The sequence below is a fragment of the Sander vitreus genome, chromosome 20, assembly GCF_031162955.1.
Source record: "Sander vitreus isolate 19-12246 chromosome 20, sanVit1, whole genome shotgun sequence".
Classification (NCBI taxonomy): domain Eukaryota; kingdom Metazoa; phylum Chordata; class Actinopteri; order Perciformes; family Percidae; genus Sander; species Sander vitreus.
Genome location: NC_135874.1, coordinates 13,517,146 through 13,589,234, shown reverse-complemented (window position 1 = coordinate 13,589,234; position 72,089 = coordinate 13,517,146). Strand labels below are relative to the sequence as shown.

Genomic DNA, 72,089 nt, shown 5'->3' with positions numbered 1-72,089 from the left:
AGCTGGGGGACCTTTACTGTAAGGTTGGCTGCTACAGCAAAGCTCTGGATGCATATCTAGCTCAGGTAAATATATTTTTCTTATGTTTACTGTAGCACCCAATATTTACTGACTTTTTTCTCCTCTCCAATCTGAGTGTATCACATAAAAGAATGAATTGTTTTAAGCTCTGTTGTCTATGTGGTGCAGCTAAAGGGTGCTGAGGCGTTGGGAAAGCCTGCCAGGGAGCTGGCTGTCATCCACGTGTCCCTGGCTGCAACCTACACAGACCTGAGACAGCACAGCAAGGCAGTGGAGCACTACAGACAGGAGCTGGCTTTACGACAGGGCAGCACAACTGAGGTATACATGCACTACATGGATCTTCACCCAGCATTATCAGTCTTCTTTTAGAGATTATCATAGTGCTATTATTTGGGTTTTATTATAGGTAAATCATGTATATAATATACATTATAATGGTTTAAGTATATTAAAAAAAAAAAAAAAAATCACCAGCTGATCACCTGTAAGATTTTGGAAGATGAGCTGCCTAATATTTGATTGCTAGTCTTAGTTTGGATTGTCAAACTGTCCAACATAATTTATAATATTATAACTATACGTCTTGCATGTAATTTAATCACTTGTATGTGTCTATATCAGGAGTGTAGCACTTGGCTGAACATTGCAACAGCTCAGGAGGAGAGCGGCTGTGCCTTCGAGGATATAGACAGCAGCTACAGTACAGCCTCACACTGCGCCCGCAAGTCTGGGCAGAACAGACTACAGGTGAGCTGGAATGAGCAGCTAAAAGTTGGGAAAATGAATCGGATAAGAAAAAGTTGGACTTCAACTGATTTTAAAAAAGGATGGTCATTTTCATGCATATTAAGCCCCTGACACACCAACACAACGGCTGACCGTCGGCAGAAAAGGCAGTCAGACTCATCAGTCGGCTCCCCGAGGTCCAAAAAGTGCCTCGGAACACACCGAAGCGACGCTGTCTTGAGCGTACGTTCTGCGCGTGCGCGAGACGTAATACAAAAAATGAAAACCCGGAAATGACGCGTCACGTGGGTCTGGCTTCTCCAGCCGATAGTAATGGCGGCTTGTTCGAAGTACGATCTCATATTAAAATAGTTCACTGAAACGTGTTTCTGAAAACATTTTAAGCGAGAAATAGGCCATACAGTTGCTGAATCCGTCTTAATTTCAGATGGACAAAGGTCAGTTTAAAAGATTTTCGTCAGATTATGAGAGGCGTTCGTCACGCTCATCCCGCTCGTCATTTCCGGGTTAGCACTCCACCAATTGGTGGAGTGAGTCCGACTGCCCGCCCTCCAACCCGGCAAGTCAGGTCGGCCAAAATGAAGGCCAACGGATCCTCCGACGGCATGGAACGGAACACACCGAACAGACTCGAGTCACTGACCTCGCCAGACTGTCTGACAGCCGATTATCGTGTTGGTGTGTCAGGGCCATTAGCCTTTTTATAGAACTGCAAATCCATATACTATGTTGAAGAACAATACTTACAATACTTTGGGAAGGGTCTAAAACAGATGCAGCGTATGAACGCTCACTTTCTCTCTTACAGAAGCGCGTGTTAAGGCTTTGGCTGGCGTCCCAGAGACGATTCGGCTCGTCGAAGGCTGATGACACTGAAGCGAGGCTGCACGAGCTGTGTGCTGCGGAGGGCTGGAGTCCAGATGGGAGCGACGGGGAGGAGGATGAAGAGGAGATGGACAATAGTGAACCTCTGGATGACAGTGATGTCGTTCTCTCAGACTCAGGTAGAACTGACATTCTACCCCCCTGACATCTCTAAACAAATGGATTTTAACATTTCCCAAAGCCATTCTGTGTTTGTCTCATGACTCTTCATGTGGTTTCTAGATGAGGATTTGGAGGGTTATGAAAAGATGGTATCAGGAAGGAGGAAGGCAGGAAGGGTGAGTCATATATTAGTTGTCACTAAGCACTCGGAATCCTCTCATCTTTGTGTTTCATGTCTTCAGTGTTTTACTGGCCACTCTTTTTGTATCTATTTTCCTGCTTTAGTGGAACAAGAGGAATGAGAAGGGCGAGACGTCTCTGCACAGAGCGTGTATAGACGGAAACCTAAAGCAGGTCCAGTATCTGGTGGAAAAGGTGAGGAAAAACAAGATTTATCATTTTTGTTTTAAGACATTATGCAGTTTTTTAAAATCAGAAATGTGGCCAAAAAAGCAAAATCAAGACAAAACATGATGAAAGTCAGACAGATGAGAATAAAATCCTCAGTAAACGGTAAACTTACTGTACTATACTGAGCAGAAGTCCAATAACAAAGCTTCTTGCCTAAGCTTGTTAAGTATTTACTTCACAAAAACACATAATTTCACTTAATTTCAAGAAGAGACTTTCTCTGCTTAAATCAGAACTGATGTTAATGAAGATGAAAGTGTAAAAACCAACCTGGATTGTATGGCCGTTAACGATGTTCTGCTTGTCTGTATGTCAGGGTCACCCGGTGAACCCCAGAGACTACTGTGGCTGGACTCCTCTTCATGAGGCCTGCAACCACGGTCACTATGGTAACTAATTTTATATTAACTGTATTTACCCAAAGTTGTATTTGTAAAAAATAAAAAACGTTTCCATCGTCTTTTATCATGCAGACGTTGTAGCGGTGCTGCTGGAGCGCGGCGCTAACGTTAATGATCCTGGTGGTCCCTTATGTGAGGGAGTGACGCCGCTCCACGATGCCCTCACCTGTGGCAATTTAAAAGTTGCAAGACTCTTGGTGGAACGAGGGGCTTCTGTCACCCAACGCAACTCCAAGGTGTGTGTGGCATTTTAGCCCCTGGTAAATTACAGGACATTCTGTAATAGAAAATGATATGCTGCAGGAAGACCATTTGGTCCTTAGTTAGTATTATTTACCAGTAAGCATTTTACAGTAATTCGGTCTATCACAGAAAGTTGCAAACTGCTTAAATCTATGTTTCTGAATGTGAATTGGGCTACTTTTACAGTAACAGAGGTTTCAGTGACCATGTTAAATACATGGAGCAAAACAAATAAGTTACACCGTGTGCTGAGCTGATGAAACTCAGAAACACAGCTCGATGCATAAAAAGAGACACCTTTGTGTCTCATTTAGTGTAAAAAACAAAACAAATTCCACATAAAATAATAAGAAGCTTTCTGATAATTCAGTTTCTGTAAATTATTTTTTTCCTAACTTGGACCAGTTTTCCGAAAAATAGCAGGTGATTGTATCTCTTCTTATTACTTGGATAGGGGTGAAAACTAACAGACATATTCACTCCAAAAGGGGTTAAAATCACTGCCTGGTAATAATTATTTCACCCCACATCCCCTAGAAAAATGTGTGCATCTGTCTCATGCTTTACCATCCTCTGTCAGGGTGACACCGCCATGGACACCCTGCGTCAGTGGCAGAGGACGTACAGCAGAGAGTTAGACCAGGACACCAAGCAGGAGTGTATCGCTACAGAGAGACTGCTGAGGAAGGCGCTTGCAGGGGGAGGTGAGCTCCTTACATCATCACAACCGTTTAGCCTTGGTTTGCCTTTTAAATATCCTTTCACTCTCTTTTTTCCCCCACTTATCTCTGTCTAACACAGTTCCTGCTGCTCCGGCCCCAGCCAAGCCTTTCGATGCCCTGCAGGACAGCCAGCTGTTTGATGCTGAAAACTCAGAGCCGCTGTCGTCCTCTGGAGGGGGCTGTTCCTCCAGCCAAGGCTGGCCTCGGACCAACAGGAACTCAGAGGTGAAGGCAGTACCTGCCAGCCCCAAACGGTGGAAGAACAACAGCTCAACACAGCGACACAGAGCCCGAGGAACAGAGGCTGCTGTTCTCTATGGGGTAATGTCTGCCAATTGCTTATTGATATGTAGATACATCTACTAAATACTATAATGTTTTTGTATCTGATTATGACCTTTTAAACACCTATAAACTAAAAGTTGCGACAGTGGATTGTGCTGCAAGAGGCTGTTTAATCCTGTAGCAAACACTGTCACTACTGCTAGCTACAGTAGCTGTTTTAATTAATTAATTCATCATTTTTAATTGGTTAATCCAGCCATCAATTCTTAATGCTGCTTATATGAGTCCAGGTCTTATTAATAATTATGAAATATAATAATTTACTTCTGGGATGTACTGAAAATAATGTGATATAATACAAATCCTTGTAGGCCATATCATACTACTGGTTTTCCATCATACTTTCATACTTTGGCTGGTGAAACAAGTATTCAGTTGCATTCTATGTGATATTAAAAGGGCCTTCAAAAGTCTTGATTTTAACTTGGTTGCCCCTAGGGAAACCCCGCCTCTGAAACTTAATTCTTTACATCTACAATTGCAGTATGTCATTTGTATGTATAATGTATTCCATAGAATAACGGCAGCTCCTCAGACGACAGCGACTCTGACAGTCCTCTCCGTTCCGTCCGCCCTCGACACAGCTTTCCAGCAGCCCAGAGTCAAAAGGAAGTCCCTGCAATTAAGGAAGCCAACCCGATTCCCAACTCGGGTAGAGAAAGTGTCAGGGAGTCTCCTGCGCCATCTGTCTTTGTACGAGAGGAGTACCACAGTGCCATTCGAGGCTTAGGCAGCGCCAAAACTCTTCTCCAGGGTCTGTCACAGCCTCAGTTCTCCAGCACACCAGCTGTTTCTACCAACAACAAATCAGCCCTGGTTCCTGAGGATGAGTATCTGGCTGATGAGTGGCTGGAGGATGATTTGGGGGAAAATCAGCCGAAAAAGAAGAGGAGGCTTCGAGTGGAACAGAATGGGATGAGAGGGGAGGACACTGCCTTGTCTTCAGCAGCAAGGAGTCAAAACAGGCACTCATACTCTGAAACCTGCAGAGGTAATGATTTGACTTTTTTCTTTAATTCTATTTTACTCCACATGTCTTTGCTTATTTGACCTTCTTGATGCTTCTCTTCTCTTTCAGGTTCTGCAGTTCCTTCCTGCTCCAGCAGGAGTCTCTCTCTGAAGAACGACACTCTGAAGCCTCACCAGGTCAAAATGACTCAGATGCCAGGGATGGTCCGGTTGGGCAGACGAGAGGTCAACAGGTCACACAGCCCCACAGTTACAGATGATGACGACATGAGACCTGAGACGCCACCACCCCCACAAATACACATACAGGTGTGAAAAAAATGTCTGTATCCTGCTTTTTATTCTGATGAGTTACAGATGAAGTCAAATCTAGAAAAATGCACCGTATTATTTGCCAAAGGTAATGTACCTATAAAAGGACTCATTTCAAGTTCAGAAAGAGATTTCACATTACTTATTTAGGACAACGTTGACTGCAGCTAGACAATTATTAATGTCTCAGCATCACTAGGGGCCATAAGTGGAACATCATTTGTCAGGAATCTGTCTTTTTTTTCTTGATTAACTTTAGGCAGTGATGAATATGCTGGTAAATGAGAGAATGAGAGAGAGAATCAATAAGATGGTTCCCCTTTAAAGAAACTAATCAGTTTTGCTCATATGTATTTTTTATTTCTCAATTTATTCCAGGCTCCAGCTCAAACCTTTGCTGCTTCCATGCCTACATTACAGCCTCCACCAATCAGAATGAGGGTCAGAGTTCAGGAAGATATTTTCCTCATCCCAGTTCCGCAAAGGTTGGTGTATATATGGAACAATTTATTATATGAATGAATAACACCAGTGATTTTGTAGTTTTTAAAAAATAAAATTTAACAAGGGCCATACTGGTGTTTTGCCTGTTTTTATACATATCCTCATTCCACTGTGTTCCAGTGAGGCAGACTCCTGCACTGTGTCGTGGCTGTGTGAGCAGGCGGCTCAGCGTTACTACCAGAAATGTGGCCTCCTGCCTCGCCTCTCACTGCAGAAGGAAGGTGCTCTGCTTTCGCCCCAGGACCTGCTGCTTGCTGTCCTGCACACCAATGAAGAGGTGAGGCCAGTTTGAGGACAGGCATTGAGAAAAATGCCTTTTTAAGGTTACTTTGACTTATTTTCACCAGGACAGAATTAAGATGATGTGTTGTTGTAGGTTCTGGCTGAAGTTTGCTCCTGGGATCTTCCTCCTCTCCCCGAGCGCTACAAGAAGGCCTGCAACAGCCTGGCAGTGGGTGAGCCACACGCACAAATGCACACAAAAACAGAAATACACATTTTTATAACCCATCATTGAGTATGTCTTTGTCTCCCTGCAGATGAGAACAAGCGTGTCACCCGGCTGTGTGAGGCGCAGGATGGGAGCTCCTCTGTGTCTGTGTGCGGCCTCAGCTTGGCTCCCTCCTCCCTCAACCCGCTCCTGCGTGCCTTAAAACTGCAGGCCAGCCTCACCGAGCTACGTATTTCCGGCAACCGTCTCCACGACAACCTTCTCCCTGAGCTGGTTGCCACAACAATCACCATGCCTCGGCTTCGGCTGCTGGACATTTCTGCCAATGGCATTACAGGGGAAGGGCTGGAGAAGGCAGTAAATGCCTTAAAGGGACAGAGTCATCCTGCGTTTCCGGTAAACAGCCTAGCTGGACGAGTCAGCTGTCATTTCAACTGCTGTCGTCAGTGTTGCCTTTTTAAATATAATTTAGTCCCATAACTTCACTGTTTGGATCCACATAGTGTTGAAAATTTAAATTGTAGTTAGTCTAAATTAGATACATTAATACTATAGTAACTTTGAAGTGTACACTCACCCTTAATCACAATAAATCATATTTTCAATTTTTTTTACTTTTAGCTGGTCAGACCGCTGCAGTGATTTTGCCACCACCAAAGCACTGTATTCACTGAGATCTGTGGATTATAGAAAATAATGGAAAGACATGCAGTACTGCTGTTGAGTCCAGTACCACAAACAAACTGCTATGCTGCTTTATTTTACGTGCGTTGGGGGCAGGATTCTTAGAAATAGATATCTCACTCAAGCAGACAGTTCTATGTTTAAGTGTGGGTGATAAAATGTTTTTGGTTCTTGCTATTTGGTTGAACTGACTTAGGTGTCTACTAGTGCAGTGGTTCCCAACCTGGGGTCCGGGGACCCCTCAGGGGGGCGGCAAAGATCACAGGGGGTGCGCAAGTCTTTATCTGGGTTGAGGTAAAAAACCCATGTTAAACTAATTATGATAATACACTAGAATATATAATGTATACAAAAGTCTGTATAAAACTACATATTTTTGTTATTAGTAGGCCAAACCTCCGGGACCTCTTAACCTGGGACCCTTGCTGTCATCAGGTCAGCTGCTAGCTGCTATCATCCTCGTTTTTCCTGCCGCCACGGCATCACTATTTTATGAATAAAACATGGTGGAGAAACGTAAAAGTGCTGATAACTCCTCTGTATCAAAAAAGAAAGTAAGGCTCTATCTCGAGAGTTACCTCAACTTCGGTTTCGGAGGGAGGGGTGCTCAGCTTTTCTTAGACATAAGTAGGGGGGGCGCCAAGGAAAAAAGGTTGGGAACCACTGTACTAGTGGTACCAATGATCTTGCTGTGGTGGCACATTGAACAACGGTTTTGATGACTAATTGCTAAAGAAAAGGCTGTTTTGAAGAACGAATGCAGTTTAAGTTTAATGCAGTGAGTTAAAGTCTATTCACACTTGCTTAGAGACTGAAGTCACACCCCTCCTTGTTTTGAAGTATCACAAACAGTGTTGAAACAACACAATGCACAACATCACTCTCTTATTTCCATGTGAGAGTGACAGGCCATCAGTTTAATATAAATTCAATTTAGTCGAGAATTCTTTCTAATGCACATTGCTGTTTGTGCTCGTTTTCCTCTCGCAGTGCCTGGAGGAGCTTGACCTCAGTATGAACCAGCTGGGTGATGGTGTGTCCGAGGCCCTGTCCTGTCTGCTGTCCTGCTGCCCTCTGTTAGCCAAGCTGTCTCTGCAGGCCTGTGGCTTCACTGCTCGCTTCCTACAGCAGCATCGACTGCTGCTAGCCAACGCTCTGACAGGTAGCTCTCTAACAGGCAGAGTCAGTGTGCTGCATGGATGTTTAGATATTAGGTTAGTTAATGGGATAGATACAGTTGTGTTTACCTTGATAGGTTTTAGATTAGAGCTTGTAGTGAGTCATGAGCAGAATCAATAAAGCTCTGAACTCGTGTCCTCTGTTAATCAAATCCTTGCAAGCCAATATTATGTATCATGATCCAACATAGAATCTATTTCAGCTTGAAAAAAAGATTATTGGGGGTTTTAAAAATGAGTATATAGATAACTAAAATATTACCCTTATCTTTCAGGAACTGGCCACCTGAAATCAGTGTGTCTATCCCACAATGCACTGGGTTCCACTGGCTTTGAGCTGGTGTTGAAGACTCTGCCTCTCCACAGTCTTACACACCTGGACCTGTCTGCCATCCGCAGGGGTCCGGCTGATTACCCGGCGCTGGAACACCTCACCAAAATCCTGTCACAAGTACACGCACATAAATCATGTTCTGTATTCTGCACACAAACAATTTAATATACAAATATCATGCATGTGTGGATTGATTGAGAGCATAAAGTGTAAAGTGCAAAGCAAAGAATTTGTCTTTCCTCGTAGGATGAGTGTTCACTGACCCACCTGAGTCTGGCAGCAAACGGGTTGATAGACAGCAGTGTAACCACCTTGGCTAGGTGAGCGTGTGCATGTGCTTGTGCTTGTGTGTGTGCCACTGCATTCTTTTGTGAGAACATGCATAATTTCAATCATAATTATCACCAAATCATAAATATGATGAAATGATGTCTTGGAAGCATGCTGCCAAAGGTCTGTGAACATCTGTTCTGAATTATCATTATATTTCTCTATTGAACTTTTTGGTTTCTCCTTCCAGGTGCCTGCCTTCATGTCCGACTCTGGTGAGTCTGAACCTATCAGGTAATCCGTCTGTTACCTCAGCAGGACTTCACAACATCCTGAGCTCTCTCAGAGAGGCTTGTCGGCCTTTGACCCTTCTAAACCTTCAGGGTACGTACGTGTGCATGTGTATGGGTCATAAAGTTACAGGTAGCCTGTGTGTGTGTGTGTGTGTGTGTAAGGTGCACATTCACCGTTTCTTATCCTCCTTGAGGCCTAATAAACGGGCTGAACGCAGTTTCTTACTCATAAAACATATTGTATTTAGTTATGCCAATTTATTAACGTAATAAGTATTTAAAACCTACATTGTTTACATTTGTGTTTGCTTGATTTGCCTTTAGTGGCACATTACCATTATAAATGTGAATACTATGTTAAGTATAACTTGCTTGTAAGATTTGCTACATTGGCACATTATGGTACCTAGCATTGCCACTACATATTTAAACTAGACGTTACTATTGTGGATTGAATGAGGTGGAAAACTAAATTTTATTTTATTTTCTACTGTCCTTTTTAGATCCTGATTTGTGACATTGTCTAAAAACGTTTGTGTTCCAGATTTTGCCCTTTCTAAATACATTTAGAAAGCATGGAATAGGAGGAGGAAAATAACTAATGACCTGGATCAATATACAGTGTTTTAACTGATATGAACTACATTTTAGATTTTGTTCTGTTTTGGTTAAAGTTAGTTTGAATTTGTATATTATAGTTTATACCGGCTATGCTTAAATGTGCAATATGTAATACTGACAGCTAGTGTTTAAAATAGTTACTGCAGTACAAATTCAAAATACTGGATTTTTGGATTTATTACAGTAAAAATATTACAAATTGGACCTTTTTAATATGAATAATATTATTATTAATAAAATAATCCCTAATACAAGGGTGAGCCAAAATAAGCTTCTTGTTGTTTTCCCCCACAGGTTGTGAGGTGACTGGTCCGTGGGACAGTGCAGGTCTGGATGGTTTGTCAGAGCTGGTCAAGGATCTCCGTCTTTGTTCTCAGGGACTCAACAAGCTGGACAGGCAGACCTTAAAGCAGAGCTGGGACAGCAGTCCATCACATGGACACTTCATTGACCGCCACAGCAAGTGCCTGCTCTCTGCTGCAGCCTCCTCATAAAGAGGGGGGAAATAAAATGTACTTCAGTGACGATGGCAGATCTTTTATCACTGAGACAGAAATTTGAGTCATGTGAAATCATAAACACAGAACCTTTTTTTTAATAAGGGTGCTATTCTTTTAAGGTTTAGTTTAGTAAGCAGTGATCACTTGAGGCTGCACACTTAAATCTTCAAAAGGAGCAAACTGCACTAACAGAACCACCAGTGGCATGGCATCCTCGGACATACTGTGTAAATGGCTCATTTTTTTAATGTATTTTGTACGCCGTATTTATGTGTATCTGTGAAAGTCTTAAGTTTGTTATGTGTAGCAGTGTGTGTCATGATGCATCCACTGAATTACTGTATGATTTGATATGTAAAAAAAATTAAAGTGATATGTTTGTCTTTCAGTGGCCTATTTTTTATTTTTTTTTTTATCTCTATGAAGAGATTCTTCCTGGTTCATATATTCCTCCTGAACAACTAACTTTTTGCTCTTTTGTTTGACAATATCGAACACAACTAATAATGGCAGTTGATGAAAAGTCAGGGGATCACCGAGATTCGTCCTCTTGGGAACGTGAATGTCTACAGAATCTCATAAGTCATGTTTTTTTTGGTGCCGGTTTGCATGTGCTTGTCACCTGCTTTATGGCCGTCTCATGTAATATGTTAAAAGGATTTTTTTTATATTTTTGTTTTTAAGGTTTGTAAGAAAGTCTCAAAGCCAAGTGTGTCAATTTTATCGAACCATATAAGTACTCAAGTTAGTCACCAAAGTTGGAGTTATGAGACTTTAACTGGTTAAAGGGAAACTATGCCCATTTTCAAAATTAATTTGTCATCACATATGTCAGTTTTAGGCCAACTTTATTTTTATAAATTAAGCTAAAGCATGTTGGCAGTATGCAACTTGTGTTATAGTGGAATGTTGTTAAATCCGAAAGCTATGCAGTATTCTGTTTACAAGTGCCTCAGCTTGGTAACATAAAGCTAACATTAGCTAATAGCTTGTCCTCTCTGGTAGAGATAGGTTGATAAAATAATCATTTGACATTCTAAAAAATCTAATGTTTTTAGCTACAGGCATTTTGTCATTTGTGGTGTCGACTGGTTTCCCCTTCGGTGGGCGTGGCTTTCAGAGTAAAAGCAGAATAAAGCTCATTTGGGAATAAAACGAGAAAAATATTCTCGGGGTCCACAAAATCAGTCTATGGAGCAGCTCCAGACTTTATACTTGGTTGAGACTTCTCTGGTTTCTGGCTTTGACAGAGAGTAGCTCATGTTCACAGATATTGATTGATTCCCCTTTAAGGGTGCAGATGCAATACTAAACTGACACTGTGTCTCATCTGACTAAATAATATTCATACAATTTGAAATGCAAACATTTATTGATATAATCTGTGCACAGATACAGAAATAGAAAATAGCATTACAGACACAAGATACAAGGAAAACTGCAACACAAAGTAAAGACAAAAAGAAAGCTGAAAGAGCTTCTTGATTGATTTTTGAAACAATTGTGGTTTATGTTTTTCTTACGAATTAAGTGCACCTTAATTATTGTCCATGCATACGATATCAGGGATATTCATTAACTGCAATTGATGACTCCTCGTCCTTTTGATAGAAGTACAGGTCAAACAACTCCTTTGACCTGAAGAGAGTACATAAGAAAATCAGACAAAGATCAAAATAATTCTCAAATGTAATGGAGAATCAGTGGTGGAAGTTGTATTCAATCATTTACTTACTAAAAGTTGCATACCACACTGTGAAAATACTCCATTGCAAGTCAAAGTCCTGCATTCAAAATGTTACTTACCAATATAATGTATGTAAAGTATTAAACATTCTCATTTAAAGAATGGCCCCTGTCATTGTTATTAGGGGTGCACCGATCCGATATTAAGATCTGATATCGGTCCCGATATTGACAAAATCAGCTGGATCGTGGATCGGAAAAATGAACAGATCCACAGGCTGTGGTTTTGTTAGTTTTTTTCCCCTCTGTCGCACATTGTGTCGCATGCTGGAAGAGTTGAGTGTACAAATAAATAAGAATTCAATACATTACATCTATGTTAATTTGTCTTAGTTAGGAAAGTCTGGTGCCTTTAGTCTCTTCCACATGGTGGAAGGAAGGTATAAGGTGGAAGGTATACAGTGTATTATTAATTCAACAACAGTATCGGATCGGTATCGGGTATCGACAGATACACAAAGCCCAGGCATCAGTATCGGTATCGGGACTAAAAAAGGCAGATCGGTGCATCCCTAATTGTTATAAATGTTAATATGTAAGTGGTTTATTGTTGTAGTTGGTCAAGGTGAAACCTAACTACCTCATACTGTGTTGTGTAGTTTAACCTATAACAGTGTTGTGTAATAAACTGCTCATATGTCTAGCTGTCAGATAAATGTAGAGGAGTAAAAAGTACAATATTTTCCTCTGAAATGTGGTGGAGTAGAAGTATAAAGTAGCATAAATTGGAAAATACTCAAGTGAAACTTGTAGCTACTTTGTGTTGAAAGAAAGTAGAAGGAGTTGTAATAATATCTGAATAATGAAATGCGTGGAAGGACTTTCTGAAGACACTATTTGGTTATATTGTTAGTTGGATGATATTAATGGTGGGCTGGTAACTCACTTGCAGGCTCCAGTATTGACACAGATTGTTTTCACATCATCAGTGGTCGTGAGCTCCTCAATTAGTTCTGGTAGGTGTGTCTTCACAAACTTGCGGCACAGAGATTTTAAGAGGCCAATTTGGTTGCAGATGGAACTTAACTTTGAAGTCAATTTCTGTAAGAGTAGAAATTATCATTGTTGCTCATAACACAATGCACCACCAACTAGATCATATTGCTCACTCAGATGTCAGTCATTAAGACATTTTCTTTTACCTCCACAGTGGTGTTACGTCCAGCTAGTTTCTTCACCTTCTTTAAAGCCCAGTTGCAAGCCCAGCACACACCTGGAAGCTGCAGATAAAAGTGGCACATATTTTTAATACTTAGCAAAGGGATGACTTCTGAAAATAATACTTAATGTCATGGGAACATGTTAAATAAACAGTAACTAAACAACTAATAAATGGTTTTATTAGGAACACATTATTTGTAAGCGCATATTGGGACATTTTTTGTGTGTATTAATGTATTTGTCAAAATTTGAAGTAGGCTAATACTATATGAGCCGCAACCCATTTTCTGCAGAATGAATACTTTAACTTTTGAAACTTTAAGTAAATTCTGTTTATGTATTTACTTGTTGCAGGGGTACTTTTACTTAAGCTAAAGATCTAAGCACTACTGCCACCACTGATCATGAGCCTGAGTTTATTCAGGTTGGGTTTAGGCTGGAATCAGAAATAAAGTCAGGGTTAAAGGTTTGATTGGTTACGGTTAGGTCAAGCCCAAAGTCAAGTTTAGTGTTGAATGTTGGACCATCAACGTGTTTACGTTACCTTGCCGGCCTTCACAGAAATGTCCACTTCCATCTGCTCCTGGTCATCAATGTTGACCTCAAAGCTTCCACCGTGGACTGTCCAGACTGTGAAGAGACAAAAACAAAAAAAATGATAAACAACAGCTTCCATGATAAAGACAATGTTATACAATCAAAAAACAGCACACCTGAACATGTCACCAGAATGCACACAAGGAGGACTGAAGATGTATCCATTGCTGGCAGTGATCTCTGAGAGAGTGTGTGTGTGTGTGTGTGTGTGTGTGTGTGTGTGTGTGTGTGTGTGTCTGGTGATAACACACCTTTTATACACAGCAGAGGGGAGGGGCTTCACAACAACCAGTGTTGGGCAAGTTACTTTTAAAAAGTAATTAGTTACAGTTACTTCTTCCAACAAGTAACTAAATTAGTTATTCAGTTACAAATTACCCTCTTTAATGGAACTTAAAATACATGTGCATGTTCAATTATTTATGATAAATCTGAATATTATAATGAAATGGACACTTAATACAATACATTATTAACAGAAACAATGTACACAAATCTAAACTATGTTAATGTTGCTCATGCAAGTTCCCATAGACTGAAATTCATCAACCAACAGCATGCACAAATTCTGGTTTTGTGGAGACCACCATCACAAAAAACCTTCTTCACACCCCCACCCACTCATCATGACTCAACTATTTTCCTGTCAATGCACTTACTCTTTGACAAGGAAATGTTGCAAGTCGAGCTACAATGTTGCACCACAAATCGTCACTATTTTAATATCACTGACATCTGTTTGGGAACGGGGCTGAAAGCCTGGACTCATTTTATCATATAAAGCTTTAGGCATTTTGGTGGTTCATTCTTTATTTATTCTAAATTGTGACCTAGGACTGCAGATAAAGCTTTAAGCTAACTCTACATCAAATAGTAACATATATGTTTATATAGTTCATCAGATAGTAGTGGAAATTAACATTGTAGTTATAGTAACTTTAATTACAACACTCACCCTAAATCACAATGAAACATACAGTATTTTCTCACTTTTCTTTTACTATTAGCTGTGTATAAGATTATGTGCAGTGATTCTGCCTCCAGCAAAGCACTAAAAAATAATTTTTTTTAAATTGAAATATAACACGCATTCTTAGAAACAAAGTGCTTTGTAAAATGATGCACTGTAAAATCTGTGGATTATAGAAAATGATCGAAAGACATACTGCGGTTGAGTTCAGTACCACAAACAAACTGCCAGTCTGTTTTATTTTACTGTTTGGTGGCAATATTCATAGAAATAGATATTTCAGTCAAGCAGATAGTTTTATATTTACAGAAGGGGTGGATAAGACAATGTTTTATTGGTTGTTGATATTTGATTGAAGTAAAGTGTCCAGTTCTACCAACGTTCCTGCTTTGGTGGCACATTGAACTTTGGTTTTTATGACTAATTGCTAAAGAAAAGGCTGTTTTATATTGTCCTCAGACTTCGATTTCAATGCAGTTTAAGTTTAATCGGTTTGTTAAAGTCTAGTCATACTTGCTTAGAGACTGAAAGGCCCTCACATTGTAAGTGCTGAGGGTCCCTCGTGGTCAGCTCACACTGTAAGCACCCGTGGGTAAAATATAAAATATGTTATGTAATCCCTGTCTTTTGTTAGGTCTCGGGTCTGACAAGCTTCTATTGTGAGATGGACGATGTAAAATGCAGTCAAAAGATGATTTTAGTGACGTGGGCAGAAGTACAATGCATAAGGCACTTTGGAAATCATCTGTTTTTTGCATGTGGTTTTAATCATAATCATTAAAATTTCCTTTTCTCTTCTCCTTGTACGTACCTCATTTTTGCATGTTTAAAACAGCCCCTAGTCCGTATTCAGTATGCTTTATAAAATCAGCTTTCAGGGACTTGAAACTTGTTTTAGAGAGGCAATACAGAACATGTTTGTTAAAGATACATTATCCTTGAGTGGTAAATGTGGAATGATTGGGTTAGTGTGTTCACATGCCACTAGGAAGCTCAATGGAAAAAGACGCTGTGATCAAATTGCACTGCAACTGCATTTGATTATCATTGAAAGACCACAAAAGCTGTTAACCCAATTAGTGACTAAGTATAAATTCACCCTTACTCCACCTGAAGAAGTATTTCATGTGTAAAACCCCTGATGTTAGCCTGTAATAGTGGAGCAGGTTTGTGGGTGTTAACTGGCCAAATGTGCTTTAGGAAACTATGTGTGTCGACATTTATGGTTCCACTAAGCAAGATAATGAGAGCAGTGCAAACACATGGCTCTGTAGACTGTTGCAATTCAGTTCACTTTAACTGGAGTCCAAACTTCTTGCTATGTTTTGTCCACATGTGCAGATCACTGAGGGGTTCAGCAAAATATGAACATGAGCATTTCTTCAACTGTTTAGCGTAAAACCCACACCACCACCACCAACAATGTGCTAAAGGCTGGCTCTTTCCTTCCTGCTTCACACTTACACATATATATAACACCCACAGTTCATCTTTACAGCCCTTCACACGTACACCATGAAACATGTAACCATTTTTTAACATAATTGTTTTAATAAGTATAAGATATAGGCTACATGTACTGTGTGTCACTTTTGTAGATATGGAAATGCTGGAATATCCCACATATATTCCTTTAACAATCTAATCCATAATGAACATTGTTCCCATTTAAAATTGATCTTTGAAGATACATACAAAAATTGTGGTTTTGACTTGAACTTGCATTTATTTATTTTTATTTGGCTACTTAGCAAAACAAGCTGTAAACACAATTATATTATTAACATATTATCACCTTAACCTAAGTTATGTGTTAGCAAACAATTACCCATTTACCACCCAGCATCCACAGAGCAACATTATAGTTCATTTGGACTCTTGTTTCTGGTCACCTGGCGAATGCAAGTCCAGTATTCGCTCTATGTTAGCTCTGTTTTTTGTTTCTTCAATTCCTGCAGGAACTATGTTGCTCTTTAGCTGCTAAATGCTCCACTATGTTCACTAGCTAGACACCAACTTTGTCTGTCTTCTGATTGGTGCTGACCAGGTTGTGTACAGTGGGTTTTTAGAGTCTCATTTCACTGGAAATAGCTCGTTGCTGCATCTGGAAACAACACTGATTAGAGTGGAGAGAGTGAACTAAAACCAGTAAAGTTGTGGGCCGGATAACTGAAACAATGAGGTGGAAGATGCTATAAAGCTCCTTAGAGCTGAGAAGAAATGCAGAATTGGGTGATAATAAGCTGTAGGCTAGTAATCATAATTGTGCCTTACCAATACAAGCTACCCCTTTCACATTCATATAACAATATTGATTACTGCAGCTTTAAGTTGAACCTTTGCATAGAAATAATTTCTACTTGAGTCCTTCTGTTGGGCCAAGAAATTAAGTGTCACCAATCATTTTGTGATTTCAGACACATTGTGAATGAGTACCTCTATTGTTATATTTAATTTGGTCTGTACGAAAAATTAAAAAAATCACTTGATAAAGTGGTCCTACTCTGACCTCTGTATTCTCTTGTCTGGAAATAAACAGCTATCAATACAGTAAAAAAGAGTTTGCACAAACTACAACTTTGCATTACTCACAACTTGAAAAGTCGCAGATGTGACTTGTTCTTCAGTAGTTCAGATGCTGTTGCATTGGAACATTACAGAATCAGCTCTTCAGTAGTCTTGTATTGCCAGACCTACATTATCTCCACTGCGTTGTGGCAGCCCTGGAGTAACAAGATGCTGCTGTTACTCAAATGAACCAAAAGGTGGTGCTAGAATCAACTCTCTGAGACCTGCCGGCACCCTGCAGTGACAGCCTGGTGTGTGCCATTACACAGACACAGAACAGGAAAATGGGCAGACACTGAAATAGAAAACTGCCTGTAATTGTCTCAACTTGTATAGTTGGGCTGTGCCACCAGAGACAATTTAAACATTGCTTAATGGAGCTGTTGAAGCCTTCAAAGTCTGAACCAGACTCTCATGGTGGACTGCAGGGTGTGCAGATTGTCTGGTCAGATGGTCCGGGAGATGAAATGGGGCTAAACCAGGAAGACTTAATGAGCTGTGAGATGAAGAGATCATAAAGTGTCCTGGAAACAACAGTTTATAGTTTATTTTACGCTTTGGATAACAGTGTAAGCAAAATTTCTAATGAACGTAATGCATATAAATGAAAAACCTCTGAGTTAATGCATGACACAACCAAATTAGTGACACAGCAAAGTGATAGCCAATGATCTCGCTTTCACAACAGGCTGCAACAATACAGCTAGTGACAAAACAATCTCCGCTCAAGGTCCACTTACTCCTTTGTTCTCGAACTTTCAACAACTACATCTTGTTATGGACTACTATATTCATGAACCTACAAAGTAATGCACAATAAACTGGTGCCACACAGCATTAATAGAAGAGGCTGTTTCATATTTTGGACAGATGCAGTCTTTCTTTGTCTTTCTTGCATCAGAATGGGCTCTAATACATTCATAATGCCTTGTACAGTCGTGTACTGATGGCTGTGTGATTGAGAATGCATTTAGATAACAATTGTCTTGTTGAAACCTGTGCACGATGCACTACCTCATTTAGCAAATTCATTTCGATTTTCCGTGATTTGTGTGCTTCCATAATTAGTCCATAATTAGAAGCATAACGTTTAGCATTAAGAGTTTGGGACTGATGTGAAAACTGAAACAAAGGAAATTTGTTGTATATAAAACTTCATAAAAGCATCTCGGTGTATTACTTGTCTTTATTGCTGTGAAAATAGGTTTGTTTTTTTATGCACTCTTAATAACTGAGTCACAATCCAGTTGTTTATACTGGCAACTAAATCACATTATAATATGGATAATTGCATGATGCATCATTTTTGTCGGGCCCACTTGAGCGAATGATAAGCTTATTATCGATAGCAAATGAATGAGCACCAGAGAAAACAGAACCACGACAGAAATTTAGGAATCCTTCTGACAGACGGAAGAATCAGTAACATTCAGGATGAGATAATTGAAATATTAAGCATGTGTTTTTTATAGAATTCATTGTAAAAACTCTGTTTTACAGAAAGAGGACAAGACATGCAAGACACCGCAAAAATCATTATTGTGATAAAGAAGAAATTTTAATCTTGTATGTACATTATGTACAATGTGGAGTTCTTGGACATTCAATAAAGCCAAGTTTCAGTGCAGAACAACCCTTTAAGAGATATATACTATATCTACTATGATGCAACACCTCTTTAAAACGAACTTAACTGGAATCTGAACAAGAAGTGTTGTTTCGAACCGTTTGTGCTGAGAAAGAGGAAAACCACACGAGAGTGATCACATTTAAAGTCAACACGCAAACTAGAAATGTTTCATTGTCTTACAGGCACCATCATGTGTTCACAAGTCATCCCCAGCAGATTACACGATCATTTAATCATGAATGATTTTATCTTAGCTGCACCTTCTCATTCACTTTTATAGCAATGAAGCCGTGAATCTTTCGACAAAAACGACTAAAAAGAGAGAAAATTAAATTAAAGACAAGCTTTAAATGATAAATCTAATATTATACTGCAGCATGGAGACTGTCCACAGATGTTAATTTAATTTTAGCTTCTGAATCTAATGATGATATACATCTATTACAGTCATCATTAAGTAAAATCGTTGATTACAATGGATAAGACATTATAAACCCAGGGAATATGAGGGCGGTATTTTTGGAAGACCACTGAGAATTTCTGAAGTCTTTGATTGTTTCAAATTCCTCTGAAAACACTCCCACACATCTCTTTCTTGCATCCGATGTGCAGTTTCTCACCTGAAACACATGGAAACCTTTTGAAGTTATTTCATAGGACTATAACTGTACCATCCTGTGAGGAGTTTGTATGTTCTCCCCATGTTTGCGTGGGTTCCTCTGGGTGCTCCGGTTTCCCCCACCCCCCACTAAAAACATGTACTAGGTTCTCCAGTCAGTGCCCTTGATCAAGGCACTGGCTCAGATCTGGAGTTGGCGCTATAAATGGCTGCCCACTGAGGGATGGGTTAAATGCAGAGAATGAATTTCGCTACATGTATGTGTATGTGACAATAAAGTACCTTTACCTTACCTTTACCAGAAATATATATGGCAGGTAGAAGTTAAATATATTTTAAGGGAGATTTGAGGCTTCAAAGAAAGTAAATGTTCTTGTATTTGTTTATTCAATGTTTGCATCACCTTTCTGACACCAAGGAGTTTGTCATCCAAAATAATCAGACACTTTGGAGTCTATTGCAGACTACTTTGCATTAAAAGCATGAAGCATGCTTAGCATGAGAAACTAAACTATGTGTAAGGGGAATGCCATTGTGTGTGCTGAAACCTTGAAAAATAATCATTGTAGTAAGTGTTTGTTTCCTTTTCTTTGGCTGAAACAGCCAGAAAGCTGTTCCACTTTCCAAAAATGAACAGCTTGTAACAGAAGAAAACTAACGGCTCTATAAATTAAGCCCAGTGAAACAGTGATTTCCTGTCTCCCTGCAAACAACAGTCTGCCGTTTCAGCATCTTTCTCTGTGCTGAGAGGAGGTAAAGTAAGGTACAGAGACTCTGACCTGCAACGGAGTAGAGTCCTCATCAGCTACCAGCATCACGTTTATGTCCATGACATAAAATCTCCCTCACTGGTTTCTTGTAGCTATTTTGCAGGTTCACTTTCCTCCTCCTCTAACATCCAGGCAACAGAGCCTACCCCCCTCCCCCTCCCCCTCTCTCTTTCACACTTTCTCTCTCTTAATTTCTCTGAATATTTGTCTCAGATGATTTCCAGAACGTCATAGGGCACAAAGCCACTCTTCTTTCCACTCCCCACTCTGATGAAGCCGCTGCGTTCACCCTCACTGCTCACACAGATCTAAGGGGAAAAAATTAAATTTTACTTTAATGTGAAAACTACTAAGAATAGAAAGTACAATGAACAAGTAGTCAAACATAGTACAAAACATTTGGTTAAAACATTTGAAAAGCATATGGACAGCACTGTTGACATACCATTGATCATATACTTTCAGTCTGGGGCTCTTTCTCAAGGTTTAAGTTAGGCCCCCATTTACTTTGGTTACCTGACAGTTTTCATGTTGATTTAAAACTCTTCTGCTACAGTACATACTACTTGCTACATGGTGTTCTGCCAATATATTTGTCAGAAAAGCTTTTTATATATGAACCATGAAAGCCCCACATGTCTTCTAGCATAAGCATATTCAACAAAACAAAAAAAAATCTTTCCATTTTATCATTGTCTCTCTAGTCTCTGTTTTTATGTGCATTAGTCTCTAATTGTTTTTATTTTTACTGGTTTATTACATGTAAAGCACTTGGAGGCACTATACATACAAAGGTAGAATTATTTTGAAAATCACAAAATATGTATTTTGCATTGCCCATCTGGAGTGTAAATAATTGCTTAATTTATTATTATAATTACATTTAAAGGTGATGATGATAATGATGATGATGATGATGATGATGATGATGATGATGATGATGATGCTGTAGTTGCAATTACTACTGTTAATAATATTGCTATCATTAGTGCACTGATTGTGAGCACTGAGATCTAAACCTAATAGGGGGTGTTCTGAGGAATAAATACTGTTATTTTATATCAAATAACAAAAAAAGTCCCTCACGATGGACCACGATACATCATATTTGCATGGGTTAGGGTTAGTAGTATCCAAAATCTCCCCCTGGGTTTGTGTGACTGGAAAAGAAAGGCAACAGATCACAGAATCATCTTGTCCACTGGGGTTTTCTTACTTTAGTCTCCTTTGAGTCCCATCATGTCCTGGAAAGCATTGTGGGAAAAGGGGGGACTAATCTAAGTAGCGCCATTTTGCCAAAATGCTAATCCAATGGTAACTTCTAAGAGTGATCCCCTATCAGCAAATTCCAGTTAAGCTATTTAGTGAATAAGCATATGCAAGGGAAGAGTCGCTGGAGGTAAGAGGCGACGTGGGAGTTGCAGAAGGCTAATAAGCTGGCTAAAGAGCTGCTGGATGATGTGAATCTGATGTGCTTCAATGGCTGGGGTGTGATCATGAATTAGACACAGGTGTAATGTGGAAGTTTTAATGTCCACACCATAAAGGTCATTGCTTCTCCAACACATGATGACAAGGACGTTCATGTGATCAACCCTGCTAATGTTTGGTCTAAATTAATCCTTTATGTTTTGTCTTTGTGACTCTAAAGGGCAGGCAATTAACCTTAACAACAAACCTATCGTTACTGTCTGGTGAAAGTTTCTCATCTCTAAAAAGTCACTTAATTATATACTAAGAAAACTAGCCTTGTTATTAGCTTGATTGCCAAGTATGTTCTGGTTTATCAGGCAGGTTTTGAAAGGCTTTTATTCACCAAAAGGTTGCAGCTTTTTCTTGCATGCATTCCTTTAAAGCCACAGTGTACAATTTAAATTCTTCTGACCTCCAGTGTAACAAAAAGGCCACTGTTGCAGACATCAATGCAGTTATTCAGCTAGTGTTTTTCTTCTTCTTATTTGGTCCGTTGATAATTGAGCACCTGGTTGGTTGGTGAAGCAGCAACAACACTCTCCTACAAGCTGACATCCATGCACTACATTTCTGCAAAACTGACCCGTGAAAAACCTTCACATAATACAACAAATAATTTAATTTACAATTAAAATACACTTAACACATGTTGTCTTTGATATACATATTTACTGGGTAGCATTATGCTTCTTGCGGCTTGCATTGTGTTGAGCGTCTCTATAGCTGAAAAAGACACACCAGCTGCCAAAAGGTCAATACCCAGTAATGCCCTGAACAGTACAACAATAATAAAACACAAAGAAATAGAAATAGAAGGCAGAGTCGTTGCAGATGCAGAAGTTGACACAGACGACCTAGAATAACGCAGCAGGATAATTTAGGATAAAACAAACTATTTTAAGGGGAACATACTATCCAGCCTGGCTTTATGTGAAGACTTTTCACTTAAATTATCCATCATCTACCTATAATCATCATCATCATCATCATCCTCATATGGTTTGCACTGTACCTGTCCCTCCTTCAGGGTGATCTGGCCTTGTTCCTTACAGCCAATGAACGTCCTGGTACACCTGAACACTTGGTCTTCAACCTGCACCTGATGAGCATAGGCTGCTGGGAAGAAACCGATCCTGTCCTCAATTATCCCCTAAAAAACAACAACAACAATCATCAAACATGAAAACAGCTGACACATGAGAGAGCTGCACAGTACATAAGAAGATTACAAACCCAGTGATTGTATAAATCCTTGAAAAAAACAACAGGGGTTATGTTGGTTACAGTACATAAAACCTGTATTATGTTTTTTTTATTATACTTACTTTTATATACCTGGTACATACATATATATAAAGAAGAAGATACTGTATACTCTATATGTCTTCACCTTCAGTACCTATACATTGTACTGTTTACTGTGTATGCAGGTGTATATCAGGTAAAGTAAGGCAAACACGCCAGATGTCTTTGTTTATCTACCACCATATAGAGAACAGCAACAGAGTTAAAATGCGTGATGAGTTTCTTCATGGTCTGATGGCAGTATAAGTATAGGCCCTTTTGTCTCCCTAATTTATCTGTCATGCAGTTGTGTCCTGAGGCAACCTGTTGCCTCGCTCCTATAATTTACAGCTTGACTTCCTGTGATTTATCAAGAGCTTTCTGGAAAACACATAATCTGTTAACTGGCAACAACTAACTTGCAAACATTAGCTTAGATTTTTCCATCTCGGAAGGTTAATTATACTTGTAAACAAAGAAAAAGTTTTAGATGAGCCATGTCACTACTTTAGGTGTAATATGTTGGTATCGTACCTACCTTCCACCAGTCATCATTGGAGTCGTCAGCCAATAAGATTCTGTCTCCCGCGCTGCAATATAGAGCAAAACAAAAGAGAAATTACTCAAAAAAGTAAAGCTTTTCTCTTCTTATCTGCATTGTTGGATAACTCCATGTACATTTTGAAACAGAGCCCCTTTACAAAGCAGGTATTAATGACCCACCTTAGCCCTGTGTTTAGTGGTACATGTCCACAAACAAATTTGAAATAAATCAAATACCAATTACCAATACAGAACTGATTAGTTATCCTACAATAAAATGTCATGACCTTTATTAACATCTCTGGATGTAAATCAGCTTTAGCCTCTGTCTTTTAGCACGATATCGTACCAATCCAGTGCATATTTAAGAACACTGTAACATGCTTCTCGTTTAAAATGAGACAGCTGGAAAGATTAAAAAGTCATCTGGAGAGATGGAGTTTTTGAACCAACTTACCTTGCAAAATCTATTAGTGACAGGCGTCATTTTAGCTAACAAAATCAATAGTCATTGGGTAGAAATGAGAAGCCTGCTTTTATTTATTTATATGTGAAATTGTTGACCCATTGTTAAACTCTGTCGACAATGAAAGGAGCTTTAACTCTTCACTTGATCTCTTTAAAAGGGTCCTCCTATTCACGTATGGTATGCTGAATAGTCAAGCAGAAGAGAAGGTGTTTTTTTTTTTCTGATTGAACGCACCTTAATCCTGTTTGCTGTGAGTAATTCTTCTTTGTCCAGGAAACGTATGAATCATTTTACCCCATCACCGCATGTACCATAATTACTAGCATCTGTTCAAAGCAGTTAGCTAAATTTGACCAATAAAAACAAAAAAGGACCAGCATAGTTGAGTCAAATGTTGGTTTACGTAAATTTTCCTTTTTCTTCCACTTGTGGTTCAGTTACAACACTGTCTGTCCTTTGCTTGGCAATGCTCACCATGACTCAGAAAACATTGTTTATTGTAGGTGAGAAACAGCACAGCACCCAATGTTGTAAAAACGTCTACGTTGACAACAAAGTAAACACATTTACTATATGAGCATGTCCTCCGAGTACTGTGCCTTAAAAATCACATTAATCATGAAAACGTGAGCTATGAAAGGGAGAACAAAGGGTTTGTGAAATCACTATCCATTAAATAACAAAAAAAGAAAATGGGTTTTCTGATTCTATGTTCTAAAATGTAGAACTCATCATTACAATCACCACATAGTCTAAGGTAATCATGTAATCAGAGGATGTGGCGGCCACTGAAACTAATCACAAACCTGATTTTCTTGCTTAAACTGAAAATTGAACCTTTTGATTAAATGTTCCATTTTCCCCTTCATCTGCATTTTATGTGTTCAAGCGTTTGATGTTTTGATTATTGTCTGCAGCGAAACCTCGAGGAGAAAAAAAAAAACATTGATGTAGGCTTTCATAAGATAATACATTTAAAACAAAGCTTGGTGAACTTTGTGCTGTATCACAAGTGGACAGGGAGTCCAAGAGAAGAAGTCAATGAATTTTAAATTACGCCGGTTGAAGAGGACATATCCATGAGTGTGTGTGTGCAGGAGAAAGAGGGAAAGAACAAATGCACTCTCATATCCTTAAATCCTCGTAGGATTTCTGTGAGAACCAGGAGCAAATGGTCCTTAGGCTGAAGGACTGCTCATAATGAATACTCTCTTCCTCAGGGCCTATTGCAAAGTACAGTATGTTGCAGATGATGCCTATGCCTTGCCTCAAATGTTCTTAAGAAAAATATTTTAGTACACTGCTCGTTGCAAAATGAGAATGTTTGTGACCAAGTCGGGCCAAAACCAAGCATCACCCACCAGCCAACCTGGCCAGAGCAAACGTTCTCATTTTACAGCTAAAGAGTAAATCAAAGCTGATTTCCAGAGGACAGAAAACTGCAGCTGGGCAGCTCTTAAGCAACTGAGCCACAACCCAATCAGTGACAATACAACAGGTGCTTTCAATCAACTGCCAAAGCCAAAACACCAGGTGTGACATCACTACAGTAATTCGACTGTGTTCAGATTGAAGGGCAACATGCTTGAAAGTTTGAACCCACAGCGAGCAGCAGCAGCATTTTGCCCTCAATGACAAATTCATACTACAACTGTCTATGTTATTTATGCAAGATGGTTACCCTCACTGCTAGTCTTGTAGTAACACCAGATATACTTAATAGCTTAAATTAGCTACTTTTCTGGCCATTGGTCAAGTTCTTTCTGGAGGTTTTCTCTCCATATTCTTAGTTGAATGAGTATTTACGTATTGGCCAGTACAAGTCTCATACTTTTAACCAAAATAATATATGTTTTTTTGCCAGCATTCAAAAATAATATATCCACTCTTAGCCACTGATACACTTTGTACGCCTCATGGGAGCTATATATGGACTTCTAAATGGACTTTCCAAAGACTCTCAGGATAAATCCAAGAAGACATGAGATTGACTGATATTAATAGACATCATGGCACACACAAATAGGTACTATTAATGGGGCCACCCCAGAGAAATAAATATTTGAGGACCATTACGTACAAAGAGGAAGCTAATTAGTTTTGTAAATCTATACTTGTATACATTGACTTCTAGTGCTCTAAATACAGTGATTATATACGATAAAACACAGACATACTAATTAACAGACAACAGAATTTCCTGACATTAAAGAGTAGATGAATATAGACACAGAAGCAGAGAGGTTTTCAAACCAGCATGTTACCCTATTTCCCAATGTAAATTAAACACCTTGTGTACATGTGTTTGTGATTGTGTGCCTAGGTCTGGCATTGTATGACTGTATACGGGCATAAAGTACTGTATGATTGAGTTTTTTTGTTTGTTTTTGGAGATTTACATTATGTGTGCTACAGAGCATACAAGGCGAGTTTAGAGGAACTGCAATTGACAGGTGCAACATGCATGAAGTTCATGATTTATGTGTTGATTTAACGCTCAGGAGTCAATTAATGAACAGAGATTGTGTTTCTCTGCATATACAATTAATCAATATATTATGATGATAGTGGTAATTAATAATAAGAGAATACATCCCTCTCCCCCTTATCGCTAGAGTCTGAATACTGATGTAAGATGCAAAAATATTCAAACAAATAATGATCATTAAAAAGTGTAATTGCAATATTTAGGAACTGGCACAGATTTGTTTGCTCTAAGATTAAATAAGCAACATAACCTGTCGGGAGAGTGCAGAAGTCTGCACTCTCCCACTGCCATTCTAGTTTTCTTTGTTTCCTCTTTTCTTTAGAACATTTTGAATAGCAAAAACAATTATCAAACGAGATCATGTTTCTTGATTAGAATGACGTGTGTATGTGTACACTAACCTCATCTCCAGGTCATGGCTGTCTTGGGGAGTGAAGCTGAACAAGGCCACATAGGTTCTGAGCTTAAGGACATCTTTCTGTAGCTCGATCTGCTCCAACTAGACAACACACACACACACACACCCACGGAAACACATAAACATACAGATTTGGTTTTCAAGAAGTCTCAGGGAAAGGAAAACCTTGCTGACGCTGACAGGTTAAACAATGCTCATAGTCACACAAATACAATACAACACCATATTCTCTATTGTCACTTTTCTCGCAGTCGTATCTTAAAATAGTCTTTTGGCATTCACATAGGCAGGAGAAGCCTTTGTTTACAGAACACTGATAGACCAGGGAGCCGCTTAAGTTGTTCTGCAATCTGTTTCTTTTAATCTACCGTTAACATGAGTGGGAGAGCAGGATCAGGTTTTCATGAACGCTCAGGAAGTTAAAACAGGACAGAAGTTGTTATTGAAGTGTGAGCACAATTAGCAGGGAAATGCATCGCCATTCTGGCGCTCTTTACACCTGCTCAGAAAACTGGTGGGCATTTTCTTGTTATATATACCTTGAGTCTGAATACATGTGTTCCTGAAATCCCTCCAAATGATAACTTGTTCCTGCATAATTGCCTTTGGCCAAAAGATATGAGAATTACTTTTTAAGATGCACTAATGACTGTTTTTGAAAGACAGCAGGAGAATTTGCCATCTTTGTGGTGCTGTATAGTTAATGAAGAGAAGTGTTTCTGGTCTTTTATGTCTCCCTGAGCATCATTCATGTGTATGGGCAATGTAGCTGATGGATGAGTTGAGTTAACTGCAGCCACAAGGCAAACTGCCTCTGTGGCCTCTGGGTGAAAACAACAACATCAAGCACTGGCAATCCATTACAGCTAACTAAGAGCTGTTCACTGGCCATGAGAGGCTCTCGATGCTGTAGTAGCCTGGAACACTGAATGAGCGGTCAGGCAGGTTGAGATAACAGCCTCCTTTGTAACTGAGTTATAGGAAAAGAAGGCTGTAGTGTATATGTAGTGAGGGACATTGTGGTGAAAGAATAATAGAAAAAAGGAAATAGAAGAGATCAGTGTGCATTCCTTTAAATCTGCAGTAACTGATGTGCAGTAAGATGTAACCACTTAGGGGTAGTAAAACAACCTGCGAACAACTTTAAAATATTATCACCTTATAAACTTCTTATGGTGAACCTGTTAGCCAACAGTTGCCTATTTATACATGTCTAGCAAACACAGAGCAATATTAGCTTTAATTTGGAGTCATGTTGTGAATGTTGCATTGCACTCTCCCTCTGGCACTGTTTTGCTCAACCAACTCCTGAGAATAATATATTGTTATATAGCAGCTAAATGCTCCATTATATACACAAACTAGTTGTTACATCTTGTCATTTGATCCATTATTTTATAAAAAAATATTGATTAGTGCAGCTTTAAGAGCAAATTTTTAGCTAATATCTTTAGAACAGTGGTTTGGCTATAGTGACACATTTTACACCTTCTGGCAACAACAAAAGCACCAGAATTTAGTTGGGATAAACAGAAGCTGCCTTAAATGAACAGACAAACAAAAAGAGCACCACCTACGCCAATATCAAACTTACCAATCAGAGAATCCAAAAATAAATCATACTGTAGAATGAGCCAGACTATTTTACTGTCAATTGATCTTTAACACAAAACCTGGGAAGTGTAAACAGATGGGGATCCTGTGTTGACTGTGTGTGTTCCATTTGTGCGTGTGAGCCTCATCTCAAATTGGAGGCTCCTTCTCTGGCGAAGAAGCAGTTTTCAAGCGTTTTTCTCTGCTCATTACCCTCCATCTGTCGGCTGACAGACAAACAGGCCCCACAGCACAATGCACTCTTCCCCGAAAGGAAGCACTGGACTGCTAGATTGTATTGAGGATAGTTTGTGTTTGTGCATGTCCGTATTTTTTTGCCTTATATGGTTATTTTTTCATTTTTGTGTTTGTCCGAGTATCTGTGATCTTTTTCCACTGTTGACAACTGAGATAAACATGTTAAACTATGAACGCAAACAGGACAGACGGCTGCACATAGAAATTGTGTACAAAGAACATTGATGCTGAAAGCACATCACCCACAAAACCCATCATGGAAGATATAAAGGAATAGAGCAGTTTTGAAATCTGCCCATAAAATATTCATTGTTACTCTGCAGGGGGTGCCAAGATATTCACAGAGGTTTAACCTTTTTCTCTCTCACAAGCATGAATTTTGCACCATCAGCACTGCATCTACACTGTAGAGAGTAGTTGCAGGACAGACCCCAGAGCTGCAGATCCAAACTTTACGTAAGGTCAGGCTTCCCTCCTTCAGCGCAGGCCAGTGGTAGTGTCAGCTCGGGTATGATTTGTTACAGCAGGAAGAGAAGTTTTTCCTTCAGAGTCCTGGGAAAATCAGCAGTGAGGATAAAGGCGAAGGGCAAGGAGCAGCATGCTTAATGGACACAGAACAGACTGGCTGGGTATCAGTTCTCAGAGTGACCACAAAGAGTTCAGGCAATGGTCAGTGGACAGTCTCAGTCTGCTCTCAGAGGTTTTCAGACTGCACCAATAATACACGTTACTGTAAGTTCAAGCAGCAGAATAACAATCACTGTGAAAAGTGAGGAGAAAAGTTAACGAGAGTTGCTGACAAGACAGTTCAAAATTGCCATTTCTCTAAAAGGGTACATTCACATTAAGTTTACTTTTTCTTATTCCTCCTTGTATAATTAACAGTTTATTATTTTTGCTCCTAAAATCTTTGGGACATTTTCATTTAATAATTGTTAATTACTGTGTATACATGCTGTTAAAATTTACTGGGATCAGGTTTTTATTAAAAGGAACCGACCGATAAAGAGGGCCTTCACTAGAATGGATACATTACTGTAATCGGCCTATTGCTTTACTTGTTGCCTACATAATAAAACAATCTGAAAGTCTGAGTTGTTGACAGGACTGAAATGCAGGTGTACATTAGAAGAACCGATCAGGCATGTATAGTGTACTCATTCACACACACACTTGTCAGCATTAGATGTGTTTAATGTAAAACAATTGGATGGATGGATTTGTTTCTTACCGGAAAATCGTCAGGGTTTCTTTCTGGCTGGAGGTAATGCTCTGTCCCGTTCTCAATGACTGTGAAAACTGCAAAGAAAAAACAAATAACGAATAACTAAATTAAATCAACAACCATATTTTATGAAACAAGATTACATTCAAAAGCCCTGCTTGCAGCCCCTAAAAGCTGCAATGTGTATTAAATGATATGTTGGACACATAATAAAGCATACTGATGTCTTTGCTGCTTTTAGAACCTTGCCAGAAACAATGGCAAACAATGATATGTTGTCCCATGAGTAATTAATGCCAAATCAAAAGGGCAAATTTCATAGCTTGGAAACCTTAACCATTTATTTGAAGATTGTTTTTCATTGGCATAGCCTTTTTTTTCATTAACCCATGCACCATCAACAAACTAGAGCAGTGTCAAGGCAGACACCCTGGCGAACAACAAATTGATTTATTCTTTTGTTGGGTCAGGTGCTATGCTCTGGAGGAAATTGTTCAGCAGCATTGTAGCCACGCTTCTTTGTAGTTGTGCCTTCACTGCTCAGAGTGAATGCTCCAGATAGTGAAGGGTCAATGCCTTGCCCTTTCCTACAGAGATTATTGTGCATCTCCAACAACCCAGGCACCACTAAATCAAGAGCTACACACAATGCAGATAAAAAAAAGAAAAGTCCAAATGTTCCTTTAGGCTTTTTTCCCCAGGATATTCTATAGCAGGGTCGGAGTGAGCAAACAGCAAAATGAGAGGCAAGAGTTCAGTTCAGTTGAAAACAGTGGGGAACCTTATTTGACGGTTCATAGGAGGAGAATTCGATGTTGCAACCTTCTCAGACTCCCTTGTGGCAATAGCAGTGTGTTTTTCCCTGTGTCACTACATGGCTGTAATCCAGATGCACACAGTGTACCACAACAGATACTTACCATCATCGCTGTGTTTTCTCGACAGCTCCTGCCTACTGCTGTGAGCCACTACTTCCTCCGGAACCTTATCCAAGTCACTGGTCTGCAGAGATCAGAGAGAAGAGATAAAACAGATTCGATAGATAGAAAGATAACGTTAGATCGAGATAGATAGACTGAGTTCAGTTTCTGAGCAGAAAACTAGCAGAAAATGCTTCCACTTGCACAGTCTAACCAGCTATTTTGAAGAAAACCGTAGTGTAGCAAACATGCTGTTCCTAAGTCTGCATTTGGAAACTATTATCATAACCCCTGTTGGGATCACATTGTCTCTGTGAGCCTCCATTGACACACACACCCATTCACTAACAGCTGCACAGGACAGGACAGGATGGCCCCAACCCAACAGCTTTCAGATGTCATCATACAAAGGCACGTATCCAGACTGCATATACAGTTTAGCTTACACTAAAAGTGATAAGCTATGGAAAACAGATTTCCTTGTGTATTACACACAGAGATGGAAAGGAGGCTGGAGAGTGTAGCTGTACAGTACAATCAGTACACCGACATCAACCTTCATCATTGCCTGGACCAGACTGCCTTTATTGGTAGTGTTTACAGCCCTGCAGTGGCAGTATCTATTTAGACCATCAGCTACAGCATGTGCGTTGCAAAGGGACAAAATAAAATACAACCTGTATGTGCATTATATCTTAACAAAGAGATAGGAAACGTTGTTCCTTGAGATAAGAAATAGGTGAATACAACTAAAAGTTTCAGTGACCAGTATAAACAAACACTATCCGACATTATAAATTATCCTTTTCTTACCGAGTTTCTATGTGGAGACTCAGAGCCACTGGCCCTCTTGGCCTTTTGTGCCAGCGACGTCCCAAATCTCAAGGCCTCATACACAGGGTCCACCTTATTGCCACAGGCTTTAGAAAAGAATGAATACATGATAAAAGCTGACAGCAAACAAACGTTACACTTTCAGGATAGGCATTGGCATGTTGTGATTTACAATACTAAAAAACAGGTAGGTACATCTTCTAAAAGAGCTCAAGTGGAAAAGTGGTTCTAGAAAGAGTGGAGTAAAGTTTTTGCTTTAGGGCATGCCATTCTACACAGAAGTGAAATTATTATGGAGATTTAAGCTGCTCACCGATGGGCATCACTTCTTTGATGCAGCCATACTGTTCCTGGATCAGTAATGGAGAGCTGTAGTACCGCCGAAAGCCTTTTGGCTGAAGGAGAGATAGGGGGAAAAGAGAGAGAAGCGACAGACATTAGAGACAAATCAATATGCAGCACCGCAGGCAGCACAGCACCCTGACACTGAAATACTGCACATAACTTTAGTCTGACGTTTCTGAGCACAACTGACAGAGATAAAGTTCTGCCACACTGGATGTCGGACATCACTGTTTGGATGAACCACAACAACTATATTTCACTCTGCAGACTGAAAAGACTAAACACCCAAGTATAATTATATATCAATTTAAATATAAATGTACACAATGTTAGTCTGGGCTAGTCAAACAGTCCAATGTACTGTGTTTGAATGAGCACAGCCCTCATTTTAATGGTTGAATGATCTGTATGAATGTAAAAATCAATTATTCAATTTGCGTTTGTAGTCATAGCACATAGATAACTAAACCTTATGTTGAAAAATAAAAATGTAAGCATTCATTCTCATCGTTGCCAGAACAATTTGAGAAAAGGAAAAGGAAAAGGAAATCAAAACAGTTATAAGTCATTAATTAATGATGAACTACTCAGTAACAATCCATATGAATTTATAATGACTACTTTGCCAGCCTGTTGTGGATCAGCTCTATGTAATATTGTACAATGTAAACCCAGATTTAGTTGTAATTAAACTTGTTAGTGGTCACTACTTATTCTTTCATGTTTTGTTAAAAACCATATTCATTACAAAATCACAATAGTTGTTTGTAATAATCAGCTTAAGTGCACAGATAACGAAGGATGTTAAGTTTCTGTATGGGAGGGTCGGGGTCATTTGAACTTTTCTGAGCTGAAGCGATGCAAAGGCTCATGGGAAAAATATATATATGTTCAGAACGGTTTCTGTCCTAGTTAAAGTGTGTTTTAATAATGTTCTGATAATGTTTGGGGTGTGCATTTATGTTATCTGGGTTTTAGTTTTGTATGGTTGATTTAGTGTTCATGTTTATCTACATTTATTGTTGCACCATGACCGAGACCCGGGTGGGGACTGATGGGGTCTGGGCAGCTTTTAAATGTGGTCAGTGGTATATAAACTGATGGTAGAATGAGTGTATAAAAATACATTGTTCTTGAAATCAGTCATAAAGTTAAAACAATATTTATATATACAAAGTATTTCTATAGTACTGATAGGTAGCCTAATGTTTGTTTCTTAGTGTGTTTAAAGCTATAGTGTGTAGTTTCCCCCATGAGAAATTCAAAGTAATGGCAACAAAACTGTCATCACATCCACATGATACAAGCCTTCTGTGATCGCACATCAGCCGAGGAGGACTAAAAAAACATGATTCTCTTCAGAAGAGGTAATTATCTTCACTCGATTTTCTGCGCAAGAAAGTCGCCGGACGACACCAGTTTCTGAACATAGCCGAGTCCGAGTTTTGAGGAGCTGGTAGTCTTAATTAGCTTTGTATCAACTCATTTGGCAATGATGTTCATTAATATAAAAAAATGACGCACTTAAGCTTTAATCTAACATGCTTGTTTTAGACAACGTGACTCCAGAAAAAACTGTAAGTAAAAAAAAAAATCATTAGTAAACAAGTTTACTAATGATGACTGATGATTTTTAGTAATGATTACTAACGTAAACTTGATCTGTCTACTGCATCAATTTACCAATCTGTGATGATACAACTTGACCTGTTTAGTTTCACCTTGTGTAAAAACTTAGTTTCCACGCAAATTTCTAGTAAAGTCAACTAATCCGGGATAACAGTGTAGGTTATTGACATAATAATTTATTTACATTTGTAAAATTTTAGTTTTGTTAGTATATCACTAATCTGTTGTAAGTTAACTGTGAGAGGTAAATATTTAAAAAAAATTATATATATTTTGGGAATGAAGATAATAAATAATCACATATTGAGTGTATGATGACAAAAACAGGTAAATATACAGTATTATGAACCTGTATGAACCAATTTTGGTAACAATCTGGCAGTAATGCAAATGATTAATGCATCACTTATCCTACCAGTAAAATACTGATAAACACAACTTGCAAAGTATGTCCTTCTTTCTAAATTCCACAAGATGTGAAGTACACAACCCTGAATTTTACCAGAACACAGCAGCTAGCTACATGTATTTACAGAATCTGTTAATGGGAAGTGGCAGGAAGTGTGTTTATAGCAACGGAATGGCAGCAATGTAATAAAAAAGACACACTAATAGCCCTGAAAAGGCGCCAACATCAAAAACAATGGCAAGGGTGGAGTGAACACAGATGCTGAAGGGCCTGTTGTTGTTTACAAAATGCCGTCAGACCCAGTTCACACTCAATACTGCACCACCCCGCAGCTGGCGCAACATTAGTTCCACTCAATTTAAATAACTTTCAGGACATTATTATTCAAATGAAAACATTTTAACAACTAAATTGTGCATGACCATCATAAATGAATAACTGATTTGTTACATACAGAGTAGAAAATGTGTCAGATGTCCGGTGGTCCACTGCCATGGACCTGACTAGAAAAAATGGTCTTAAAGTCACAGTTGTAATTTATCTGCCTGTCACGTCCTCCTCCCATCTCCCAAGGCCCTAAAACATTTATCATTTATATATCCATTACCTACCTACATCCTATCCAATCAATACTTCCACATCAGTTTTGACAGAAGTTTGAAATCCTCCTCAATCCCTACAGACATCAAGTCATCTGCAGCACACTGAGTATTAATGATTAATGTATACTGTATATCTTCAGGTTCTGAGCAATTTTTCTCTGTTTTTGATTTCTGGAAGTAGTCCTAGATAAACATTCATCCATTTCAATTATTGTCTGTGGATCAGTGTTGGAGGACTGCCTTTTTTCTGTTTTTAAATTTCATCTATTTAGGGGGCAGGTGGTGAAACCTGCATCGCTAATCAGTCGTGATTAATTCTTTCATTTGACACTTCTCCTGATGAGACGGCTAAAATAAGCAACCCTTGAGCTCTTCAGGCCCATCTCGAGAACAGAGATGTCAGACTTTCAGGGGCAAACTTATTACGGAAAAGGTGAAAAGAGGAAGACTTGTTGGTTCATTTTGCTAGAAACAAAAGACACCACAAACTCGCTGTCGCTGTCAGTGACTTCATTTACTACACTGATGTTGTGACAGCAGTGATTGTAGACATGGGTAGGTTTTGGCGAAATCTGGGGGAAAGTCATGGAAGCCTTTCTTATGTGTCTTTAATTCACAATATGCATGTTTCTATTAAACAAAAGCCATGAAGAGGACAGAACTCAAATTATTGTTATTTTTCATGCACATATGTTTCAGGATGCACAGAACAATATTACAACCAAGCACAAGAAAGTTGTACAACAAAACCCACTATTATCAGTTTGCACACTAAGGAAAGAGGTCTGCCTAAACATATGTGCATGAATAAATAATTTAATTAGAGAGCAGTCATCTTTATGATTTTTGATTTTGAGGATTCAGCACCCATCCAGACATAAAAGAGTTAAGGATGTTCAGTTATTTAAATGTTTCTTTATACATTCCTATTCATCTGCCATAGTTATCTGCACATGTATTTATTATATGGGAAATAAGTAACTTTTAATATTTATAGCTGCAATCAATCTTTGTAAAAGTGTAAAGGTGTGTTTCCCTATTTCCTATATTGAGAAGTACTGCTGTTTGATCTCACAGAGTAGTAGTATACACTGGACACCAAGGAAACGAATGGATGAAGCTGTGGCTGCAAACATGGGAAAACGTTTAAGTGAATAATTTTATTTATCACAAGTAACTAGGAATCCGTAAAACTACTTTTTGAATTGTGTCATTGCAGCAGAGCTAGTGCAATATGTGGTATGTGCTTAGCTCTCACTGGTTACTGAGTGAGAGTGTTAGCTGAGTTTCAAGCAGTGACTCCCACATTAACTGACACATCTGAATTATTATTCATGTTTGTTCCAAGGGCTCCCAGAAGGAGCTGTCAAGATTGAATCTTAACAAAAACTGTGTGTGTCAGGAGAGGCCAAATCAACTCTGTTTTAGTGACGAAACATAGAAGAATTGTTGCCAAAGCTGAAGGTGAAGTATTGCTACATCAACTACGTTGCTTATGAATTCATCGTCACAGTCTCAGTAAGTACAGGAACCTGATGAAGAAATAGTGATACAGTGGTTTCATGGTTTCAGAGCATGAGGTAATTTGATATCTTTGCTAAAGGGTTCTCAAGCCAAGAGAAACAAGCATGGTTGCAGAAGTGTCCAAGTTTAGAGTAAGTCGAATTTAGAGCTGTACTCCACTGGGGAAACTTCCCTTTTTATGCTTGACCTCTCAACCTCATTTTCCACTCCTGAGAGCTGATCATATCTTCAAGCCTCATCTCTCAGGCATCTAGTGGAAAGACATCACAACGGGAAAGGAGAAAGGCTGCCTACACTGTTAGTATTACTTCCATATCATTTCCATATGACATCTATGCAATTTAATATTGCTGATTAACACAAACTTACTAAAAAGGTAGATAATCACACATAATTTGACTTGACAGTGTTACAGTGTCTCTCTCTCTCTCTCTCTCTCTCTCTCTACAGTGTGGGATGTGTGTGAATGACAAAGTCCCATGTCAGCTCTGACTGCCAGTTTGCTGGACTGCTGTGGAAGTAAAAGCGATGAATGTTTCTTGGTGCTGGCTTTCGCTGGTGTAACTGAACCCTCCCCAGTAAAACACCCAGGCCTGTCCAACAGAGCAACTCCAAAACCAAATGGTCTCATTATAACACAGGTTCATGGATGATGAGGGGCGATGATGATTGTGAATCACATAATAGCCCACAAGCTCAATTATCATCACCCAAAAATGAGGACAGGACCACAGAAAGTGTGTTGATGGGAGGGAGACGATTTACAATGACGGTAACAAGGCTTGATCGCTCAGTCTAACATTTTTAAGTTGGATGGTTACAGCATAAGGTCAGTACCTCTGACTTATGAGGTAATAACACTGAAAAGCTGACTTTTTGACTGAACCAACTATTAAATAAAGTCCCCTACTCAATAAGACAGTTTTGCTCTCATGTTTTATGTCAACATGTAATCGACCAATAAGCTCTAGCTTAATTTGCCTTTGTTATGGCTCCCATTTAGAGCTCATAAGCAGAGAAACACAGGGAGGTACATTTCTTAAATTAAAGCATCTTATGGATGTTTTGCTTGTTGCAGCAACTTTACAGATGCATTTCATAGACTTCAGACAATGACATAACATTACAGAAATGTATACCTTTTTCTCTCCAGCTTTTCACAAGCTACGAAAATCAGCTTATTTTAAGATTGACCGCGGTTTTTCAGTGAGGTTTGGGAAAGGGTTTATAAGCCCAAAGGGTTAAATAATATCCTCAACTATTACGGGTTCAGTACCATATGTGTTTATGGGAGTTAATAAAGGAAAATATTGAATAGGTTGGTAGCAACAGCAGCGTATTGTGTCCATAGTATAATGTATTCAGTATAATTATCACCCATCAATATTGCCAACCTCCCATTTTTGTGATACTGAAAGGTTTTCACAATCTCACTGCCTATAGTGATATAAAAACTGAAATTGAATCATTAATGATGTGATAATTATTCCAAATATTATTTTACGCCTCCTAATTTCACTAGCTCTACTTCCATATTAATAAAGAGAATGTGAAATGCCAAACAATGTTACATGTGACATATTCAATAGTGGTTATGAAGCTGCTTTGGAGTGATTGTATTGATCCCCATTTAATGGTTTATGCTGACGCAGCACGGCAGAACTTACAGAGGTAGGTAGGTTCACTCGGCCTGCATTTTTATAAATAGTGAGCTGCATTACTATTATGTAACACACGGACAGACAGAGTGATTATATAACGATGATGGACGAGGATGGATGGTGGTCACAGATGTACCAGCACACTTACACATAAAGTGTGATTTCTGAATAAGCACATTCTGGTGGGAAACAGCCAATACTAATATGTCTGTTTTGGTTTCTATCATAATGACATCAATAATAAGATCAGAATCTTCCAAACTGTTGACAGCAAGGAGACAAATGTTGTGTCTACTGTATGTCATGTCTTGATGTATTGTATTATTCTGCGTCATGCATCTTACCAGTTTGCCCATGCAGCGCTGCTGTCCCACTCCATTCTCACATTTGTGGTGGAGGCTCATCTTGCAGGCTTTGCAGCGGAGGCCATGCTTTGCTGTGTTTCCCGCTAGGAACACCACATGCTTGGCTGTTGTACCTGATACACACACAGAAGAGAGGCAACAGGTTCAGATCTGTCATGTCAGGGACTCGAAAGGTGAAAAGTGATTGGCAAATTACACACAAAAAGGCAGAGCAAATGGAAAATATTGTTCAGAACATTGTCTCATTTGTTAGTGAGAATTTGTTAATAATTTCTGGAGTCGTTCCCAGCATGCACTGGGGAAAACCTGTGAAGTGACATGTGAAACGCGACACATAACGTGCACTTCTGCAAAACCATTTGAACCAAACTGACTGTAATTGAGCCAGTGCTATCTCCAACATGTGAAACCTCACTTATCAATGTGTCTCACAGTTGCTGGAATAAATAAAGATTAATCTGAATTATTTGTGAATCAAAGTTACGCAACATTGCGACAGCAAACATTTAGCATGTGCGTGCGCATTTGTGCACAGGGGTGTGTGAAATGAGTAACAAATAAATATGGACAGAGAGATATATGAGGAAACTAAGATGAGAAAGAGAGTTGTTCAGGGTGGAGATTGTAAAGAGAAAGGTGTTGGCACCGAATAAAGCTTGCATGCCAACAACAACAGATTGCATCAATGCAGTTTTTAATGAGAATCACTGAGCTGGGGCTCTGTGACAGAAAGAAACACAACAAAAGGTTAAGAGTTAGTGCCATGCTTGGGGAGCAAAAAAGGAGTGTAATGTCAATGCAGGGGAAATCCAACTTTCACTGGTCGTCTTACAGACTTAATTAGCTACATTTATATTTGATAATCAAGAAGGTAGTCACTAGATTGAACAGGCAAATAGTTCAAGATCACCTATTCAAAAGTTCAGGCTCCTAAACTTTTAAAAAATTGAAAAGATCTTGATAATACTGTCTAGACCTTGAAGCATCACAGACCATATTCTTGTTCAGGGCAGAAACAAAACAAAAAGTTCATAAAGCATTTCATACGCCCCAGCATGCAACCGAAGGGTCTGAGACTAAGTTCCCCTGGGGAGGAAGCTATCATCACTCACACAGGGAGTGACGTGGCCAGAGCCTAAACACCAAATATTAATAAATATTCAGCATTTAAATAATAATAATAATAATAATAATAATAATAATTGCTGAGTGAGCGGAATGGCTGACTTTGACTTAGAGAAGACACAATAAGAGCCAGCTGTTACTGGACTCTGGAAGGCAAATATATTATTTTCTTTTTAAGTGGAGCGTCTGTCAAATGATACAGCCTCACAAAAGATAAAAGAAGAGAGTGGTTCCTGAGAAGACAAATGTTCTCTAAACCATTATGTGTTACACATAGCATGACATAAACCCCCACTTTCAGTCATTCCATATTAACAAGAGAGGACTGTGTTACCAATTCCCAGTGCTGTTATTAGTTGTAGTCTGACAGCTATGCACCTCCAGCTCTTTATTGATAAATCAATGAGCACGTGCCCTGCTCTGGCCCATACTCTGCAATGCGTGTGTGCGAAAATATGGACATGCAAAGGATTCATCGATATACTTCAGTGGGCGTTGAGAGTGCAAGAAGAATATAAGTTTCATCACTGAATTGTCAACTTTATTCACGATTGTCAAGATGTGTATAGTTTTTTGTGCATTGTGAATGGGCATAGTGCCAAACAAATACTGTCAGCATTTCAGACCAGATTATCCTAAAAAATGCAGCATATTCAGTTTAATGAGCAGGGGTGAAGAGGATCCATGAGCAGAGGTAACACTGGATTGTAAACATGAAACCAAGTAGAACACCTGATCCTTGTACAAGACAGCAAACACAAGATACTGTGTACTTAAGGTACAAAGCCCCTCGTGTGTCATTTACTTAGCCAATAATGGGAAAAAATCTTCGTTTGCTCTTCACATTGCTTTAATGTGAACTGGTGTCACGGCTATCTGCAGCTGGGCAGCAGTGACAGGAACTCAGTAATGGGTGGAAAACTGGATCTGTATTCCCCATTTAAAGCTCTTGTGTTGCTTGGCTGAGCCTCACTGCCACAGAGCTGGCGGAGTTAGTTAACCTGAGATGGAATCCGGGAGAAATGTGATCCTGGCCTGAACCCCTCATCGGTCAGACACAGATTGCCACAACTATAACAGCGGGAGCCTAGGCAATGAGCACAACCCGCACCAATTTTTAGGTCACTCTAAATCAGGTCAACTGATGATGTTGTTTAACAACCACTTGGAGCTTAATTCTCCTTCAGGTCAGCAAACATTTTCTCTACGGCAAAACACCCTGACTCAAGTTCTTGTGTCCGTCTCTCTGAATGCACAGGGGCAGGAAGTGAATGAAGCCCTTGTCAAGGAGTTGTGATTGGCTTGTTTGAGCTGACTCACTCCAACATGGAGGAATAACGAGATGCCTCCATGCTAACTTGTTAAAGGTAGGAAGGGAACAAACCACTGTGTTTCAGCAGGCCGATACAAGAAAGTGACATTGTTGACATCCTTAAGTAATGGCATGGGGAAAGTGAGTGACAGTGCTGCTCTCTCTAGCATTTGCTCTTTCTTGGCTACTCGGCTTTTGAAACCTATTCGTCATTTACACAACACCAAAGAAAAGACTCCTGCCAGATTTTCCATACGTTCTTCATCTTGCCTCAAATTTTTTCCCACAGTCTTTCTCCCTTAATTTCCCACTCTTTCTCTCCACAGTATCTCTCTCACGCTGCACACTCTTCTTACAATAGCCACACATTACTGATCCATTAAGCCACTGTTCTTACTTCACGCCTCCTGATTTTCTGTGCAAATAACCTTCATCGAGACAATAATTCCTCCACCTCCTCTTCTTCTTAAGCCCCTTCAAAACACTGACCCGAGCAGCTTTCTTTGGTTTATTTGCAGACATTAACCAGTTTCTCCCACGGCCCTTTGATTATTTTTTACCACTGAAAAAAACATTTCCCCATCTGGAGAATTAAAATGCTGAATACATTGCTATAGGTGGAGTAAAAGTGTTATGAGATCGCTGAAATGAACTGTATAGAATACAAATGTAACATTAATTTAGGCTAAGAGTCTACAACCATGGTAGCATCTCTTTGAGATTGTACTGAGAGCTGCATGCTAACATTTTAACTATGACAACAAGCTGTTGTTTTGCAGGTATAATGTTCACAATCTAATCTTGCATGCTGCTAGCAGATCACTTTCTTTGAACTTTTTATGAACTGACTCTTTTCAGCTGACATTTTCCCCGCTGGCACCCATAGAGTTCGGTATTTTATAATGCATTTTAATAGTGCACTGACTGGTGTGAGGGATATTTTCAAGACATGGCAGACAATGTCAAGTGTCAACTGTAACACTAAAATGGATCAATGCGGTATCAGTAGAAGTGCAAGTTTATCACCACATGGCTGCTGTATCTTGTGTGTGACAGAAAGACAGAAAACACGACCGTCACCCACTAGTATACACCTCTTACACAGTAGGAGTCAAAGAGTGTGTGTGTGTGTGTGTGTGTGTGTGTGTGTGTGTGTGTGTGTGTGTGTGTGTGTGTGTGTGTGTGTGTGTGTGTGTGTGTGTGTGTGTGTGTCTGAGTCTGATATGTTTGTGCATAATATGTGTTAATGCAGGGAGATGTAGTGTAACCTCTGTTAGCATCACAACCATATCTGTCTACTACCCAACCTTACCTCAGACCCCCAGATTAACTTCTCTCTGGGGTCAACCAAACCTGTCATGTGTCACATCACAGATTAATGCAAGGTAATCAAGTGAGATTGCTCTCTCATTTGTGTTGAATATGAACTTGTTTTATGAATTAATCCAGAGATTTGGATGCCTTGATTTGAGGCATTTAAGGGATCTTGTAAGTAAATTACTCTATAACCCCTAAAAGTTGATACATGATATCAGTGATTACTGACTGACAGTGATATTTTGTAATAGCAGCCTAAATTGCTGCATTTTCCATCTGCATACAGTATGTACTTTTTTTTTTTTTTTTTGAAAAACAGAGTTACTTTACAAAGTATAATCTTAGCTCTTGTGGAATTTGTTACATAAGTTCATAACCTAAAATCACTATATATTTTTTTTCAAGCCTGCCCAGTAAATTATATTTCACCCATTGTGAATTTCACCAGCCACAAATAACCATCACATTCACTCATGTAGATGTTTATTTAATAAACCATTTGCTGCAAGGACATGTAATTACTATCTCAGCAACAGCCTGTACTCGATCAGAGCATTTTATGTACCAGTAAAACTAACTCACTGTGAGCCTAACAACACGGACATTTGCTTTTATGGACACAAGCTGCACACTGCACATAGTATTTAGCCTGTGTAATGGATAAGAAAAAAAGAAGGGTAAAAGCTAGAGTAACCTTGGAATCCATATAGGAACATGTGGTCAAAGGTGCACACTGAATACACTTCTTAGTTATACTCAGATTGAAGTTGGGTGGAATTTCTGCTTAACTCTATGATCTAAAAACAATAATAACTGTGTGGATGTCCCGCCCTGACAGGTGCAACAAAACTAACAGGAGAGTGAGGAAGATGTCCATCAAGCACAATCGCTCACACAGACCTGGGAAGAGACCTAATCAGGCAATGTAAGTGAAAACACGTGTGTGGTAAACTGTGTTTGTGTAGTAAATTTACCTTTCTTCTATCAGCCTGAAAGACTAACAAGTTTAAACTGGTTTTGACAAAAATGTCGTTTCATACTAAAAGGAGTCTCCTCTCATGTGTCTCTCATGACTAAGAAGAGTCAAACAGATAAAGTGTTGACTATTAAAATATATTTACAATCACTCCTGTGTATGACTGTTTTCTCTCTAAGTCATTATCACATAATCATTATTAGTATTTATTATTTACTATCCTTACTGTATGTTGGGAGTACAATTGTTCAACTGAACACAGTGTATGAGCTAGTCTCTTATGCACAAGGGGGTTTAAAACAAAAATTGAACACCTACAGAAAAATAGTAAAATGTTTATTGCTCTATTAAATATTGACTAATGTAGTACTGCTCTACCTTCATCTAGCACACCTAATGAGTGAGTCAGTGAGCACTAAAATATAATTCAGCCACTTCTATTATGGATGACATATTTAATTTGTACAGGCTTTTATATAATAAGGTGTATAGGTGTAATGTTTCTACTGTAGGCTGCTTTTCGCAATATTAGCATATTGGTATTAATCTACGTATTAGGGTGTGTAGGGTGTATCAAAAAGATATCGGGATTGAAAAACCTTTTGGCAGTGGCATTGGTTATGAGATGAGAGGTAAAATGAGAATATATTCCATTTAATAAATCATTTAAAGATCACAATATCCTTTCCAATTATATATTATTTTATATTGGTTTTAGGTGTTGTATCTCTATATTTTACTCGGGTTTGTATTTAGAGGATGAGACTGACAAATGCAAAAATCTGTACTTAAAACATTTGTTTTGAACCAACAGTGTGGTTTTGTGCACACAAAAATGTATAAATGTGTTTTTAGTTTGCTGTGCACTTATATTCTTTTAATTAAAAGTAGTTTCCACTTCACAGAACCTTATCCACCTTTATCAATGTTATAAAACACTTTTTATAAACAATTACTGCGCTATTTTAACTCCATAAACATGTAGCAATTTCTTATGAATTGCCATTAGGTCTCAATAATCACAGTATGTATCAGTTTGAGTTCCCTCCATCACAACTATAACCTGATCGTCAGATGGTTTGTTACACAGAACCATCTCAGAAGCCTTAATTGGATCCAAAAAATACCTGGCAAGGAATTGGATGAACCATTTGTCTATCACATGATCTGTCTATCGTTGTTTATAATGTGCAGTCACGGCTGTCACACACATCTAAGTACCATGAATCTAAGTACCCTATATAAAATTTTTGTGAACTGATTTATGACTATGATCTGATCCCCTGGCATTTTCTGTTTTTGTATGTTTTATATGTGTACCATGTTATTTGTCAGTAATTGAATAAAAAAAAGCTGCCAGTAGCTCCTCACATCGATAATAATAATAATAAAGAAATCTCACTGCTGTGCAAAGTAACCACAACTATGTGTCTCTCTCTCTCTCTCTCTCTCCCCCCCCCCCCCCCCCCCCCGTGTGCTGCCCTTTCACAGCACCATCTCATTATGCACACAAACACACACACACACACACACACACACACACACACACACACACACAGAAAACCACCCTCCACTCTTCGCTCTCTCTGCTGCTGACCACACTGTGTTCTCATTAAAGCAGGACAAGCGAAGAAGAAGGCTGCATCTTTTTCATGAGTGGACCAGAGGGCTCAGCACCTATCACAGGGCCAGGCAGGCCTGACATCATACTTTCATATTATCAACAGACCACCAGAGGCCCATTCAAGGCTTCGGCCACTGGCCGCACCTGACTGGCCACACCACATAAAACACACTTGAATAATGGTCGTAAACGATGTAGAAGTATGTTTTATGGTGGGATGAACTTTAGTTTTACTAGTTGTCATACATTCAAAGCCAGTATGTATTTTAGATGAGCAATACTAACACTGTTGATTTCAAAAGGATTATAGTGTCCTCCATCCTAATGTGAAATGACAGAAATCGGTGTTTCAAGTTTTATGCTTGTGGGGATGGAAAAGCCGTGATATCAGGGGCTTGTTAAGCAGATGGTACGGGCAGCCCTTATCATTATCTTGCTGCAGAGGCCCTGAGAGATAAAGACTTAGTGGTCCCTCAGTACTGATGATTAACACGGCGGGGAGCAGCCAGAGAAGCTGGAACATCTGGCGAGGGGAGAACAGGTAGAGGAGCTGGCATGGTTGTTGGCTATCTGACACCCCAGCAGACAGATGGAGACACCTGGCTCAGTGTGCAAAAAAAGGAGAATAGAGATATTTTGGTCAGCAGGTCAAGTTACATGCTCAGTGTTATGTGCCGGTCGCGTCAGATCGCCCCCAACCAAGAGCCAGGTTCTGTCCGAGGTTTCTTTCTGTTAAAAGGATGTTTTTCCTTGCCGCCGTTGCACCAAATGCACGCTCTTGGGGGAATTGTTGGGTTTAAAATTATTAATATCAAATTATAGAGTCTGGTCTAAACCTACTCTAACTGTAAAGTGTCCTGAGATAACGTCTGTTATGATTTTTACACTATAAATAGAATTGAATTGAATGTCTGAGAGTGTTTCGATACATATGGCTTGTGTGTTCATTCTTACTGGGTGAAAACATGGTATTTGAGATATAAAACAAAGGTTGGCGCTTTAGGGGACAATAACCTTTTACATCCTGCTGTGTCCATACCATATGTGCATATTATTGTATATTCATTACTCTCTAATTTTGATTCTGATGACAGAAAAGTTTGACTTATAAGTCTCATTATGAAAAGTAATTCTGAATGCTGTGATTGCAAAGTTCATTAGATGATGTGCATGATTTATTTTACCTTGCTATTTCCTATGATCCTGTCACTGTGCTTTGCTGATCACACTAATGAAGAGGGAGGCATTGTAACCATACCTACGATCATGTGGTTGCAGACGTCACAGAACGTGGGCTTCTTGAAGATGTGCTCCATGAAGCAGTGTCCTGCCGAGTCTACCTGCAGTGGGTTGCGTGTTTGGGAGCGCGATGTGGGAGGAGGAGCTGAAGGGATGGCTGGAGGGACCGGAGGGATGGGGAGGCTGGTGGTGTGCGGCGGGGCCATCCCAATGTTGCAAAGATGGCCAGTGCTGCTGCTCACGTCCGAGAGCAGCTCCATCTTATTGTCACTGCTGGTTCGGAAGAAGTTGTCTGCGCTCTTGCTGCGGATGCTCTTGGTCTTGAAGGACAAGGAGCGCTTGAGTCTCTGCAGCTGAAAACGAGAAATAAAAAAGTTGAAGAACAATGGAGCAAGGGAGAGAAAAATACAGAAAATAAATGAGGAAAGAGAAGACAGAGGAGAGAGAAGAATTCAGAGCAACTGAGTGAAGTAAATCCATTCCTGTAACAACCTAAATAATTTACAAACTTTAAGTCTCTAAAACCTTCAGGCAAATGTCTCAGTGCCCAATGGCTGATAAAATACCATTTCGAGGGGCAGCTTATCACTGCTCAGTGGAAAACCTTCAAGATTCCCTACCTGGAAGGTAATGTGATTTAAGAACACTATTTCTCACACTGTGCTGCCATTTCAGCCTGTATCAATCTCCTTAGGCCCCTCTTTTACAGTAATGCTATTCATAACACTCCACACGGACAACTCCTCATTTAACCTCTCAGTGTGTACTTCCTCCTCTGTGAAACTTAATAAACCCACTTAATTCTGGGCTCAAACACGCAATAAAGCTTCTTTAAGCTAATTTTAAGCTGATTTTATGGTTCTGGTTTCTGGCTGGTGTGTGGCTGTAGGTCTCTGATTGAAGAAATGGATTATGGTTCAAGTGATTGATGGGTAGGGAAAGACTCCTAATTATCCCTAATATCCTAGCACACAGTACAGGCTTGAATGTATAACTCTAAACAGGTAAACACCTGTGAGGATTTACTGTTTTGCTGCTGAGTGCAGAAAGGTTGATCTGTCATCTTCGATGTTCCAAATGAATATGCACACACAAACACAGTTTACATCAACCTGATTCTGAGCCGAGATACTCGTATGAAATCCCAGACTTAAAGTACAACACAATTTAGTGAATAAACACACATACACTGTTAGCTGTTGATATTGTTGCCACCTGAACAAATTGTTTAGAGAGCTTATCATTGCAGCTTTGGTATGGAGAAGATCAATCAATTCTACGGGTCACTCTGGAAATAATCAATTTGGACCCTTCACTACCATTACCACCCACACACAGGAATGCACAACAGACATGAACATAGAGCACAGAAATATTCTATTGTCTGCAACCTCTTTTAGTTTTTGACTTGCATGGCTTTTACACAACCTGGAAGGAAAAATGATGGTAAAACATAACAATAATGTTAACACAGTTAGCTCTAGATAACTAGATTTGTAGATACCGAGCAATTTTTCAGTTCAATCAGTTGTACTTATTTACAAAGGATGTGATGGTAAAGGCCACATCTCTCCTGTAAGGTGGTTTTATGTATCTAAAATAACGGTAATAAAGATCTCTTTAAATCAGCAAAGTGAGGGAATGTGTGCATGCATCAAGGAGCTCATGCTGTGTGTGATGGCACCAAATATATAAGAGCTGTGTTCTATCATAAAGCAAGGGGGGTTAATGGGGGCTGGACTGGATAATGCAAAAAAAAGAAGTCAAAAGCCACTAATGGCATGTATATATCAATCAAATCATTGTAAATGTACTGATGCAGCCGCTAAACAAAGAGTGCCCTCTAGAAATATGGGTGATGGTGGATGAAACCTTATGTGGCACTGACGTCACTAAGTGATGTATCTTAAAAAGCAGTAAAAGTTGTAACGCAAAACAACTTGTATCTTAATGGACATGCAGGTATGCTGTTATATGTTATGTTATAATGGACTCAAATCAGCAGTATGCTACAATTTACACAAGAGTGGAGGCTCACCTTGCGCTTGTGATGTTCAGGCCTCACAGTATTCTTAAAGGAGGAATAAAAACACAAACACAGCTTCACTTAATGGTAGAAAACTTGTTCAGCCTATTGTGGAACTCATTCTAATTGTACTGTCTGTAAGGATAATAACACATTTTCTTTAATCACTTTTTTGTTTTGTTGTTCTTCTACTACTACTAATGTGATTTATTGGAAGGGAGTGCGGTTGTTTGGCAGAGGCTTAATGTGAAATGTCAGCCAGGACTCTCTTGAAATACCCAGTGACCAGATGTGCCAAAGCAAAGCTTGCATGCACAAGCTTTAATAGACACAATACAAAGAGGAAGACCTCTGTATGGTTTCAGAAAAAGCTTGAACTGTTTCTCTCAAGTTAACAAACTGTCATTTAGTAAATATTAAAGAAAAAGTATGAGTCTCATCTGTCCGGTCCAGGCCATCCACTAGCATCATGACTAGTCCAATAAAAGTACTGCTAATTGTAGTAGTATAGACAACATGTGACCCACATAGATGGCAAAACGCCTGAGGCAGCTGTGGATCTCTATCACACAGCCTTCTTTCCTGCATCATCCACAAGTGGAAAATACAAACCCATATGGCACTTGTTTAATAATATACGCATAATATTAACACCATATTGCTTCTTTCTCCACAATTTGTAGGCTGATCAAGAGCTTTAAATACGATAGTCGTTCCATCATCATTGATTTAGGAAAAAATAATTAAAATGCCATAATGCCCAATCAGTTATAGGTTATAGACTCCTACCAAAAGTTTGGACTGATCTCATCTTTATCTAAAGATTGTTTCTTATATAGTACAATATCATGATGTTATTCTATTACACACTGAGGAGATCTGTTGTACTAAAATGAGTCTGTAGTCACTCTTCACGGCACTTTAAACGTGTTTTCTGTCCTATTTGTACAGCTGATGATCATTTTGAAGTCCCCCACTGTCATCGGTTAGTGGTATCCTCCTTAAATTTAATCAGTTTAGGTTTGTTGAAGCTGTTAAAAGGCAGTCAGTGAATCAGTGATTTAAAAAGTGACATAGTTTACATGCATGTTGTTCTTTTTGGGAGCTGGTCCATGTTGAGTCGATTTTATTGTCATGTTGATAGAAGTTAGTTTGCCCTGCTCTATTAATAAGAGTTAGACTGATGCACAGTGCGGATCCCACAGTATATCCGTCTATCCGGGGGATGGTAAATAATAAATAATAACACGACAGTCCTACCTTTGTTTCCTGCTGGCTGGCGTTCGCCGTCGGGGATTTAGGTGTCTCATCCTGGTCCCGTTCGTCCTCTTTGCCCCCACTTTCGTCCTGAATCATATTGGCCGGTGTGATCATCCTCCCTTTTTTCGGGATCTCCAAAAAAACTGTTGCTCTGTAGAGTTTGTTTTATACAAGCTGTTTAGCCTACATCGTTTCCATTTCTCTATAGTCACCGTGACCTGGAGTGGAAGTTATCCAGACCCACTGCTGCAGCTGCTGCGAAGAGGGAGATACGAATTTCATCCGCCGTCAGGAAAAGATCATAAAACGTCTTGAGGAGGCTGCTAGAGTGCTTTCCAAATCAAAAGTTGAAAGGCAGTCCGGTTCGGCTTGAAAGTGTCCTGTCCTTCTAAAGGAGGCTTTCACGATTATCGCGTCGTCGTGCGTAATGCTGCCAAGACATCTCCAAGTCCACGCTGTGCGCCGTGCGCCACTGCCAATACTCTGATGGGCGGGGAGCTGTGAGCGATCAAGGAAGGGAAGGATGAGGAATATGACAACGACTGTGTTCTCCCAAAATTCATAGGAAGACGCACTCAGAGAAAAACACCGAAGTGGTCAAATTGAATCACTGCTACGTAAAAAGATGTTTAACAGTGTCGCAACATTGTGTCATTCATGTTTCCAGGACTAATCCACTTATTTTATAGAATGTTCTGGAAGTTAGTTATCTTCCTTGTTTAGTCTAATTGACATGTACCTGAAACAAATGGTGCTTTGGACAGCAAAGGTCTCTCACTTCAATCAAGTAGGCTATGATTTGAAGACAATATAATTATATTTAAGAATAGAAAGAAGCTTTGTTTTGACCAAAATTATACTGAATTGTTAAAGGAATAATTCAACATGTTGGGAAATACTCTTGTCATGAATTAAAAGAGAATACTCAATTCTGATTGGCTGCAGGGTGTCCATTGATTCCTGCTATAAAATGGTCTGGATGAATACACGATTCTGATTGGCTGCAGGTTGTCCATTAATTCCTGTTATACCATGGTCTGGGTGAATACTCGATTCTGATTGGCTGCAGGGTGTTCATTAATTCCTGATTCCTGAAAACATGGTCACCTACGAAACTGCCGGTTCACTGTTCTAAATCAATGTGCTGGCTAGTACCAGCCTGCATCTAAAATCTGAATATCTTATTTACAACACTGAGTGTAGTCCTTTAGTGCCTCGTCCTCTGAACACCACAGGATGCCGACTGTTACACTCAAGCTGCAAGAAGTACACTGCCCATCTGAACTTATGAAACTTTGTTTCACAGCAATCATCTGGTATCCCATTTGCTTTTCAACTCACTACTTCAGGCTGCGTCCAACAATGTGGCCTATCATTTGTTCGTGAAAATCTTCTTGATATTAATTTGGGGATAATGACATGATCATATCTTAGTTTCGCCCTATTTACTGGAGTAGTGAACAGCGTTTCCTTTGAAGAAACGAATCGGCTTGTAAAAATGTTTAGATTTTGAGTGCAAAATGCATGAAAGTTAAATTAATGGTCTTACTTCTTCTTTTTTTTGGCAAGTGACCAATGTATAGGCGGGCTAATGCCTTTCAAGGTGTCCATAATCAGGAATTAATGGACTGGGGGAGGCAGCCGTCTGGCCTCCCAGTCGTCCATTAATTCCTGTTAATAAACACCTCGTCAGGCATTATCCTTTACTTAGATTAGTTTAGCATAAAGACCTGGGGAAACAGCTAGCTAGCAACTGGCTCTGTCAAACCCACCTTTTCTGAAAGAATACACTCAAGAAGCAACCAAGAAAACAATGACACTGTCATAGATTATGGATAAGCCATTCTTTAGGAAATAAACAACATTATAACACTGAAGCTTTTGCTGTGAAATATGAGGAGTCTCACCCGTTGTGCCCGCTGTAGTGATACATCACGCTGCCTCCCTTCAGGCTCCCCTGTGATGTGATGTCCTTGAAGTTATAACCTATAGCAGGACGAAGGAGGCAGGCGCCAGACTGCAGCCTTCGCATCCTGACAGGAATGCAAACACCACCACAGTCCCAAGGAGTGAGTCTACATATCCAGCTCAGTTTCTGCTAGAGATCGGAAGGGATTCCCTCCTAAAAAACCCAGCTTCATGCCCTGAAACGAGTCTCAAATCTGGTTTCATGTTAAGAATAATCACTTGAGCTTTTTGGTTTTGTGAGGCTAGTTATCATTTTGTCAGATTATACTTTACTTAAAAACTGTGAATGTGTTATTTTGACACTCCTCGGCCACTTGTGATAAACAAGCTCCCTACAATTTACAGCATCATCAAAAAGCATCATCTGAATGACGAGTATTCAGGGGGTGATGATGCATTTAGTGTTAAAGAGCCATACATCAGAGAAAGCACTGCAGAGTGAATGAAGTACAGAGATGCATGACTGCTAATAACTGTCTGGGTGATGACGTGTATATATATCTACAGTTTCATATGTGATGGAGTTTAAGCTACAGGTTGTTTACCCTGTGCTTTGTTAGTTTAGAATGTGCAGAATAAGGTGTTATTAATCCACAGTTGACAGGTTTGGGGTATAACTGCCAAAGAAGCTGCGAAAGCCTAATAAATCTATAAATTTAGATGTATTCTGAGAGAGATCAATGACTGAGGACAGTTGTACATACCTCCTGTCCTTGTACCCATTTAACTCATGAACTAGGCCTCGTCAACAGGATCACCTAAATTGGGAGAATTCTGGGAAACAAAAACATTTACACCAAAGTGACCCCAAAGACTGGGGTGGTGAATCTCTGACTTAGGAAATGATCTCCCTGATATCTATAGACAAGTGAAACGTGACTAAATCCATTGTTGCAATTTGACAATCCCATCTCAAGGTAATCTTACTCACTTTTTCTGAAGCTTTGTTGAAATTCACTTTTCACGGTCTTTATGAGCAAATGGAGTTTGTTTAGTTCTCATGAAGATTGACCTGTTGACATACGAGCTGTTCTGAGTTGGGAATCTTTAGTCCAACTACTGTTCAAGTCAAGAATGACAAGTTGACTTCACATGCTTGACGGAATAGTTTGACATTTTGGGGAAATACGCTTATTCGCGTTGTTGCCAAGAGTTGGATGAAAGGATCGATACTACTCTTGGTTAGCTTAGCTTAGCAAAAAAGGCTGGAAACAGGGTACCAGCTAGCCTGTCCAAACGTAACACAAGTCTCCTACCAGTCCCTCTAAAGCTCACCAGTGCTGGTGATCTAATTCTTTGCAAGAAAGCGAAAACGCGTATTTCCAAAAATGTCAAACGATTCCTTTAAATTAAATGGCAACATGGATGAGAAGTCCTAAAAGTAGATGAAATTTCTGAAGAATTTCTAAGAATTTCATATTAATCTCCATGACAACTGAAGAAGGATAAATTAAGATCTGAAACCCTCAAGCACTCTAAACTATCCCTCTTAAGCATATTCTTTTTGATGATCTCTTAACCGGTGGACTGAAATAAATTACTGAGATGATAGAATAAAATTAAGTACTTTTACTGAACAGTATCTTAAGTGTTACAAACGCATGCAGGCCCAGACATGCGGGCCCACAACCCAGACCTCCCCATGTCTCACAGGTTATGAGCAAATGCTAAACAGTTCAGTCCCTATTTATTCCTCTCTCAGTGTTGTTGTCCTTCCTCTGTGTCCTCATAATGTGTGGGGGATGCTTCATGCACCCCAGTCCAGTAGAAGTCTAGTTTCACTCCAAATGGGTTGACAGAATCCTCTGTCTTCCTCCTCTTCCCCTTTCCTGTGTTCCTGCTTATCTGCACCCTTAATCCATAAAGGCATAAACTAATTTTATGACTTCAGCTTAACTTTCTGTGCATCAGGGACATTTCCTTGAGCCACTTCCTCAATGATTATCACAGCTCTTTTGCAATGAGCACATACACACAGATAGGCACATGAGACACTTATACTATAACTCGAATAATATGACACTTTTAGTTAAAATACATGTCTAAAATAATAGAAATATCTCTTCACAACTGCAAACTCCATCCACTGATAAAGACTGTGGAGTTGACACCTCCAGAAAAAGCATGTAAGGGGACCTTTAGTTGGGTACTTTTTCTTTTCTACTAATTCCAAGGTCAAGAGTGAGCTGTCATGCTTACCTGTTGAAAATGTAGTCCAATTATTCCACCAGTTAGGGTCTGCCCTAAACATTTATCAGTGTAGTAAGGATGGTGTTAAGATGAAATCACAAATCAGTTGACACTTTCACACGATACCCCATTGCAAGGAGAGTGCACAAGACAATCCCCCGAGTTAGTCAGAGAGCCAGACAATCAGAACATGAGTCAATGTTGCATTTGTGCATGTACTGTACTGTATGTCCATGAGGTGTGTGGTTACTGTGAATCATGTCAGCAGAAAAAGCCAAATACATGACTAGTTGTGTCAGGAAGCCAGAGGAGAGAGCAAAGTGTTAAAGAGGGAATGAGAGACACAGAGAGAACATTATAATTTCCTCTCTCAGCTGCTGGACCATCGCAGTGGAAGGAGGGCATGAAAAGATGAGAGAAGAAGACGGAGCAATGGAGGAGGATAGGACAAAGGATTGGAGCGATAGGGGTTCATTATTCCCAATGAGAGGTTTCAGCGAGGCAATGTGAAGTTGTCCAATTTCATGGCTCACAGTCGTTTTTTTTATTTTTTAAAGGATTTTTTCTTTATTTCTTTCTTTCTTACAATTGTATTCCTATGTATAAACAACACATTATTAATAAAATATATAAAGACACCAGTGTGACCGCCTCCATTTGTTCTAATCTTGAGGTATTTCCTTTTGTTTACCTGAAACCAGTTGAGACAGCCTGTAAAAATATATATTTGAATTGTTTAGCAGATTATATCAGAAAGTGCATTCCATCCCACCAGACCGAGGAGAATTACGGTCAAACCTTCCAGACACAGTTTTCAGTTTTATTTTTATAACCTGCTCTGGTTATTTTTATGCATTGAATATGATGATTCATGTGTAAATACGTGCAGGTCTGTTTTAAAGTCTGATTGCCACAGAAATGTCACACCAAAAAGACTTTACTAAGACGTCTTCATCGATGGAATTGAGTGCAGACTGTGAAGAAGCGGTCTATTCTATCTATACATTTATTCATCCATATTTTTTTTTAGTTTTCATAGTTATGCAGAAGCTGAAATTGATTATCAACAATAATAACTATGATGTAGTGATGTACTAAACCATGACTTTGTAAGGATCACACTCACAAGGATTTACACATGCGTGGCAGTCTTGTTGATGGGGATGTGTATTTTAGGATGTGCTGAAATGTGTGTTTTTGTGTGCTTCACATGTTGTTTGCAGGCGGCTTCCACTGAGTTGTAAATGGTTGTTTGAGTACCTTGCTGCATATGTAATGACTTCACACGGAAATGTGTTGCATTGGTTAAAAAAACATGCAGCTTATCTCTGCCTTTGGAATATTAGAATGATCTCCAGCTGTTGCTGGTTGGATTTATAAAAAAACACATTCAGCCTATTCCATCTAACACCTAGCAAGATATTCATTTCCATTAAATATAACCCTTTGTTTTTACGGTAACAATTTGTATGCACGCTCTAAAAAATACATGAAAAATGATGGATTAAAAGGGTTTTTTGCTTGGATTGTTAAAAAAATGAATGAATGAATTAGTTTAATGTTTTAGCATGCTTACATTAGCTCATTAGTCATAAACACAGAGTTAAGGTTAATGGGAATATAGTTTTGAAAGTATTTGATCATAAACCACCACCAACCAAACAAAAAGACAGAAGGTCCCTTAAAACAAATGTGATTGTAAAATATTTATATTTCAATATTATATTTTATAATTATTATAATCATTATTATTAATTACTATTAGTGAAGCATTGTGTTTACCTTCCAATAAACAAATGCATTCGTTCCTCAGTAACGTCTCATTAACTTATTACCTAATGATTCATTAATACAGTAACTCCCAGTGTGTTTATCAGTAACTAATCATTAGTGTTGGAGTCGTTCCTCATTCGTTCCTCAGTAACTACCTACATTTTTGTGTACCTTATTGTAAAATGTTACCAATACTACTACATCATCCAAAACACAAAGAGCATGGCCTCAATGGTACTGCCCTGATTATGAAGCTTGAAGTTATATATGTTACACAATATTTTAGGAAAAACAAACACAAGGGATTAAAGTGGTCGTAAGTGAGGATGATTTGTTGTTAAATCATGATGGTTTCTGTTAATATGATCTGCACCTCCAAAGTTCAAGCCATAATATATTTCATAATTTCTGTGTGCTGATCTTATGCCTGTAAACAAATCACAACATGCGGGTTAGAAGATGTTACTTTTTCTTGTAAACACTACACAGTCATGCCATTTCTGCTCATTGTGTCTCATGAGGTTATGAAATCCTCTATCAAGCTTTGTCACACTTGCATGTGCCAAACTCCACATTTTGCCTCTTTCTGGTTGGTTCTCAGCTACTCACTCAACATGTCAGCCAGCTATTCTTGGAGTGAAGTTTCCTGCTCACGCATATGGTGTTCACATTAGTTTCTGGTGCCAAGAAGACATGATCAGAGTTAAATCCTTTCATCAACGTCCATGGCAGAAGTAATAGAGCTAACATGTGATTGCAGTAATTCTAAATAATGATCCATGCATTTTGTTTTTATCATTATTTCTCTTTTTCAGATTTATTACAATAGTCACTTTTTGACAACACTGTGAAAAATTTATGGGAAGGTGACTTTCTAGTTAGGGCAGCAGTTCTATAATTTATATGGATCATAACAAAAAGGCATTGCAAAGCATTTCTGTAAAGTTCTGTCAATGATTAATATTTATTTCTAATATTAATAATTTCAGAGCAAACAGAAAATATGTGAAGCATAATAATGAAAACTCTAATTTGATCGTATTTACTGCAAATGAATGAAGGCATATAGAGAATAAAATGATATTAAGTGGTTGAAATGGCCCTTTAACACCAGTCATCTCTGTGTCCTCGGCTCAAAGCAAAAAATTAAAATGTTACCAATTACCAATAACCCAGCCTGACATTATACACACACACACACACACACATGCCCCAGCGTGTGTTGCAATAACGGGCAATGTATTCCCTTAGAACCAAAGCTAATTAGCCCATCTTATTATGAGCCATCCTAGGAATAGTCTCTGCAGGGTACATGACAAGTAATATATATATATATATTGCAGAGAGAGAGAGAGGGAAAGAGAGAAAGAGAGAGAGATTTTAATTAAGAGAAGTGTAACTTCCTAAATTAACAAATATATAATGATATTTATTTTTTTGGGCTTTCCCACCTTTAATGGACAGGACAGCTAGGTGAGAAAGACATGCAGGAAATCATCACAGGTCAGACTTGAACCCTGGACCTCTGCGTCGAGGCATAAAGCTCTATGTATATGTGCACCTGCTCTACCAACTGAGCCAACCCGGCAACATATAATGATATTTAAAGAATTAAAGACAACGACAAATCATGGTTAGAAAGTAAAATTATGGGGTATCCAGTCTGGGCCAACATACCCAGGGACCTTTGTTGCATGATAATATACCATGGTTTGTGTTCTCGTCTTCACTGTCAGATGTCCAATAAAGGTAAAACAGCCAAAAAGTAATCTTAAATTAAAAAAAAAGTTAAATTACTCATAACTGAGATTGTTTTTATTTTAAAATAACACCCTCTCCTTTAATTAAACTATTTACAATGTTGTCGCATTAGTTCAATAACCGTAACTTTACCGAATTGTAAGCATTCTTCACTTTGGTTTATATTTTTACAAGAATAGTTTGACATTTGGGAAATACACGTATCCACTTTCTTACCAAGAGATATAGACAATGATCAATAGCACTCTCATGTCTGTTAAATATAAGGCTACAGCCAGCAGCCAGTTAGCTTAGCATAAAGACCCCTAGTAAACGAAAAATGAGATATGTTTTAATTAAACAGCTTTTGCCATAAGCTAGCAGCAGGTGATTAGTTTAGCAAAAAGACAGGAAACGGGGAAACAGCTGTTTCTGTCCAATGTAAAATACTATGCTCACCTTTTAAGCTCATTAATTGCATTAACAAGTTATGGTGCTTTCTAATAGAACGTGTGAACTCTAAGCTTTCAGAAAACTTCTAATTACGAGGTTGTGAACAGAAGAGGGGGCCGTTGATATGGACTGAGAGTGGTATCAATCTTCTCATCAAACTCTTGAAAGGTATGCGGAGACATTTATTTCCCAAAATCACCATAAGTGAAATGTGTGTGGACATGGCAGGTTGATATTACTGTAACACTGAATGTTTTAAAATGTTAACTTTGTCTCAGCATGTCTCTACTGATTCATGAAATGTCAGCACTTTAAAGGTGTAAAAGTGAGATGTTGAACGTGGTGTTCAGGTTCAAGCATTGTTCTTTCATCACTGTATTTGCTCCAGTGACGCACTTCTGACCCCCCTACATCCATGTAACTGGTCTCTAGCTGGTCAGAGCAAATGAGACAGCAGAGACTAAAAACAGCACAGAACAGCAGCTGCCTCGCTGAGAGCATGGTATCTCAGGCAGGTTGATCGAATGTCGTTTGTGGTCACAACATATTTTGCCAAATAAAGCAAAATTCCTTAAGTTCGCGAGGTGCCTGTACCAGGAATACCAGGAGAAGTTTACTGAGTTATGTGGATAACTCAGTAAGAATTTGCTTTATATTCTTATAGTCTTATGTAAGTAGTCTTACAGTCATACTAAAAAATACACCCTTAGTTTTAAAAAGCAACAACCAGAGAAACATGACCGAAGGAACTGGACAAAACTTAAATATGTTTTAATTATGTCAATATGCTTAATTACATTAAAATGTCAACAAAAGTTTAAAGGATAGGGCTGACGTAATTCTACGTTGTTTTTTTTCTATTATTGTTAACAAATCCCCTAAGAGGGCCAAAACCAAAAATGTGTCAGTCCATCTCGCAATACTTTCTGACTTAGTTTCCTTTCTGTGGTTCACTGCCACAAGCCCTTTGATTCCTATTGAAGATGTACAGTGGGGCAAAAAAGTATTTAGTCAGCCGCCAATTGTGCAAGTTCTCTCACTTAAAAAGATGAAAGAGGCCTGTAATTTTCATAATAGGTACACTTCAACTATGAGAGACAAAATGAGAAAAAACAAATCCAGAAAATCACATTGTAGGATTTCTAATGAATTTATTTGCAAATTATGGTGGAAAATAAGTATTTGGTCAATAACAAAAGTTCATCTCAATACTTTGTTATATACCCTTTGTTGGCAATGACAGAGGTCAAACGTTTTCTGTAAGTCTTCACAAGGTTTTCACACACTGTTGTTGGTATTTTGGCCCATTCCTCCATGCAGATCTCCTCTAGAGCAGTGATGTTTTGGGGCTGTCGCTGGGCAACACAGACTTTCAACTCCCTCCAAAGATTTTGGAGATTGGAGATTTGAAGATTCTGGCCACTCCAGGACCTTGAAATGCTTCTTACGAAGCCACTCCTTCGTTGCCCGGGCGGTGTGTTTGGGATCATTGTCATGCTGAAAGACCCAGCCACGTTTCATCTTCAATGCCCTTGCTGATGGAAGGAGGTTTTCACTCAAAATCTCACGATACATGACCCCATTCATTCTTTCCTTTATATGGATCAGTCGTCCTGGTGCCTTTGCAGAATAAACAGCCACAAAGCATGATGTTTCCACCCCCATGCTTCACAGTAGGTATGGTGGTCTTTGGATGCAACTCAGCATTCTTTCCCCTCCAAACACGACGAGTTGAGTTTTTACCAAAAAGTTCTATTTTGGTTTCATCTGACCATATGACATTCTCCCAATCCTCTTCTGGATCATCCAAATGCTCTCTAGCAAACTCCAGACAGGCCTGGACATGTACTGGCTTAAGCAGGGGGGGGAATTCTTATAATTTCTCCCACAGTTGATTTCTTCACACCAAGCTGCTTACCTATTACAGATTCAGTCTTCCCAGCCTGGTGCAGGTCTACAATTTTGTTTCTGGTGTCCTTTGACAGCTCTTTGGTCTTGGCCATAGTGGAGTTTGGAGTGTGACTGTTTGAGGTTGTGGACAGGTGTCTTTTATACTGATAACAAGTTCAAACAGGTGCCATTAATACAGGTAACGAGTGGAGGACAGAGGAGCCTCTTAAAGAAGAAGTTACAGGTCTGTGAGAGCCAGAAATGTTGCTTGTTTGTAGGTGACCAAATACTTATTTTCCCAAGGAATTTGCAAATAAATTCATTAAAAATCCTACAATGTGATTTTCTAGATTTTTTTTTCTCATTTTGTCTCTCATAGTTGAAGTATACCTATGATGAAAATTACAGGCCTCTCTCATCTTTTTAAGTGGGAGAACTTGCACAATTGGTGGCTGACTAAATACTTTTTTGCCCCACTGTAAATCTCTACAAACAGCTCACAAATGTATAGTTTTATTTCTAAAAAAGACAAAAGAACTACATTTATTTACCAAAACATCTGGGCACTATAGTTTCCAGCAAATGCAACACAAACGAGAGCAAATAGTACATTTGTGGAGGACTCATGCCCTCTTTCACATCAGCATCAAAGCTTTGACGCTCCTCAATTTTCTCTTCAATCTCCTTAATCTACACTGTTCTACTCATCTACTCCATAAATAAGATGTATATTAAATATATTGTAAAATGTATGTATTTTACATGAGATTGACTCAAACTAAACTACAGTTCATGGTGCGAAGGAGTGGCTAATTGATGTATTTTTTTGTTTTTGGACAACAATAGAGGCACAGAGAAATAAGCAACACAGCAGAAATTATTCTTGTTTTTGTGGGTTTTTTACATTGGATTTGTTGACAGAAGAAAATAATATATCACATAAATATATATACTATGTCATTTTCTGGTCCCATGACAGTTGCAAAGAGGAATGTATCAATTACAATATGCCTACATAAAGATCATCTGACTTTTATTTGAACTAAAATGTGTTCACTGGCTGCAGACTTCATCAAATATGCAACTCATGTGACCACCAGTCTTTTTTTCACACGCTTTGCCTAAAGTGTAATGTTTTATTTATACCACGTGTTGGTTCGGCCAAGCAATCTGATTTATTAAAGACTGGATCCAACCGTGCTAATCCCCATATAACATGACTAGCTGGGCTTTATTGGTTGTTATGTCTGTGGTAACAAGGGAGCAAATTAGCAGTCTCTCTGTTTGTCTTCTGTCTTGGATTCATATATATTTACACAATTCTTTCTCTGAGATCACACAGAATGAACTGTTTGATATTTTAAACTCATTCAAAAAAAATGTATGGTATAAATATGCATTTTGTTTTACTCTTACTCATGCTGACAGCTTTATGCCTCTTTTCCACCATCTGATCAATCTCTGTATCAGGCTTTCTATCTTTTCCTCCAGCTGGAAAACTGCTCAAATCACCCCCATTTTAAAATAAGATGATCCAACTCTTGTTCGAGCTACATGCCAATATCAATTCTCCCAGTAATATAGAAATGAATGAAAATAAATCATCTGCAACCAATTAAACAATCATCTGAAAAGCAAAAACCTCCCAATATGGTTTCCCTTCTATACCCGATCAACCATGCCTGCATTATTATGAACAAACTCAGCTCATTTTAACTTTCCTAGTGGTAATGATGCTCTCCTCATATCTATCTAAAAGGTTGTAAGTTGTAAAAATAGGTCAAATAACATTTTTCCCCATAACTTGTAATATGGGCAGCATTTTGATACTTTATGTCAATGATGCTGTAATTTTTCTTTCTGAACTCTCGTCTGATCTTCACTATTTGCATGACTGAATGCAATCGAACCATCTAACTATCAATGTCAAGAAAACAAGATGTATTTTAATTCCACTAAGAAATCTTTGTCTGGCCCCATTCATTTTGTAAATCAAACTCACCATCACAGAAACCTACAAATATCTTGGAGTACACTTCGATCCACATCTCACTTACTAAAGCCACATTCATAACTTGACGAAGAAGCTCAACCAGAAATTATATGTTTATAACCAGATCAGGCCATTTCCAGTGGTGGAATGTAACTAAGTACATTTACTCAAGTACTGTACTTAAGTACAAATTTGAGGTACTTGTACTTTACTTGAGTCTTTTCTTGTCATGGCACTTTCTACTTCTACTCCACTACATTTCAGAGGGAAATATTGTGCTTTTTACTCCACTACATTCATCTGACAGCTGAATACTTCTTCCACCACTGAGCATTTCTCACTAATATTGTCTCGGACACATGGTCCTTACCACATAGGAAGCCATTGAACAACAAGACTGTACAATGTACAATAGAACTCATAAGAACCATGGAAACCTTCCTCTTTGGACTCACCACTGTACTGCACTTTCACATCCTAACGCCCAGACTTTTCAGAATTACAAGAAGATCCAGAAAAATAAATCCCTGCCAACACTTACTGCTCTACTTCCAAAACACAACACAAGAGAGGACTCAGAGATCAATTTCGCATGCACTGACTCCAGTACCGCCCTACAAAAACAATTAGGCTACACTAATTTAATCATATATTTGGCATCAGTTGTTTAATCTCTGGTTGTAGCTATTCAAGCATCACATTCCTGATTTACCTTGTTAGAATGTTCCTGGTGTTTAATCACAAATATGAATTACTTCAAATAGTAGAGTAGTTTATGTTGCCCCCATGAGGAATTCTAAGTAATGACAACAAAAAATTGTTGGCGTGTCCACATGATACAAGCCTAATGTGATCGCGCACGCACCCCCACCCCTCCTCCACGCAGTTGCTAGTAGCCAAGGAGGACACGGAGGATTAAAAAAACATAATGGACTCTTCAGAAGAGGTAATTACCTTCAAAAGTCACCGGACGACACAATCTTCTGAACATAGCCATACTGAGAAATACAAAGAGAGTTGTGTAGAGCTGATAGTCTTAATTAGCTTTGTAGCAACTCATTTGGCGATGGCTTGAATGTAACGGACGTTTATTAATATCAAAAAGTTACGCACTAAAGCTTTAAACATGGCTTATTTGAGTTGAGACCTTCAAGGCAAAGCGGGTATCTGCACTGAAAACGGGTTAGCCTTGAAGGCATCAGGTTGTCTTTGTAGCAATTGTAGTTATTTGATTAATCACGGTTTTATTTGGTAATATTAATTGCTAAAGCACAATAAAAACTGAAATGTTGTGTTTGTGTGGGGTGCATCTTGAGCTCATTTCTTCCCCAGGGACTCCAGCAGGTTAATCTAGCCCTGGAGACATTAAAGATTTCTTATGGCTACTACGTTTGTCATACTTGGGTAAATTGGTCAAAATAGGACAGGTAAAGATGTTTCAATGAACTATAAATAGAAAGCTCATCAGCTTAAAAATCATCAGCCAACAAAAATGACCATAATTTAGTAACAAACGTCTTGTAGTTGCTTACTCATCCACCTGTGGCAATGAAAGATGAACAGTATTTTAAAAATCCACAATGTCATCCAACCACTTTAAATGCATAGTTTGTCACAAATGTATGTACAGTACTTGGAGAGCATATTTGCTTCTGTCATTTGGGGTTTTTTTCTACAGAAACTGCATCATTTATGAATGGCAGCCACATAGGCCATGATACTGGGGTACCATCTGGGACTTACAAACCGGCCCCCATCAATTTCTTATCACTTAACTTATTACTCTGAGCTGAGGGACAACAGAGAGAGGAGGAAAAGAAAATGGGCATCTTTTCTGTGTCTCACTCTCATTGGTAGAATTACTTATTTCTTAAACAGTCATGAACCTGGGATCATTTTTCTTTCATCGATTTGCCTAATTTTCTTTTTTAAAGGCTATTCAGACTGCCATTTCATGTAGACACTTTTTATATATTTTCCTTCTAAGGTAGCTGATTAATGCTAGTTGTCCCCAATGAGGAGATGGCAGTCTGAAACAAGGCCATGATGATGACTTGCTCCAATTAACGGAGTAAAATGATGGATAAGAACACAGATATCTGGTATCTGGTTGCTGTGCTGTCCTAATACAGATACCATCATCTTAATCTGTAATCCCTGGTCATTACGGCTTTTTTTTAAACTTTTTTTCTCTCCATTCAACATTTTTTCTCTCTTACTTGCAAATGGTGAAGGCCACAGTCAAAGGATATTTTGACATTTTGCATTTTTTGGATGTTGGATGAAATATGAATACCACTCTCATGTTTGTCTGTTAAATATAAGGCTACAGAATCAGAATCTTAATGGCCAAGTAAGTGTGAACACATGCAAGAAATTTGACTTCGGCTCTTTGTTGCTCTCAAAGTACATACACAGAAATAGACATATGGCTAAAAACAAGAAAAAAAAGATCCAAAGCCTATTAGCTTAGCTTAAAGACTGAAAACAGAGCAGCACAGCTAGGAAATCATTACTCCCAGCCAAGAAATAGTGCCATTTAAAACCACAATATTTTGACACTTTGGTTTCTAAACGAGATATAGCATATTAATTAGTGAGCTTTAGAGATGCTGGTAGGTGGATTTTGTTATTTTGGACAGAGCAGGGCTGGCTGTTTCCATGTCCAGTCTTTATTCTAAGCTAAGATAACCTACTGCTGGATGTAACCTCCTATTTTCTGTAGGTGAGTCTTGCGAATGGTATCAACCTGCTGCTCATCAAACTCTCAGCAAGAAAGCAGTAATAAGCGTAGAAACTATTCTGTTTCTAAAATGTGAAACTATTGTATTTCTTTGTTAGGAAAATGGTTAAAAGAGGAATTTAGCACAAAATAAATGGCCGATTTAGCAAAATTCAAGAGTTAATTTCATGTCTGATGTTTGATAGAATTACAGGTATTTTAATGAGCTTAACAGGAAACATGTTCATCTGTTAAACACAACACCAAAAAAGCAGCAACAGATTCACCATAGTGTTACATTTGATTCGCTGTTGATGACAGCGGCGTCATCAACAGTGCCATTAACAGTTCCACTTATGGACGCAATTTACTTTGCATCACAAAGCAATCATGTTTAGAGTGCAAACCCACTAATAAGACAGAAACACTACAGAGGCCTAAAAATAGAAACAGCAGGGTGAATTCAGTGGAGTTGCAGCCGCTCTTGTGGAGCTGTTCCTGAGTCATAAGTGTTAGTTTTGTGTCTTGATGACGCTGGCGGATGCGTGGGTGACACTGGGGGAGGGTTGGGTGGGCGAGTGGTAGCAGCAGCTGCTGTGTTCCCCCAGACCCTTCTCATCCTCTCAGTCTCAGCTTCATTCAGCTGGTTGTTGCTATGATACAACATTGGAGATGACACTCAAACTCAAAACGCAGACAAACACTAAAAAGCTGCTGTGTTTTTTATCCATTCTGGGATTTGTTTTTTATTTCTGAAACGAGTCGAACCAGGATCATTTACACTTAACATATTGCTGCAGCAGTAACCTAAATCACGTTTGATATGTATATTACAATGGCTTTTTCAGGTTTTCTTTCCCTCATATTTTGTCTCATGTGGATAATGAAGAGGACAGAGCTCACTGCACGGTGCTTCTGGTATTCCCTCTGGTGTTTCCAAAGTTGAAAGCCATTCTGTCCAGAAAACATTCATTCAAGTCATTTCTATTTAAAAAAAAAAGGGGGGGGTACAATTTATAATCACACTAAACTCTTGTGTAAAATGTACTTGTACCCAAATAGCAAAATGTATTAATTTAGCATTGTGATAAGGTCAGAAAGGCTGCTGTGTGGTTGTTTAAATGTTGAAAATAAATCTATTGTAAGGGCAAACATGTTTCCAACATTTAATCATTGTCTCAATGCACAATACTGCCAACTTTCCTGCCAAAATAATACCATTTTAGGGATGTGTGGTAATATTTATTGTAAATAAAGCACTCCTTCACTGTGATGCATGCAACTTCTTTAATTCATTCCTATTTAAGTAGTATTTGGAGGGAAATGGCAAATATAATGTTGATAAAATGTACAAATTAAATAAATCATGAAAAGGTGTGTTTTCTTACAGTTAATGAGTGTAAAGTTTAATCCCTGACACCCTTTTAAATACTGAGTGAATCAGTATTCATTCATTGCCAGTATGAGTAAAAAACTGATGTTAAAAGAATTAAAGAATGAACGAGCGCTTTGAATTAGTTGTCAGTGTCAGGCGTCAGTGTAGATTCAAAGCTTCTGTCTGACAATATTGCATGGTGATTCAATTATATTTTACTATCTGGAAAGCTACAAGTGTTATTTTGGAAAAAATACCCATTTCCAAGATAACACTTTGTTCAGTTGCTTCTCTTTGATGATGAAACATTTCCCTGCACTTTCAACTATTATTTTGAATTGAGGATGCTAATGCAGCATTTGAAGGTGTGAACTGTGAATAAAGGCATTTCTTGTCACTCCCAGAGGAGTGCCAATAAATTATACCTACTGTGACATGTTTTCTGTAACACCTGTTCTATGAGAGTGATAGCTGTCACAGTGATCTGTGCTGCCCTGGTTTCGCTCAATTCGCTTCAGTTCAGCTTTAGCTCACATCACTCTCCATGCTGCAGCGGTGTTCACCACATTTGTCAGACAGAATAATCAAAACCAAAAACCCGAACAATGTTTCTGTCCAAAGTAAAACTTCAAGACACAAGACAATTGTCCCTCCATGAAGGGATACCACAAAGCAATTCCATTGATGATATTGTTCCTGGAAGTAACAAATGGCCTTGAAACCTGAGTGCCTCTGGGCAGCATTAGGAAACATGGAGGACATTGGAGGGAAGTTTCTGTTTCAAGTGACAGGTCTATTTATGAAGAGCTTCCAGCAACATAAGGAGACATTGATAAAAAGCTCTGAGGCGAGATGGAGGAGCCACTGACCAGTCAGCATGACAGATACTACCTTTTGGCATGTTTGCTGCTTCAATGCCATTTATCACAGAGCTTGGCTGGGGCTACTGCCCCATGTGGTGAGTGTGGAGTTCGGCAAAATACAGAGGAGACGCATGAAGAGACACGTCTTCTCTCAAATGTAAGTCTCAAATATGGATGAGTCAAGTTTAAATATCCAAACCATAGAAATAGAATGAGAGTGGAACGGACATTCCCATTCAAATCAACATTGTAGTAGAGTAGTACAAAGCATGGAGAGGCGTCCTTTGTGCACTATGTCCGTTACCTGCTTTGAAATTCTTTTCACAAGTCTCGTAGTGATGAAAATGTGCCAATGTCACTTTAAACTAAAGGCCTGTATTTATAGGTTTAATAGAGCCTCATTTTGACACGGAGCCCTATTAATTGAGCTCTCCACAGACATGTATCTAAAATAGGTAGTCCATTGTCCATTGTGGAAAGTCAAGAGGGACAAAGTAGGCCAAGGACTCTCACAGAAAATAGACTATGACTCACTGAGGGGCCGGATCATCATGGGAAAGAACAGGAAATGGGAAAGAATGTGGGTTAACAATAATCCTTGAAATTACCGGCATACAGGACTCGTACTCCGAGTGCAGTCCCCCCACCCCGTGGTGTGATTAAGTGATTATGTGCTACGTGTTTTTCACACAGCTAAAAAAAGTGATGCAATTTAATTTTCCAAGCAAATAAACCTTATCTAGGACCATCATTATAAGGGCAAGACTTAAATGGGCAAACGCTTGTATAAGTGAAGGAAGTACTGTACTTAAGTACTATTTTGCATTACTTGTACTTCACTTGAGTATTTTATCAAAACATAATATATAAATATATCAGTCTGAATAGTGTCATTCTGCATAATGAGCACTTTTACTTTTGATAATTTAGTCCATTTTGCTGAATACAAATACAATTTTGACTTGTATGTGTAAAGGAGTACTTTTATAGTGTGTTATTGCTTTTACTTTTAGTAAAATATCTCAATACTTCTTTCACCACTGGTTGATATACTGAATGTAATGCCTACATCCCCATCTCACTTTCTCTAGAGCTCCTAATAATCCCAACCACTGACAGAAAACACTGCTATTGTTTGACTGGTGAGATCAGATGCATCTGTAGAGTAGTTTGTGTCACATTTGTGTGGTAAAAAATGCCAAAGTTTTAGGGTGGAAATTCAGTTGCTCAGTAACCAAATGCACTGCACTGCCCCCATGTGGTGATACTTGACACCGCAAACACAAATTAAACTTTCCACAGACAAAAAATAGTTTCAAAACATCAGCCAATCTTTATTTACAAATCCTAATATGACAAAACAATAAACATACAGGTAGTGGTGGTGGGCTTGCCCCAACACAGAGGTATAATGGTGAGAAACCCATAAACTCTACAAGAGAAACAAAGTCATTCAATTCTCTGTGGAAAATCCTTAACTAAATTCTCCTCCTAACTTATTATCAGGACTAGGGATGCATTTGGCAGAGAATGCTGTGTAAGGTTCGACAACCTAAGTAGAGACACACATTGAATATATTTAAACTGGCATATAGTAGTAGATTTAGATTAGATAGTGGGTTTATACTTCATCACTCTGTCCAATGAGGAAATTAACTATTGAGAAGATCACCAAAGACAAGTCAAGGGCCAACTCTAGCAAGAAAAAAAAAACACTTTAATTCCACTGCATACAGCGACACACACATATGGGCACAATCTTGTTTCAATCCAAACGGATAAACTTAGAAGTAACTTTTCACACTGTAAAACTACACTAAGGGACTCCTAGGCATGTAGGCATACACATGACAGATGAAAAAGGAGTGGAGTGACATGTATGGAGGTAAAAGTGACATGACAGCAAGTCTTTTCTTGTGAGGGGTTATTTTTTAACAAACATTCAGCATTGACACACACACACACACACACACACACACACACATTTGTAAGATAAAAACATGGGACTCCTAATAAAGAGGATGGAGGGCATATTCAGGAGAGGACAGGCAATGAGTGGTGGGCTGAGTACAACAAACCCATGGTACTTCAACTAATATGGGAATAAAATCAGGCTTTTGAACAGGTAATAGATCTGTGGTAAGGCATTAACAAGAATATTCATCGTTATCATCGGGACTCACAAGCATTTTACCCATGGCTTTGTCAAAACTGCATACAGAATGATGTAAAAGCACTCTTACACATAGCTCAGTTGTCTCTGCCCAAACTGAGGTCACCTCTTTAATGTCATTAAAGGTGGTTTCAGCTAGTAATTAGAACAACCTACACAGGGAGGGGGTGTGTGTTCAAAAAGACCTGTACAAGCTTGTATTGGTCGTTGCCTTTACTAAAAACAGACAGCTGCAAACAATGATGGGTGCACATTTCACTCGCATGCTTCCTTTGATTTTTACACCACACAGTTCACTTTTCAAACTACTTCATAATCACCATATTCTTGCTCCTTTCAGTTAGGGTTTCAAAATCAGTACTCTGTGGTTCAGTGACTATCAATCTATATGTTAATAACAAACAAGAGGATAGGCATAAGAGTGCAGTGGAGCAAGCAACAACCGTACACGATGCTGGACACATTTACAAAATCAGACCTGTAACGCAAATATTAACAGCAATCTGAAGCTATATTTCCCACACACGCTGTGATAAGATACAGTACATCTCTGCATGTGTGCACTGGATCTGTTCTATTTGTACATTAAATATGTTCAAGTATGTCACAGGACTTAACACAACTGAAGAAGACAAATCATTGGAGGAAAATCAGAGGAAAAAGCACTCCCTTTTCTAGCATGATGGATAAAATGCTTTTTAAAAAAGGGACATTGCTTACTTTAAGTTCAAAATCTGTGTTATAAATGTTTGCATGTCAGCCCCTAGACAATGTTCTATAACACAATCAAAATTAATTGCATCTAAAATGAAAGCAGTCCAGACACAGAGCAAGTTTCCAGACAGCAGTCTGTTGAGTCCTTATTCAAAATACATTTAAACATAAAAGCTTTTTTTTTTTTAATAGAGAAATAAACTGGATGCAATATGCGATGCAGTGCTGGAACTGATTATTGTTATCAAGAATTGCCTGTTCCCCCTCACACAGCAACAGCACTGTCTGGGACGAAGTGATTTTTTGTTCTAGCTCTGGCAGACAGCTAATGCCTTGGGTCTGAGGAGCAAGGTTGTTGATCCATGGGTACATATTTCACAGGCAAAGGCCTAAAAATTATGAGGGAGAGAAAAAACAACTGCTAAGAACCCACAAGAGACCTAAAACTGAAAACATTCCTTCAAAAGCTCATTATACAAAATATTTAAAAAAAAAAAGAAGAATATTACTACAATCCTATCCTGACTTACATGGAGCTGCAGGATCAGGTATTGATGATAAACACGTGATCAGGCTACTTCCGTTTCACAGCGTCCGTATCTTCTTCCTTCAAGACAAACTTTTTCCTCAGAGCTTCTGAAATCAGAGAGGCCGAGTCCTCCTCTCTGAGGGACGTACAGCCTCTGTTGTACCTGCAGTGGCACCCACCGAAAAATACAAACCATGTATGAGAGGGCATACAATGTTATTTTAACTTCATATAGAAATATTACCATATTAATAAAGAATTTTCTTTAAAAGGAACAGTTCAGCATTTTGGTTAATACACTTATTTGCTTTCTTGCTGAGAGTTAGAGGAGAAGAATGATACCACTCTCGTGTCTGTGTGACTTTATAAGACAACTCTTACCTGTCCTTGCTCATCTTCATGCGGTTCATGTCCTTCAGGATGTCCATAACATCAGCAAAGCTGGTGGACTTTGATAGCGACACCGTATCTTCCTCTGCCTCGCGGAAGTCCATGCTGGGTCTGTCCAGGTCAAAGGTCGCTGATGCCGTCATGGAAACAGGCGGCAGAGGGTCAGGGACAAGCTCCGACACCACAGAGACCACATCTTCCTCTTCTTCCTCCTGCTGCTGATGCTGCTCCTCCTCCTCTTCTTCTTCTTCCTCCTCCGTGACATCACTGATGACAAAGGAAGCGGCAGCCGTGGCAGCCGGCTGGTAGGGCGCCGTCTCGAACGGTGCCATGGAGAAGCTCATACTTGTGTCGTCAGGGGAGAGCAGGTCAGGTGTCAGGGGGTTTGAGCCTGAAAGAAAGAAGAGGAGCAGGGTAGAGAAATTAGTTTGTAGTTGTTCAGTAAAGTTGGACAGTGTTGAGAGAAACAAACAGGACAACTCTTAATGTCAAAAGTACGGAGTTCGAATGCCATTTATAATGAGAATTTATAGCTTGCGTATAGGTATGCTATTGTTGTCTTCAGTAGCTCTCCTCCCAGGAGGCATTAAGCCTTAAAATGGTGTGCTGTAGGAGAGTCTACATTCCAATCAAATTTTCTCTTAGCAGTATGTGATTTCTTCATGAGATACGCATTTATGGGTGTAAACCTCCCCCGAAATCCCAAATGCTTCTAGGATCGTAATACCTAACAGCTTAACTGCATGGTTGATTGAAAGCTTGAAAATTAACAGAGTTTAGGAAGCAAGCTCACTTGACAATAGTGCTTTAATCTGATAGCTGAAGTTCCCTGTGTGGCTCTTTTAGACAACATCAGAAAGTATGTTTAAAATCAGTAGGGCTATAATACATGTGACTAGGGCTGCAGCTATCGATTATTTTAGTAATCGAGTATTCTACCGATTATTCCATCGATTAACCAGATAAGAAATACTTTTGTTTTATTGAAGAGCAATAATAAACAATAGTTTGGTTACATTTTCGGAAAAAGCAACATTTGTGTTGCCTACATTGCTTACAATATCATCTCTCCAAAAACTAAACATATGAAGTGCATTTAAGTGCCATATTACATTGTAACATTTTTAAAGAAAACATTTTCTGAAATGACATCAACCTCACACTAAGGCATACATTAAACATACATAAACATGACCTTAAGTTGTGCAACTTAACTTTCAGAACTACAAGTTTCATCCTGAGACTGATATAGTATGATACTGGTACTGTATATAGGCCTGTATGTAAATATATGTATATGTAAATATTAGTTATACTAATACTACCTATTTGTATTTATATATTTAATTACAATGTCACACAGCTCTGTTACACAATGCTAGTAGATCGTTGATTGGCTGTTTCTCCGTGAAGAGAGAGAGAGAGTGAGAGAAAATGGTGCGCAACAATCAGCTGTTTCTCCGACGGGACAGTCAACAAGTCGGCTCTTTAGATCAAATTGTGGTCACTGCTACGTATTTTCTTGTCTTTGTTTTTGGTAGTTGTTGTGTTTGGTGTATTTTCATCGTCCATACAACTCTGTGATTTACTTTAGTCGGGTCGTCTTCGTGGAATGGATGAGAAATGGTTTCTGTTGAGATGCTGAAGCATTGACGTTGTGCTATTATTGTGGTAAGCTAGTTCGGTTTTTCAGTAGACACACTGTACAGAGTTCTCGTTTTAACTACGTTTGAACTGATTCCAAACTTTGGACACTTTCTGTCGTTTCCTCCAGCCTGTCTCTTCTCCTAGTCCCTCACTATTTACACTCTGGCATGTGCCGCCAGCAGACTGAGCAGCGTCTGGTGTGCGACAATAATAATGATCCGTGTGGAAACACCGTCCGTCAGCAATACAACGTTGGTAAAATTGATTTAACGAAGCTTCGAGGAAAATCATTTTGCATCGAGGATTTTTTGTAATCAAATTATTCGAGGAATCGTTTCAGCCCTACATGTGACACTTTCTTATGACATCCCTGATGAAATTTTCACAAGTGACACACAACCACCACTGACCTACAAACTAATGTCAAGACATTATAGTACCAAAGAGCTTTAGGAGAATCAGGGCATTCAATTTGGCAACAAAAGCATCACAGTCACATGAAGACAGTAACCCTGTGATGAAACATAGGCTCAATGAAGCAATTTTAAATCAACCCTGCTCTGAGAAGCTTAATGAATCATAGTCTGAAGTATCAATAAAGAGAATGTCAAGTTAGGTGTGTTACCAGTTCTCACGTCACTGAGTTTTTATTGCTATTCAAATTCCAAGTTCAAGATCTACAGTCTATATTAT

The 72,089-nt window shown here is 39.0% G+C and overlaps 4 protein-coding genes across 7 annotated transcripts in view; 1 reads left to right on the top strand and 3 right to left on the bottom strand.

Annotated features, from left to right (window-relative positions):
* Positions 1-10,384, top strand: part of tonsl (tonsoku-like, DNA repair protein) — a 13,093-nt gene extending 2,709 nt beyond the window's left edge. The window contains exons 8-28 of the mRNA XM_078276765.1: positions 1-65; positions 190-342; positions 646-771; positions 1,580-1,775; positions 1,879-1,934; positions 2,044-2,133; positions 2,486-2,558; positions 2,643-2,806; positions 3,394-3,517; positions 3,615-3,856; positions 4,397-4,871; positions 4,959-5,158; positions 5,540-5,646; positions 5,786-5,942; positions 6,042-6,120; positions 6,205-6,512; positions 7,791-7,962; positions 8,254-8,429; positions 8,559-8,632; positions 8,833-8,966; positions 9,791-10,384. The exon at positions 1-65 is cut by the window's left edge and continues 87 nt beyond it. Coding sequence (XP_078132891.1) covers positions 1-65; positions 190-342; positions 646-771; positions 1,580-1,775; positions 1,879-1,934; positions 2,044-2,133; positions 2,486-2,558; positions 2,643-2,806; positions 3,394-3,517; positions 3,615-3,856; positions 4,397-4,871; positions 4,959-5,158; positions 5,540-5,646; positions 5,786-5,942; positions 6,042-6,120; positions 6,205-6,512; positions 7,791-7,962; positions 8,254-8,429; positions 8,559-8,632; positions 8,833-8,966; positions 9,791-9,990 — 3,371 coding nt within the window. The 3' untranslated portion in view covers positions 9,991-10,384. The remainder of the gene's footprint in view (positions 66-189; positions 343-645; positions 772-1,579; positions 1,776-1,878; positions 1,935-2,043; positions 2,134-2,485; positions 2,559-2,642; positions 2,807-3,393; positions 3,518-3,614; positions 3,857-4,396; positions 4,872-4,958; positions 5,159-5,539; positions 5,647-5,785; positions 5,943-6,041; positions 6,121-6,204; positions 6,513-7,790; positions 7,963-8,253; positions 8,430-8,558; positions 8,633-8,832; positions 8,967-9,790) is intronic.
* Positions 10,385-11,349: 965 nt separating this feature from the next.
* On the bottom strand, positions 11,350-13,741 carry LOC144534758 (antimicrobial peptide NK-lysin-like). The gene is made up of 5 exons (XM_078276768.1): positions 13,617-13,741; positions 13,448-13,533; positions 12,885-12,962; positions 12,629-12,783; positions 11,350-11,634 (listed from the first exon to the last, which is right to left on the bottom strand). Exons 1-5 carry the CDS (start codon positions 13,663-13,665, stop codon positions 11,559-11,561), a joined length of 444 nt encoding a protein of 147 aa, XP_078132894.1. The 5' UTR covers positions 13,666-13,741; the 3' UTR covers positions 11,350-11,558.
* Positions 13,742-18,574: 4,833 nt separating this feature from the next.
* On the bottom strand, positions 18,575-50,962 carry stac (SH3 and cysteine rich domain). Of its 2 annotated transcripts, XM_078276766.1 has the most exons (13): positions 50,884-50,955; positions 48,977-49,474; positions 47,729-47,761; positions 45,710-46,043; positions 38,077-38,210; positions 31,876-31,957; positions 31,542-31,648; positions 30,729-30,810; positions 29,815-29,882; positions 26,716-26,813; positions 23,353-23,404; positions 22,543-22,680; positions 18,575-20,365 (listed from the first exon to the last, which is right to left on the bottom strand). In XM_078276766.1, exons 2-13 carry the CDS (start codon positions 49,088-49,090, stop codon positions 20,267-20,269), a joined length of 1,341 nt encoding a protein of 446 aa, XP_078132892.1. In that variant the 5' UTR covers positions 49,091-49,474; positions 50,884-50,955; the 3' UTR covers positions 18,575-20,266. The 2 variants fall into 2 exon arrangements, with proteins under 2 accessions (XP_078132892.1, XP_078132893.1); XM_078276767.1 differs by lacking the exon at positions 47,729-47,761 and having other exon boundaries at positions 50,884-50,962.
* Positions 50,963-67,253: 16,291 nt separating this feature from the next.
* The window catches only part of mtfr1l (mitochondrial fission regulator 1-like), a 7,156-nt gene continuing 2,320 nt past the window's right edge, over positions 67,254-72,089 (bottom strand). For all 3 annotated transcript variants that reach the window (XM_078277540.1, XM_078277542.1, XM_078277541.1), the window contains exons 6-8: positions 69,741-70,140; positions 69,361-69,522; positions 67,254-69,219 (exon numbers count right to left, since the gene is read on the bottom strand). In XM_078277540.1, the coding sequence (XP_078133666.1) occupies positions 69,405-69,522; positions 69,741-70,140 (518 nt within the window). In that variant the 3' untranslated portion in view covers positions 67,254-69,219; positions 69,361-69,404. The remainder of the gene's footprint in view (positions 69,220-69,360; positions 69,523-69,740; positions 70,141-72,089) is intronic.

Coding starts and splice junctions, on each gene's coding strand:
- LOC144534758 (XM_078276768.1), bottom strand. CDS start 13,665: ATGGATACATCTTCAGTCCTCCTTGTGTGCATTCTGGTGACATGTTCA. Junction 13,534..13,616: donor CATTCTGGTGACATGTTCAG/GTGTGCTGTTTT, acceptor GTCTCTTCACAG/TCTGGACAGTCCACGGTGGA. Junction 11,635..12,628: donor GTCAATACTGGAGCCTGCAA/GTGAGTTACCAG, acceptor TACTCTCTTCAG/GTCAAAGGAGTTGTTTGACC.
- stac (XM_078276766.1), bottom strand. CDS start 49,090: ATGATCACACCGGCCAATATGATTCAGGACGAAAGTGGGGGCAAAGAG. Junction 47,762..48,976: donor CCAGCCAGCAGGAAACAAAG/GTAGGACTGTCG, acceptor TCCTCCTTTAAG/AATACTGTGAGGCCTGAACA. Junction 46,044..47,728: donor CTGAACATCACAAGCGCAAG/GTGAGCCTCCAC, acceptor TCTCGTTTTCAG/CTGCAGAGACTCAAGCGCTC.